The following is a 72,089-nucleotide window of genomic DNA, read 5'->3' as shown; positions in this document are numbered from 1 at the left end:
AAAGTCAATCACTGGGCTCCAAGTACCATCCTTCTTAGGCACTAGGATCAAGGGCGCATTCCAAGGTGAATTGCTAGGTGCTATAACTCCATCATCAAGCATTTGATTGATCAATTCTTCTGCGACAGCAACTTGTGAATGAGGCATTCTGTACGCAGGTATATAGATGGGTCTAGTACCAGGTTCAAGTGGAATACGATTTGACAAGAAGTTCGTTATACCCATCTTCTCACCTGGTAAGGCAATGGCTTTACGACATTTGTTCAACAGAGTCAACAAACGCTTGACCTCATCTGGGAAGTCAGTGGAAGCTAAGTCTTTCTCCACAACTGGTGGAACAGATTGATCCAGTGAAGTGGATGAGGTCTCCCCGGTAGAAATAGCACCGACCCACTGGTCAGGTGACAACTCATTCTCTACCTGAACAGGGTAAGGATAGTGAACAAGGTCAACAAGATTGGTATTTGCTCTGAGACGAACACTGTGACCAGAAGTGTTAGCTAGGAAGAAATGGATCTTACAATCTCTTACATCATGTAAGGATGGCTCAACAAATAAACCTTTTACTTTGCAAGAATCACTGTCAACTAGGACGTTATCACCATCTGGAACACTAGGAACAACAACAGACACTCTAGTGAGGGCACTAGCCGCGACAGAAACGTCTTTCTGCAGATTGCATGTGACATCAACAAGAAATGGCATTACTAGTTGCAAGTAATTGCTTTCCGACAAGACGTCCCCTGTGGAGAAACTGCTACTTGAACTAGCAGACATTGCAGGGATAGGCTCAGCACTCAAGGTAGTCAGAGCGTCCTCGGACACTTGAGGTAACTGGACACTATCTTGCAAGTCTGAAGTTGCAGGAACACAGACAGGAGTGACAGGATCACCAGTGCCTGACCGCTTGGGTACGCTACTGGAAAACGCACTGGCCTGTAAGGACTTAATTCGAATGTCGTACTCTGCGGCAGTATGGCAGATCTCGGATCCAAGCTGGTAACCCCAAAATGGTACGATCAAGTCATCAATTTGGGCATGCCATCGATAAGGGTCGAGCACAATGCGTAAGTCTCACATGGAAGCAAATCCATGTAGAAGGTCACCAGGGAAAGTAATCTGGTCGACAACAAGGAAGGAAGCAGTGAAGTCTCTACCTTGGATAGAAAGGGTGAGGGAAGTCCGACCTCGGACACGCAGGTGAGAACCAGCTACTCCACTAAGGTAGGACACATGAGTCGGTTCTACGAGAAGGACATGTCGTAACTGCTTATCCCTAAACAAACTAGACCTGATAGTATTAACTTGCGCACCAGAGTCCATGAACAAATGAACGGGCACATTATGAACAGATGCTTGCACTATAGGGCCTATGGTTGCATTGGAAGTTGGTGGGGTGGATTGTCATATGAAAAGATTTGTTCCACTTCATCCCCAAAATCATCTACGTCAGAGACGTGTGAAGCAATATCATCAGCAGGATTGTCATTCTCGAGACTGCTTAAGGCTTCAAAGGAATTGTGAACGGGGATGGTGTACTCATTATCACATTCTCTCACCATGGGACGGTTTGACTGGGGCGCTCGAATTCCCCCGAATTGGAAGAATGAGCCGGGTTCTGGTTAGTTTGAGAACCACGACGTCTGTTTCCTCTACGGGTTCTGCGGTTGGAACGGCCACGGAAAGACCTAGAGTACTGAAGGTTGTAGAGAGCATTGCACTCAGATGTGTCATGTCCATGTATTCTATGATAAGTACAGTAGGGAAGATCTGACTGGTACTCATCAGTACGACGCCTCTTAGGGTGACTATCAGGACAATTAATTGCAATATGGTCACGGAAACCACAGTTGTAACAAGTCCGCTGACTATGGTTACTGAATGTACTATGAATACTACGAGGTTTATAATGACTCTGTACACTGGTCCTTGGTGATCTCTGCGATGGTTGACGATCACGATTTGTCGCTGTGGCGCAAACAAGAGGTGGTGCAGACTGAGGCATAGGTGTGAAATTACTTTTGATACATGGGAAAGTACCCTGGGGGCACAAGGAACGTACATGATTTAGGGCTGTAAGTGGTTCCATCGTCACAGTTGGAGGATTAGCCTCATAAGCACACACGGAAGCAGGTGGCATTAGTTCTTTGATTGCTCCAAAACCTGCTATTTTAGCAAACGATGCTGTGGATGGTTTATCCTCGTCAGGGACAAAAGCTGAGGACTGGACAGCATTAATAAATGATGATAAAAGTTTGTCTAATCTAACAGCAAATGCACTCAACGATTCATTAGTCATGGGAATAACACTCACTAGTTCCCTAAGAACGACATATGGATCAGCTGTTTTTACTAGTACAAGGAAAGAACGAATCAGTTCCTCATATTGTGACCACTTAGTAAGATTCCTGAAGTCTCGCATTTTAAGGAGATAAACAACGTGAACGGCAGCAGGGAGCCAATGAAGAGCTTCTTTCGCAAGTCTGATAAGACTTTCCTCTGAAGGAGGACCTTCAACTAGAGCATTAACACGAGAACGAATGGCAGTAAACCATGCTTCAAGACTATGTACATGGCCATTGAATAAAGGTAACGCATCAAGGGAATCACGAGTAAAACTATAGTGTCTCAGTGTCTGGGTCGGTCTGTCAGTCCATAAGGAACTGTGAGGACTGATGACAGGAGCAGCAGTAGCCTGAGAGGTCTGAGTGTCGACATTCACTAAAGTATCACTTGAAGGTATGTGAGACATAATGGCAAAGAAGTTGCACAAGAACAAATAATGCAAAAATAGCGAATAATAAAAATGATACAAAATGCTAAAATTGAAATAAAAGAGATGTAACTAATTCTGCAGAAGTAATAAAAAAATGTCTAAGATACACTGCAAGAGGAAGAACAACTCAGTGTAAGGGACTGCTGGACAAGATAAACAAACACATTGAAATTTACAAGTAAAAATATTACTGGAAGCTGAATTAAATGCAAAATGAGCTGTCTTACTCTTGCTAATAAAGAAATTAACTAATAAAACTGTAAATCAATATAAAAATTATAAAATAAAATCACTAAATTGTATACAACGAGAGATAACTGGGAAATTTAAATATTTTCTAAGAATGCATAAACAAAATTAAAATATAATACAAAGACAACATGAAAATTAATAAAATGAAAAACAAGACTCAAACAGTAATGAACTGAGAATAATAATGCATAAAAATATCAGTAAAAGAAAATAATTCACTGCAGAACAAGTGCAACAAAATAATTCACTGCAGAACAAGTGCAACAAAATAATTCACTGCAGAACAAGTGCAACAAAATAATTCACTGCAGAACAAGTGCAACAAAATAATTCACTGCAGAACAAGTGCAACAAAATAATTCACTGCAGAACAAGTGCAACAAAATAATTCACTGCAGAACAAGTGTAACAAAATAATTCACTGCAGAACAAGTGCAACAAAATAAGATGCAGAAATAATCACTGCAGTAATAAAGTTACACTGGGAAAATGTAGGTTAAAAAATAAAAATAAAAATATGAAGAAAAACTGATTGAACACTTTAACTCTTAATTGTAAATTAGACAAAACAATTTACTCAGAGTAAAGAAAACACTTTACGTTAAAAAATAAATTGAAATTACACTAAGAGTGAATTTGTTCAAAGAAATATGAAAAATATGAATAAAATAAAACAAGAAACAAAACTGGAAGTGTAACACTTACAAGTGGCGGGGCACACAACACTTACAAGTGGCGGGGCACACAACACTTACAAGTGGCGGAGCACACAACACTTACAAGTGGCGGGGCACACAACACTTACAAGTGGCGGGGCACACAACACTTACAAGTAGTGGGGTACACAACACTTACAAGTGGCGGAGCACACAACACTTACAAGTGGCGGGGCACACAACACTTACAAGTGGCGGGGCACACAACACTTACAAGTGGCGGAGCACACAACACTTACAAGTGGCGGGGCACACAACACTTACAAGTGGCGGGGCACACAACACTTACAAGTGGCGGGGCACACAACACTTACAAGTGGCGGGGCACACAACACTTACAAGTGGCGGGGCACACAACACTTACAAGTGGCGGGGCACACAACACTTACAAGTGGCGGGGTACACAACACTTACAAGTGGCGGGGCACACAACACTTACAAGTGGCGGGGTACACAACACTTACAAGTGGCGGAGCACACAACACTTACAAGTAGCGGGGCACACAACACTTACAAGTGGCGGGGCACACAACACTTACAAGTGGCGGGGCACACAAGACTTACAAGTGGCGGGGCACACAACACTTACGAGTGGCCGGGCACACAACACTTACAAGTGGCGGGGCACACAACACTTGCAAGTGGCAGGGCACACAACACTTACAAGTGGCGGGGTACACAACACTTACAAGTGGTGGGGTACACAACACTTACAAGTGGCGGGGTTCACAACACTTACAAGTTGCAGGGCACACAACACTTACAAGTGGCAGGGCACACAACACTTACAAGTGGCGGGGTACACAACACTTACAAGTGGCGGGGTACACAACACTTACAAGTGGCAGGGCACACAACACTTACAAGTGGCAGGGCACACAACACTTACAAGTGGCGGGGTACACAACACTTACAAGTGGCGGGGTACACAACACTTACAAGTGGCAGGGCACACAACACTTACAAGTGGCGGGGCACACAACACTTACAAGTGGCGGGGCACACAACACTTACAAGTGGCGGGGCACACAACACTTACAAGTGGCGGGGTACACAACACTTACAAGTGGCAGGGCACACAACACTTACAAGTGGCGGGGCACACAACACTTACAAGTGGCGGGGCACACAACACTTACAAGTGGCGGAGCACACAACACTTACAAGTGGCGGAGCACACAACACTTACAGGTAGTGGGGCACACAACACTTACAAGTGGCGGAGCACACAACACTTACAAGTGGCGGGGCACACAACACTTACAAGTGGCGGGGCACACAACACTTACAAGTGGCGGAGCACACAACACTTACAAGTAGCGGGGCACACAACACTTACAAGTGGCGGAGCACACAACACTTACAAGTAGCGGGGCACACAACACTTACAAGTGGCGGAGCACACAACACTTACAAGTAGCGGGGCACACAACACTTACAAGTAGCGGGGCACACAACACTTACAAGTAGCGGGGCACACAACACTTACAAGTGGCGGGGCACACAACACTTACAAGTGGAGGGGCACACAACACTTACAAGTGGCGGGGCACACAACACTTACAAGTGGCGAAGCACACAACACTTACAAGTGGCGGGGCACACAACACTTACAAGTGGAGGGGCACACAACACTTACAAGTGGCGGGGCACACAACACTTACAAGTGGCGGGGCACACAACACTTACAAGTGGAGGGGCACACAACACTTACAAGTGGCGGGGCACACACAACATATTCACTTATTCATTTTTTTTTTGTATATTCTTACAACAAAATCTTGCTGTGACTGATACGACAAAAATTGCTGGCAAAAATAATGGTAGACAAGTCTGCGCAAAAAATCAAAGGAATGAGACACTGCTGGACATACGGAAAAAAATAAGGTACACATAAATAAATGGATAATTTAGTATACTAGGGTGAATAACACTGCAGGAACTACAATAATAACAAACACTGGAGAATACAATGCTGAAAGAACACAAGATAAAAATGAATTAATTACTTCACAATGAGTGACTGACTGGTGCACTACACAATAATACTACAGACAGAGAGTAGCATAAAAAAAACAGATAAAAAAAGTATGAGATGATCGATAACACTGAAAAATATTGCAAAAATAATGAGTCAAAGAAACACTGAGTCTACACTGAAAACACAAGGTTTAGAGTACACAAGAAATTCACTGTAAATGTCTCACACACGCAAATGTCTTTAAATGCAAGGAAAATGTCTCTAGAAAATTATCACTGAAGTCTGGAGTGGTAGACGGGATGACGAGTGATGAGGAGAAGGTTGTCCTGTGCACACAATGTTGATGTGGGGACAACTACGTACACAATGTGGTGGTGGGCACTACTACGTACACAATGTGGTGGTGGGCACAACTACGTACACAATGTGGTGGTGGGCACAACTACGTACACAATGTGGTGGTGGGCACAACTACGTACACAATGTGGTGGTGGGCACAACTACGTACACAATGTGGTGGTGGCCACAACTACGTACACAATGTGGTGGTGGCCACAACTACGTACACAATGTGGTGGTGGGCACAACTACGTACACAATGTGGTGGTGGGGACAACTTCGTACACAATATGGTGGTGGCCACAACTACGTACACAAAGTGATGGTGGCCACAACTACGTACACAATATGGTGGTGGGCACAACTACGTACACAATGTGGTGGTGGGCACAACTTCGTACACAATATGGTGGTGGGCACAACTACGTACACAATGTGGTGGTGGCCACAACTTCGTACACAATGTGGTGGTGGGGACAATTTCGTACACAATGTGGTGGTGGGGACAACTTCGTACACAATATGGTGGTGGCCACAACTACGTACACAATGTGATGGTGGCCACAACTACGTACACAATATGGTGGTGGGCACAACTACGTACACAATGTGGTGGTGGGCACAACTTCGTACACAATATGGTGGTGGGCACAACTACGTACACAATGTGGTGGTGGCCACAACTTCGTACACAATGTGGTGGTGGGGACAATTTCGTACACAATGTGGTGGTGGGGACAACTTCGTACACAATGTGGTGGTGGGCACAACTTCGTACACAATGTGGTGGTGGGGACAACTTCGTACACAATGTGGTGGTGGGCACAACTACGTACACAATGTGGTGGTGGGCACAACTTCGTACACAATGTGGTGGTGGCCACAACTACGTACACAATATGGTGGTGGCCACAACTTCGTACACAATGTGGTGGTGGGGACAACTACGTACACAATGTGGTGGTGGGCAAACTACGTACACAATGTGGTGGTGACCACAACTTCGTACACAATGTGGTGGTAGGGACAATTTCGTACACAATGTGGTGGTGGGGACAACTTCGTACACAATGTGGTGGTGGGCACAACTTCGTACACAATGTGGTGGTGGGGACAACTTCGTACACAATGTGGTGGTGGGCACAACTACGTACACAATGTGGTGGTGGGCACAACTTCGTACACAATGTGGTGGTGGCCACAACTACGTACACAATATGGTGGTGGCCACAACTTCGTACACAATGTGGTGGTGGGGACAACTACGTACACAATGTGGTTGTGGGCAAACTATGTACACAATGTGGTGGTGGCCACAACTACGTACACAATGTGGTGGTGGTCTAAACGGAATGGCTGATCTGATTGGATTCAAACTTTTACTATTGTGATGTTTTCTGAAAACAACGCTGACACTGCTAATGGATCACGTAAGTCCCAATTTGCCAAATTCGTTAAAGAGTGAAATTAATTTTTATTTAAATCCATAAGAATTCTTCTGGTTCGCTTCAAAATATTATTAACGATACATTGCATAAGAACGAACTCCCATGAGTTTATGTCGAGTAGATCTAAATTAAACTTTACTATTATGGTAAAAAATTATTTGGAATCACTGAAATCAGATCAGTTACTGAAGAATGCATTGATTGTTAGGTGAAAGGCCACAAGTGCAACTACTGACATTTTGTGGCAACATTTCGGTTTCCAGGAGCTTTTTCAAGCTCCTGGAGAGCGAAACGTTGCCACTGTAAAATGCCACATTAGTTGCCTTAGTGTTCTTTTACTTTACATATTGTCGGTAATTCTATCAACATTAACACAATGCATTCATTGCTCAGTTTGAAGCTGTTACCATAGTCGGGAATTATTAAACATAAGTGCATAAGAAAGAAGGAGCACTGCAACAGGACTACTGGCCTGTTGCAGTGTGAGGTGTGCAAATTTCAATTAGCCTACATGAAACATACTGTAATTACTGTCCAGTCCCACTAACAGCAAAGTCTGGATTGATTTTCGTCCGAATTATTTTTTTATGAAGAAGCCAAAATGAAATTTAAACACTGCTTTTCATACGATATTTTTATAGTTTTACATTGAAATGTTGCTCGTCCTGGTTTACGATATTTATAGAAGAAATCTTGATATTAGTTACTATATGATGACTTGAGAATACCTTTTCTGATTCCCTGAGATGCCTGGAGACTGAACAGCAAAAACCATTGTGGTGGCTTCTTTGGCCACCACAATGGGAACAGATCCATTACCCAGCAACGAAGCCAGCCATGGATCTGTCAGCTCCACTGGATCACTAGCGCACTCAACTCACACTGAGGTCCGAGATCGAATCTCCAACGGCACGGCTAGAAAACATTAGGGACGTGTTTCCATAAGACACCTGCTGTCCCTGTACCTGCTCACCCATCAGTTTAAAATGGGTGCTTGGGTGTTAGTCGACTAGAGTGAGTCGCATCCTGGAACAAAAGTGACCTAATTTGCCCGAAATGCTCAGCATGATAAGGGGCTTTCTATATAGTAGTATGTCAATGATGTCAACTATGGTCTGTATACCTTGTACATGTACTTGTAGTAAATAAAGATGTATTATTATTATTATTATTATTATTATTATTATTATTAACAGCATGTCTTGCATCAATGCTCTGTCTACCGGCCCTGAGTCACGTTCTACTCCACAATCAGCTGACTGACGCTATACCCGAATAAGTGCTGGGGCAAAGCGCGAGTAGTAGGGTACCTATTTTACATTTGGCTATGGTTGTGTTTATGGGCGACGAGATGGGTGTAGGTCTGGTCAAGGGCCTGGAAGAGGTGGGGAAAAGAAAGAGGTAGCCTCTCACAGTCATCTCATCTCGCTTAAACATAGTCATAGTCAAGAGCAAAACAGGTACACGACAATCAGCTGCAAAACATACAGAGAAATCTGTTGTCAAATCAGCAGTAAAACACAAGAAACAGAAAACAGGTCACCACCCTCCAAGGCACCTAGGCAGTGTTCCTGCTGTCACCGATGGGGATCCCACCAGGTGTAATTAATGCTACAAGTGAATATATCAAGAATATTTCTCTGCTGTGTAAAGAAAAGAGACTGCACTGACAAAATCACCAGATATTAAAACAATTTTTCCTGGAGCAAACTAGGAGAATCTAAGAACTGGTGAACACTCTTTTACACGTCATCCACTAGGCTAATCCTATGTTCATCATGTGGTTTTGTGGCTTGTACAAGACCACGAATTATTTTCCAGTGACTGCCTGTGTCATACTTGTCTCAAGGACAAAGACCTTAAATATGAGCAGCTTGTCTACTAGCATTCTATCTGCCAATATTAGGAGATTTATTACCCATGTTGATGACCGTTACGCAGAAATGTGGGATACCTGCGGGTTAGAGCCTTGTCTAAGGGCAATGGTAAAAGTTACACACATCTCAAGCATAAACAGGCCACCCAGGGCTATCCCAGTCAAAACAGAAAGCGCTAAACCAGTATGTGTTACTTCAATGGGTTGGTTAACAGAGGGTTAGGCAAAAATCCCAGTTAGGAAAATATATCTATTTATTCAACATAACATTATATACACACTCTAGAAACACCTTAATCCTAAACGCCCAAATGAGGGTGTTACAAAAAACGCGATTCTAAAAGCTTAGAGATCTCCAGTGAATACTAGAAAGGACTGCCCTTCTAGCATCCAGCCTGTTACTGGGTTTTCGTAACAATTAGTCAGTATCCTTGTCCAATTATCCATTAGAATTCAGTATGATTCAGTAGTGCTTCAGGATTACAACTGGTAGGCTACTAACTAGAGAAATTAAAATTTAATAAATTTATTAATAATTAAGTTGTCTAGGCATATTTCAAATTAAATTAAATTAATATCAACAAAATAAGAATAATTACTTCTCTCGTGTACAGTATTATTGTGCTGAAAGCACATATCACATCTTTGTCTTAAGTACCGTCTGGTACATTAACATTTAATAATACAATATACAAATAAGTGTATGTATGTGTGTAAGTGCTCTAAGTAGTTCGCTATGTCTCACGACTCGACTAGACTTAAATAAGTGACTGACAAAGTTCTCTCATAAACTAACTTCTTAAATAACAAAAAGGCACAATACCGTGACTGGAACGATACACAAATAACCCGCACATAAAAGACAGAAGCTTACGACGACGTTTCGGTCCGACTTGGACCATTGACAAAGTCACTTTGTCAATGGTCCAAGTCGGACCGAAACGTCGTCGTAAGCTTCTGTCTTTTATGTGCGGGTTATTTGTGTAACTAACTTCTTGACCAACTGGCAATCAGAACAGTCTGCTTGAACAATAAAAAGAATGCTAAGTCCAATAGCAATATAACAAGCAACTGCGACACAGAATCAGGAACAAGGAGATAATATAACGACAGCTAGTAGGGACCATCAGCAGATCCTCCACAAAAGTCACAAAACTCCCATAACACTGAATCTAAGTTTAGCATAAGAAAATCCCCGACTGTGACAGTACACAGATACCAGTACAAGTTAGGTCAGAAGCTACAGCTCAGGACCTGAGTTGCTCAGAGTGTCTAAGCGACACACAACCTCAGTACAACGTCGAAAATCACTAAGTCTCGACAGTGTTCTGTGAACAGAGTTCTACAGAACCTACAACAATAATGAGACAAGAGACGATCTTCCAACAAGGGCCAATAAGGAAGAGTTAGGCACTTGTCAGGAATACGTCCAACCACCAAGAGAGTCTAGACCAGACTGAATACTTCAGGCAAGGTGTGTACATCCCCCCCCCCTCTATCACGTGATAGCTCCGTGGACAGTTGCTGCCCAGCAACAGAAGCCGGCAGAGTAACGAGCAAAGAGCGATAATTACAGTAGTTAGACAATCAAGACTTGAACTATGAGCACGTAATATGTTACATCCTACCTAACAAAAGTAACTAAGTCAAATAATAATATAAAGCAATATATTTACGATTTAGCTATTATCGCAAATATAAGCAATATAAAATTAAATGAAAAGGTAATATACATATACATTGTAACCCATTCAGGGGTTGCAACAGAGGGTACACAAGAAACAGCTGGCTTCAGAAGGCTGAAGAGAAGACCTATGATGAAAGAAAGCAATGGTAGGAAAAGGAGATTAAGAGCATCATTGCAATAACAGAAGAGAAGGACATCTCAGGTAGAAAATTTTCAGACTCTGGGGGTATTCGAAGGAAGAAATCTACCAATCAAAATGACATTCAAGACAGAAGTGGTATGGAATAGGACACTACAGCAGAAGCCAGTGTTAAAAGGCTCTCTAGAATATTAACAAGTGTACCTCAGTCGAGACAGAACACAAAAAGGGAACCGAGAGAGTAAGATGAAACCAGTGGAAGGAAAGAGAGACGGAACAGGCAAAGACAGACAGGAAAGCTCAGCTACTGGAAGAACATCAAACACCAATGATTACAGAAACCCCTCAAGCCCTGTCACCCCATATCAACTAAACACAAAAACTAGAGACAAACCTCATAGCCTCCCCCCAAACACTAATTTAAAAATTACACCAGCCTCCTATAATATACCACCCTGCTTCCTACACACCCAGCCTGCACCATAACAGATGCGGTGGGGTACACCACAGTGGGGTACACCAACAAGGGATGTACTTACAAGTGCTGGACGAAATATATGCAACCGAGGAGGTGCTGAAGACGCTGCTAAGTGAACTAGAGACCTCAAAGGCGGTGGGACCAGAAAACATCTCTCTATGGGCCCTTAGAGAGGAAGCAGAGATGCTATGTGTGCCACTATCAACAATCTTCAATGCATCCATTGAAACTGGGTAACTACCTGAGGTATGAAAGACAGCAAATATAGTCCCTAATTTTTAAGAAAGGAGACAGACACGAGTCTGTTTGGATAGAATTTTCAGAGGGGCATGAAAAACTGATTTTAGGAGTGATATACCGTCCCCCAAACTTAGATAGGGACAATGGGAAACTACTATGGGAGGAAATTGTTAAGGCCACAAGGCACGATAATGTAGTAATTCTAGGAGACTTTAACTTTAGTCATGTTGATTGGAATTTCTTGACTGGGAATTTAGAATCATACGACTTCTTAGAAGTATTTCAGGATTGTTTTTTGAAGCAGTTTGTGACAGAACCTACAAGGGGAAATAACCTGCTTGACTTAGTTATGGCAAACAATGAATCCCTTGTTAATAATTTAGAAATTTCACAGGAACTGGGTGCTAGCGACCACAAATCAAATACATTTAGCATTGAATGGAAGTACGATAGTAGCGATAACTCAGTAACAGTCCCAGATTTTCGCTTAGCAGATTACGATGGGCTTAGAGAACACTTATCTGTTGACTGGGGTAACGAAGAGAGCTATCAATATGACAGTTTTCTGAACACTATACATGCTGCTCAAAGAGCGTTTATCCCATATAAAGAAATTAGATCAAATAGAAATGACCCAAAATGGATGAATAATAGGCTCAAATATCTACTAGGGCATAAGAAAGGAATTTATAGGCATATCAAAAGAGGTGAGGGTCATCTTATGAATCAGTATATTGACATTAAGAGGGACATTAAAAAGGGGATAAGAAAAGCTAAAAGGGACTATGAAATTAAAGTTGCTAGGGATTCTAAAACTAACCCAAAAAGTTTTTTCCAGGTCTATAGAACAAAAGTTAGAGATAAGATAGGTCCCCTTAAAAATAACTATGGGCACCTTACTGACAAAGAGAATGAAATGTGCTTGATTTTAAATAATTATTTTCTCTCAGTTTTTACACAGGAAGACACTAACAATATTCCAGTAATTAATTTTTACAGTGGGCTAGAAGATAAATTATGTAACATCACAGTCACTAGTGAGATGGTTGTGAAGCAGATAGACAGACTGAAGCAAAATAAGTCGCCGGTTCCTGACGAGGTTTTTTCAAGGGTTCTTAAGGGATGCAAAATGGAACTCTGTGAACCATTAACTAATATTTTTAATTTATCTCTTCAAACAGGTGTAGTGTCTGATATGTGGAAGATGGCTAATGTAATTCCTATTTTTAAAACAGGGGACAAGTCGTTACCGTCAAATTACCGCCCAATAAGCCTGACCTCAATTGTAGGCAAATTACTAGAGTCAATTATAGCTGAGATTATAAGAAGCCATCTCGATAAGCATAGCTTGATTAATGATACTCAGCATGGATTCACAAGAGGCCGGTCTTGTCTAACTAATTTATTAACTTTCTTCAGTAAAGCTTTTGAGGCTGTTGACCACAATAAAGAATTTGATATTATTTACTTAGATTTTAGTAAGGCTTTCGATAGAGTTCCGCACCATAGACTGTTAAAGAAAGTGGCAGCTCATGGCATTGGGGGAAAGGTGCTCTCGTGGATCGAGTCATGGCTCACTGACAGGAAGCAGAGAGTGTCCATAAATGGGGTTAAGTCTGAGTGGGGATCTGTAACAAGTGGCGTTCCACAGGGATCAGTCTTGGGCCCGTTGTTGTTTATAATATATATCAATGATCTTGATGAGGGAATTACTAGTGATATGAGCAAATTCGCCGATGACACAAAGATAGGTAGGATAATTGATTCAAACGTAGATGTTATGGAACTTCAGGAGGATTTAAACAAACTCTATTCTTGGTCAGAAAAGTGGCAGATGCAGTTCAATGTAGATAAATGCAAGGTTCTGAAGCTTGGGAGTGCCCATAACCCTAGTACTTATCCATACTTAGCCATACAGATTGCGAAAAGGACTTGGGGGTTATGGTGAGCAGCAACCTTAAACCAAGACAGCAATGCCTAAGCGTACGTAATAAGGCAAATAGATTACTGGGATTTATATCAAGAAGTGTAATCAACAGAAGTCCAGAGGTCATACTGCAGCTTTATACATCATTAGTAAGGCCTCACCTAGATTATGCAGCTCAGTTCTGGTCTCCGTATTACAAAATGGACATAAATTCGTTAGAAAACATTCAGCGTAGGATGACTAAATTAATACATAGCATTAGAAATCTTCCTTATGAAGAAAGATTGAAGACTCTTAAGTTACATTCACTTGTTAGACGAAGAATAAGGGGAGACCTGATCGAATAGAAGATTGATGGACTGACCACATCAACTCAAGGTTGAGGGACTGATTGCCTCATTCTCCTCCTGTTCTTCAAGATTCTCCTTTGTGTGGACTGGTGGGGCTTCTGTGTGGCGAAGCGCTTCCTCAATAAAGATACCCAAGAGTTGCACATGTGTCTAATTTATCAACAGGAGTTATTTCTTGAGTAGCTTTAGGTAGATGTTTTGATAAGGACCTGCCTCGTATGGGCCAGTAGGCCTTCTGCAGTGTTCCAACATTCTTATGTTCTTATGTTCTTAAGTGTATAAGTGGAAGATAGGTATTAATAAAGGGGATATTAATAAGGTCTTGAGGATGTCTCTCCAAGAGAGAACCCGCAGTAATGAATTTAAATTAGATAAGTTTAGATTTAGAAAGGACATAGGAAAGTATTGGTTTGGAAATAGGGTAGTTGATGAGTGGAACAGTCTACCTAGTTGGGTTATTGAGGCTGGGACTTTGGGTAGTTTCAAATCTAGGTTGGATAAGTACATGAGTGGGAGGGGTTGGATTTGAGTGGGACTTTCACATCAGAGCTTATTTCTTGGGTGGCATTGAAAATTGGGTTGGGCAAATGTTTTGTTAGTGGGATGAATTGTGAAGGACCTGCCTAGTATGGGCCAGCAGGATTCTTGCAGCGTTCCTCCTTTCTTATGTTCTTATGTTCATTAAACTACAGACCAGTTGTAGACCGCCTGTACTGTCTGCACAGACAGCCCATGCTGTCTGCCAGCTTAGTTCATATTTCGCACCATGCTGGTGCTGCCACCTATAGGCCTTGCCACTTTAGTATGTCCAGACTTGCCTCTCACTCACACAGCAGCCTAGCAGCAAGACACAAGTACTAGTAGCTCTCTCTCGTGGGATGGCCCTTCCCAGGCCATGGGCACAAACACACAAGCCTGTGTACCCACCATGACACTTAACAATAAACAAAGAAGCCTCCTAAGACATTTATCATTAACCACCCTCTTACATACTACCAAATAATCCTTCGTTATAAATGGTATCAGCGGTGGTCGCAGCAGTTGTTTGCCCAGAGAGAGGAAGGAAGAGGTATGAAGTCATCTTCACTTCATCATCCCATACAAGAAGCATCTGTCTCTCAACGAGTTATCCTGATGTCGTGTCTGCACTTTTGAGCATCCAGACACAGGTACAAGCAAGATCCAGCCGAAATTTGCCGAAATTCTCCGAGAATTGTAAGTGACCCCACGCTACAGCGTCCCACGCTACAGTGTCCCACGCTGTTTCTCTAGTCACATCTTCAGCATCACTTGTATGTTGCTGTTGTTGTTCGGCTCAGCAAAGCTGTTTCAGCAAGCCAGAGGTGAGTTTTGTGGTGATTTCTGCGTCCAGTGTGAGCTTCTCCACGTGTTTGTGGGTGGGGGAGGAGGAGAGGAAGTGGCTGTTCCTCACCTTGCCCATGCTCGCCCTACTCACGCTCACCCGTCTACCATACACTCACCACTGCCCACTCCCTCTGCTGTGTTTTCTGCTATTTTTCATGTGATTCATTGCCAGAGCTGTGTATCCGAGTGCCCGAGGCCGCTCGAAGCTACGTGGATCAGCATGCCACATAGATCAGCAAGCCATGTAGATCAGCAAGCCACGTAGATCAGCATGCCACATGGATCACGATGCCACGTGGATCACGACGCCACGTGGATCACGACGCCATGTTGGGTGTGGGCGATGTCACGTGGATCTACCAGCCACGTGAGTTACCGATGTCCCAGGCCACATGCTGTGGTCTCCTGCCCACATCACATTGACGTCACCCACGATGCTGCCCGACTTCATGACATCACGATGTCTGCCTGACGTCACCTCGAGATGTCTGCTGACATCACAGTGCTGCTGACGTCACCTCGCGACATCATTCCTGACGTCACATGATGTCACCATCGAGTGTTCAGTAATTATTTCAGTATTGTCGAGAAGATTGAGAGAAGATATATGTCGTGTGTTAATTAATTCCTATCAGTCAGTGTTCTCATATGTTAGTGTACCGTGGGTGTGTAAAGTTTCCGTGTGTCCAGTGAGGTCTGAGCCAGACCTGAGTAGCACCACTGTGTTAAGTCACCCATGTGACCAGTGTGTTTGACAGCTATCAGACAGCCCTGAGCCCGAGCCCCCTTGTACACAAAGCTTTTATGCTCGTCGCTCGTGATGTTCTGCAGAATCGTACCTGCAACGATTCCCATCAAGATTTGTTTCACTTCACCTCCAGACCGTCAGAGTGCAGTTACATGTAGAGAAACAAGTCTGGGGACGCTTAGACTAACCTCTGCTATAGCTCCAACTGTCGAGAGATGATACTCGTCAAGCCACAGTCAGCCCTGTCGGCAGGCGCTGTGTCAGCCTCGTGTCACAAGCTTCAGTGAGCAGCCTGCACAAAGAAGATGTCACTTTGACTGCTAGCTCTCTCACTGCAGTCTGGTGTATGATGTTACGACTCCCAGATGTTTCGCCCAGTCGTCTCTGCCATGACTCGCTCCACAACTCGCTCCACGCTCGCCGGCAGTGACAGCCCAGCGACAGTACCAGTCGAGAAGTGTCCTCCTGAGTCGCTTGCCAGAAGTCCTGCCCAATTGCAGAGTTTTGTCGACGCCTCACTCGAGGGCACCAGCATGTCGTGCCCTAGGTTGAGTGAAAACCTGCAGCGACTCCTACGATGACTGCTTCACCGTTCCAGAGGAGACCGTACCCTGTTACATCACTGCTCAGCTGGAGCGATGTCTTCTGTGTTGCAGTATCTGTCCAGATGCAGGAAGGCGTGCAGTGATGCCCTTCGACGCTCATTGCCTATGACCACGATGTTTAGCACACCCCACATGTTTTTTTCTTCCCTCCCTGTAGGATGTTTTTTTTTCCATGTCCATTTGTATATATATGTTTTTTGTTTTGTGTTCTGTGCCCTGTTCCTACGAGAGAGAGACTGAGTTCCTTTTACCACCAGTATTGTCGCGTAGGGATGACGCGCGGGAGGTGGCCAAGCATATGTAGACCGCCTGTACTGTCTGCACAGACAGCCCATACTGTCTGCCAGCTTAGTTCATATTTCGTGCCATGCTGGTGCTGCCACCTATAGGCCTTGCCACATGAGTATGCCCAGACTTACCTCTCTCTCACACACACAGCAGCCTAGCAGCAAGACACAAGTACTCCCAGCTCTCTCTCGTGGGATGGCCCTGCCCGGGCCATGGGCTCAAACACACAAGCCTGTGTACCCACCACGACTTAATAAAGTAAGAAGCCTCCGAAGACGTATAATTCACACCCCGCTTTCAGCTCTACAAAACAAACTCATTAAACACAGTGTCACTGAGGTGCAGAGTATGTAATGTCATGGAGATTATCAGGAAGAGAGTGGCTGAGCACCTAGAGAGGAACAAACTTATAAACGACAACCAGCACGGTTTCTGGGAAGGAAAATCCTGTGTCACAAACCAACTGAAGTTTTATGACAAAGTAAGATACGAAAAGGGTCGGTAGATTGCATTTTCTTGGACTGCAAGAAGGCCTTCGACACAGTTCCTCACAAGAGATTAGTGCAAAAGCTAGATGATTAGGCATGCATGACAGGAAAGGCACTGCAGTGGATCAGAGAATACCTAGACAGGAGGCAACAACAAGTCGTGGTATGTGACGAGGTGTCAGAGTGGGCGCCTATGACGAGCAATGTTCCACAGGGGTCAGTCCTAGCACCAGTGCTGTTTTTGGTATATGTGAATGATATGACAGAAGGGATAGATTCAGAAGAGTCCCTGTCTACAGATGATATGAAGTTAATGAGGAGAATTAAATCGGACGAGAATCAGGCAGGACTACAAAGAGACCTGAATAAGCTGCAAGTCTGGTCCAACAACTGGCTCCTCGAATTTAACCCCGCCAGATGCAGTCATGAAGATCGGAGAAGGCCAAAGAAGATCGCAGAGTGTAAGACACATGTGCAACATCTGGGTATCTTTACTGTAGACGTTTCGCCATCCAGTGGCTTTATCAATACAAATTCCAGGACATAACTTGAAGACAGTAGAACTATGTACAGAAGATGAGGTAATCAGTCCCTCAACCTAGGAGTAGGTGCGAACAGCACCATAGTCGTGGAGATTCTGAAGCAGAAGAAAGAATCCTGGCGCTTATATAGTAACGTCAGGTGAAGCAGACGAGGGCAAATTCACTGGTGGGCGGGATTCCCCAGTGGAAGTAGGTCCTTCCCAAAGAGATGGGTTAGTTGTAGTAGTAGTTGTCGTAGTTGTGAAGGTTATGTAAATGTCCTCAGAATTAAGATTCCATGATGTTGCAGTGTCTGACAAGTTGTGTACGAATGGTATATAATACCGACAACTACTACAACTAACCCATCTCTTTGGGAAGGACCTACTTCCACTGGGGAATCCCGCCCACCAGTGAATTTGCCCTCGTCTGCTTCACCTGACGTTACTATATAAGCGCCAGGATTCTTTCTTCTGCTTCAGAATCTCCACGACTATGGTGCTGTTCGCACCTACTCCTAGGTTGAGGGACTGATTACCTCATCTTCTGTACATAGTTCTACTGTCTTCAAGTTATGTCCTGGAATTTGTATTGATAAAGCCACTGGATGGCGAAACGTCTACAATAAAGATACCCAGATGTTGCACACGTGTCTTACTCTCATCTTGTCGGTATTATATACCATTCGTACACAAGATCGCAGAGTATAAGGCTGCAACTCTCACTCAAGGGAAAGGATCCTGGGGTGAGATTAATACCGAGCACATCTCCTGAGGCGCACATCAACCAGATAGCTGCTGTAGCTATATTCCCCTTTCATACCTAAGAACAGAGTTCCGATACCTCAGTAAGGAATCGTTCAAGGCTCTGTTCACCGTGTACATCAAGCTCATATTGGAGTTTGCAGCACCAGTTTAGAACCCGCACCTGGTCAGGCACGTCAAGAAATTAGAGAAAGTGCAAAGGTTTGCAACAAGACTAGTCCCAGAGCTAAGGGGAATGTCTTACGAACAAAGATTAAGGGAAATCGGCCTCACGATATTGGATAACAGGAGGGTTAGGAGACACATGATAACGACATATAAATACTATGTGCAATTGACAAGGTGGACAGAGACAGGATGTTCCAGAGATGGGACAGAAACAAGGGGTCAGGGATCACAATTGGAAGTTGAAAACTCGGATGAGTCAAAGGGAAGTTAGGAAGCATTTCTTCAGTTATAGAGTTGTCAGGAAATGGAATAGTCTGGCAAGTGATGTTGAGGAAGCAGGAACCATACATAGCTTTAAGACGAGGTTTGATGAAGCTCGTGGAGCAGGGGGAGAGAGTACCTTGTAGCGGTCAATGAAAAGGCAGGGCCAGGAACTATGACTCAGCCCCTGCAACAACAAATAGGTGAGTACATACACATAATCATACGCACCCACAGTAACCATTTCCCTAGGTGACTTTCCAATCTCATGATCTGAACGGTTCCACTAATTGCTTATTAAGAGACGTCATTATGGGTAGCAGCTCCATATGTGGGAGATGTGTTCGTGTGTGTGATGGGTCAGGTCTGGCGGGCAGCGAGCCAGTTTACACTGTGTGGTGCGTCTCGTGTGTAATCCCTCAGTTCATGAGTGTGGAGGGTCAAATCTTGTAAGTAATTAGTCTTTCCATATGTGTGTGTGGGGGGGGGTGACAGTTCATATGTGTTGAGGGTGAGTTTATGTGTTTGGGGAGGTTAGATCTCGTATGTGTTTGTTTAGATCTTGGTAGTAAATATAACACCCATACAGGATAATACTAGAAGATCAACCTAAGCTTCTGGTGACCCGTGGCCTGGTGGCATAAAGCTCTCGTTTCACATGGTGAGGTTCCGGGTTCGGTTCCCGGCAAGGGTAGAATTGTTGGGCGTGTTTCCTTACACCGGTTGTCCATGTTCACCCATCACTAAAGCTGGTACCCGGGTGTTAGTAGACTGGTGTGGGTCGCATCCTGGGACAAAATTGACCTAATTTGCCCGAAATGCTCTGCATGACAAGCGGCTTTCTATGTATTAGTATGTCATTGATGTCATCTAGACCTATATATCTTGTACATATACTTGTAGTAAATAAAGACATTATTATTATTATTATTATTATTATTATTATTATTATTATTATTACAAGTTTGTAAAAACTTATTTCTGACCAACAAAGAGGCAATATGAACAGGTTGCTTGAACAATTCTGCAACCAGTTTGTCAAACAGTCACATGCACAAAGCAGCACAATATCAGGTAAGGAAGAGGAAGACTCTCATAACCTGTCTGAATCTGAGTTCGATAACTTCCAAATACCGACTACGACAGTGCGTAGATGCTAATAAGAACAAGGTAGATCAAGGTAGAAGCCAATAAGAGGAAGGTAGATCTGAATCAAATTGATTATCTTATAACACACAACCCCAAAATGTCTAAAATAATGAATTCAAAATAAGCATCTAAGAAATAGAGTTGAGCAGAGGCCATAAAAAAATGTTTTTGCTCACCAGAGACATTTTACTCTATCCCCAAAAATGAAGTCAACAAGATGGGAGCAGAGGAGAACATAATTCATGAAGACAGAGAGAGGAGGAAATGCTTTGATATAGTTTGCTGGAGAAAGAGAGCGAAGCAGCAAGTTGTGAGATCAGGTATACCACCCTGCCACATGTCCCACAATCCCTCAAAAATACCAAACTATTGGACAAGCTTGAAGCAGCAGAGGGACAGCTAATGCAAACTCTCCGCTCTAGCAGCTCAGAAAATGCAGAGTATGAAACATTCTACCGATAATTTTAATTAAATATATAAGAAATACTACTATAAAACATGACATGACCGTTTTAGCCAGAAACAAAAATAATTTAAACATAAAATATTAGATAAAATATATACATTATTAACATAACTGCGTCTGCTTTTACTTGTTTTTTTCTTTTCTGAAGACGCAGTACCCAGACCCCACGAAAGAGAGTCGCACAAGGTAATGTTTTGTCAGGTATTGTGAACCTGCGAATTTGGCCTATTCCACAAGGGTGTCCTCTATTGAATTATATATATATATATATATATATATATATATATATATATATATATATATATATATATATATATATATATATATATATACATATGCAATAAGATCACAGTAAACAGGTGATTTCAGAATATGCAAAACAACCACTCTGAAAGAATAGAGAAATTCCAAGCGCTTTCGTGACTACTCACATTATCAAGGAACTATGAAAGTAAAGCATCCAAGGAAGGTATATAAGGGGTCTGGCCAACACCTCACTATCAGATCCCACAACGGTTAAACACCTGACGCGCGCCGGCTCAACTGGACAGGTCCTTTGCACAACCCACCAACAAACTATTCTACCCAAGAAAATTTTAGTTTGTTGGTGGGTTGTGCAAAGGACCTGTCCAGTTGGGCCGGCGCGAGTCAGGTGTTTAACCGTTGTGGGATCTGATAATGAGGTGTTGGCCAGACCCCTTATATACCTTCCTTGGATGCTTTACTTTCATAGTTCCTTGATAATGTGAATAGTCACGAAAGCGCTTGGAATTTCTCTATTCTTTCAGAGTGGTTGTTTTGCATATTCTGAAATCACCTGTTTACTGTGATCTTATTGCATATATATATATATATATATATATATATATATATATATATATATATATATATATATATAACACTGCGACTAGCCAAGGGCTAGAACCCATGTCGTTTGGGGTCCCCTCATGGTGAGCAAGAACCACATGACGCTCTAACCCACAGGACCACCAAATCGTTCAAAGAATCAAGCACCCAGCAGAACTAGGAGTTTTACCTTGGTTAGTTGCAGTGTTGTTATTGATCAATACCACTTGTTCATGGTTACAATATTATAAAATACTGTTCGTTGAGGCTAGTACAATAGACGGGGAGTAGAATGAAATTAGCTCAGAGGCACCCACACCACTGTATGTCTTCGGATCATGATAAAACTCCTAGCTCTGCTGGGTGCGTGATTCTTTGTAGAATTTGGTGGTCCTGTTGGTTAGAGCATCATGTGGTTTTCGCTCACCATAAGGTGAGCCAAAGCAACATGGGTTCGAGTCCTTGGCTAGCGCAGTATTGTTATTGAACAATTCCACTCGTTCGTGGTTACAATAATATATATATGTTGTTCATGAGGCTAATACACCCCAAACAAGAAAGAGAATGAAATTAGCTTAGAAGCTCCCACACCACCGTATGTCCTCGGATGGCGGTAAAACAGCTAGCTCTGCTGGCTGCGTCATTCTTGTAGGATTTGGTGGTCCTGTGGGTTAACGCGCCATGTGATTCTCGCTCACCATGAGGCGGGCCAGTACAGCATGGGTTCGAGTCCTTGGCTAGCGCAGTGTTGTTGTTGATAAGTACCACTCGATAGTATCTGCCCAAATGAAACTAATAGCATCTATCAATGTTAAACTGACAGCAGCAATCACTGTTAGGTTTATAGCAGATATCACTGCTTGGGTTACAGCAGATATCACTGCTAGGTTTACAGCAGATATCACTGCTAGGTTTACAGCAGATGTCACTGCTAGGTTTGCAGCAGATGTAACTGCTAGGTTTACAGCAGATGTAACTGCTAGGTTTACAGCAGAAGTTACTGCTAGGTTTACAGCAGATGTCACTGCTAGGTTTACAGCAGATGTCACTGCTAGGTTTACAGCAGATGTCACTGCTAGGTTTACAGCAGATGTTACTGCTAGGTTTACAGCAGATGTCACTGCTAGGTTTACAGCAGATGTCACTGCTAGGTTTACAGCAGATGTCACTGCTAGGTTTACAGCAGATGTCACTGCTAGGTTTACAGCAGATGTCACTGCTAGGTTTACAGCAGATATCACTGTTATGTTTGCAGCAGATGTCACTGCTAGGTTTGCAGCAGATATCACTGCTAGGTTTACAGCAGATATCACTGCTAGGTTTACAGAAGATATCACTGCTAGGTTTACAGCAGATGTCACTGCTAGGTTTACAGCAGATATCACTGCTAGGTTTGCAGCAGATGTCACTGCTAGGTTTGCAGCAGATATCACTGCTAGGTTTGCAGCAGATATCACTGCTAGGTTTGCAGCAGATATCACTGCTAGGTTTACAGCAGATATCACTGCTAGGTTTACAGCAGATATCACTGCTAGGTTTACAGATGTCACTGCTAGGTTTACAGCAGATATCACTGCTAGGTTTACAGCAGATGTCACTGCTAGGTTTGCAGCAGATATCACTGCTAGGTTTACAGCAGATGTCACTGCTAGGTTTGCAGCAGATATCACTGCTAGGTTTACAGCAGATGTCACTGCTAGGTTTGCAGCAGATATCACTGCTAGGTTTACAGCAGATGTCACTGCTAGGTTTACAGCAGATGTCACTGCTAGGTTTACAGCAGATGTCACTGCTAGGTTTACAGCAGATATCACTGCTAGGTTTGCAGCAGATATCACTGCTAGGTTTACAGCAGATATCACTGCTAGGTTTACAGCAGATATCACTGCTAGGTTTACAGCAGATGTCACTGCTAGGTTTACAGCAGATATCACTGCTAGGTTTGCAGCAGATGTCACTGCTAGGTTTGCAGCAGATATCACTGCTAGGTTTGCAGCAGATATCACTGCTAGGTTTGCAGCAGATATCACTGCTAGGTTTGCAGCAGATATCACTGCTAGGTTCACAGCAGATGTCACTGACAAATTAACTGTAGCTCTCACTCTCAATATCGAAAAGTAATCATCGAGATTTAGCATTTAAGTTGGCAGGTATAATCTATTTTCCCTTAATTATAATTTTGCATGTATAGCGCAATGAATTTCTTATTAAAAAATATTTTGCACATGTGTAATTAGTTTAATTAAACAACGTAGTTTTTCCAAGAGTATCTAGTTTAATTAGACGCTCCAGAAAGTAATGTTTGCATACAGAAGCAAAGCTAATGTACACGTACACATACATGTACATAGATACACATACGTAGGCACATATACACATAGACACATATGTAGACATGTAACTACTCACATGTAAACACATATTCGCTTAGGTAAACATACACATATCTACAGTCACACACACATACACGACCCCTGCAACCACAATTAGGTGAGTACACACACACACATACACACACACACACACACACACACACACACACACACACACACACACACACACACACACACACACACACACACACACACACACACGCACACACACACAGAGAACGTGTTGTGTTCTGATCGAGACAGAACACAAGAAGAAAGGTTGATACTGAAAGAGAGAGCACAAAAATGAAAGGAAGAACGAGAGGAAATGACAAAGATGAGCAGAAGAACCCAGACGCAGGTGGAAGGGCAAACACAGCCTCCAATAACACCGGCAGAAGGACTCCAACCATGACAACCCCAAGGCAAGTGAGCAATGTAAACCGACACTCACACACTGATCCCTATGCCCCCACCCCCCACACCACAAGCCCCATCCATATAGCAACCCCCTATGAGAACTCTGCCCCCAACTCCACCACAACCCCCCATAGGCCCCACCAGGGCTCCCGATCCTCCAACCCAAATCTTCTCCCAGGATCACAGTATTAGAACAGAAGTTGAAGGTCTGGTACACGAACGCAGATGGAATAACGAATAAATATGAGGAGTGACAGGAAGGAATCAATAAGAAGTCCCCAGACATCATAGCAGTCACAGAAACAAAACTCACTGAGACAATAACAGACACAGTATTCCCACCAGGGAATCAGATCCTGAGGAAAGGTAGATGGAGCAGAGGGGGAGGAGTTGCACTGCTCATAAAAGACCGATGGAGATTTGAGGAAATGGAAGGCATGGAGGAGATGGGAGGAAGGGACTACATAGTAGGTACACTTCTGTCTGGGGTATATAAGGTCGCCATTGCAGTGATGTATAATCCACCACAGAACTGTAGGAGGCCAAGAGAGGAATATGAAGAGAACAGCAGACCGATGGTGGGCACACTGGCCGAGATGGCAAGAAGAGCTCACTCGAGCAGATCAAAGTTACTGGTTATGGGCGATTTTAACTACAGGGAGATCGATTGGGAAAACTGGAGCTACACGGGGCCCCAAAACATGGAGAGCCAAGATGAGGAATGTGGTGCTGGAAAACCTTGTGCATCAACATGTTAAGGACACTACTAGAGAGAGAGGGGAGGATGAACCAGCAAGACTGGACCTTGTGTTCATCCTGAGCAGTTCAGACATTGAGGACATCACATATGAGAGGCCCCTTGGAGCTAGTGATCACGTGGTTCTGTGTTTTGAATACATAGAATTACTAGTAGAGAGGGTAACAGGAGTTGGATGGGAAAAGCCAAACTATAAAAAGAGGGACTACACAAGTATGAGGAACTTCCTGCAGGAGGTTCAGTGGGACAGAGAATTGGCAGGAAAGTCTGTAAATGAAATGATGGACAATGTAACAACAAAATGCAGGGAGGCAGAGAAAAGGTTTGTTCCCAAGGGCAATAGAAATAATGGGAAGACCAAAGTGAGTCCTTGGTTTACCTGTAGGTGTAGGGAGGCTAAAAGTAAGTGCAACTAAGAATGGAAAAGATACAGGAGGCAAAGGACCCAGGAAAATAGAGACTATTCGAAGAGCCAGAAATGAGTATGCACAGATAATGAGGGAGGCCCAGTGACAGTACGAAAACGACATAGCATCGAAAACCAAGTCTGACCCAAAACTGCTGTTGTGAGGGAAAAGTTCAATAGATAGGAGTAGCGAGGGAGTATATAGTAACAATAGTTTCATTGCCGGCTACTTGTTAAGGTAGGGTAAGTCAAGCTCCCGCTATTCCCGCCTTTTTCCCCCTCCCCGAAATTGATAGTTAATTGCCAGCTGCTTGTTAACGTAGGGTCAGTCTAGCTCCCACTATCCCTTCCCCTCCCTCTTCCCCCCCCCCCGAAAGGTGACGTGTGGGGCTCTGGTCAAACAGTAAATCACTCGACTCACAGCTCCCAACACTACTGTAAGTACATGCCTGCCTTGTATTCTAGTGGATTTATTGGTTGAAAGCTTCACTTTGGACCAATAATAAACTTAGTCTTTTCAGCCTTGCTCTAAATTGACTGTTGTAATAATCACCACGTCTTTTAGGTATTGTACTTATCATGGAGAGTGATTATTTAAGCAGTGGGTAACCTGTCTATCTTTTCAGCTTGGATGACAGAGAGAGTCACCTGTCAATCAATGAGAAAAACTGAAGGAGACGGACTAACGTCCTGGAGACGTCCCATATTGGATTTACTTGCCTGTGCACTTGTATGAAGAATCAGGACATAATCCCTCATCATTACAGCTGCCAAGAACCTGATCACCTGTCATCGGGAAAGATTACTTACAGCCACTAGAACGAGCCAGTGGGTTGTCACCAACAACTGCGACCCCCCCCCCCCCCCCCCCACATCATCAGCAACGGCTTCTATTGCAACAACACGCAGTGTCACCAACACCAGACACCCAAGTTTATAGCGTTGAATTCAGATATCATTTATATTTTTAATTTTTAATTTTCTTTCATGTAGGATCAGTATTTCATATTTAAGTGTTTTATATTTCATATTTCCTAAATAATAGTGTTTATATTTGTCAGTTTTTGTTCTTTTTCTATTCATTAATTTTCCTGAGGAGGAGCCAGCCTTAGTAATACTGACTGAAGTTGTTACAGGGCTGAGTAAGCCTTCACAAGTGGCGACCTTGCCAGGATCAACTCGACAGAATCAAGATTCAATTCCATCTCGAATCTACCATTGGAACTTCAACACCGCATACCACAGACGGTTACCACCAGCCATGAGTAATCATTCTCTATGGTAGGACTACAGTACAGGTATTTAAAAGATTTGGTGATTGTTATAGTCTCAATTTATTGTAAGTCAAGTCAGGCAGGATATAATATTTAATTCTGCCACCTTTTTGTGTGAGCTTGAAACACATTGGAGGATTAGACTCTAGGGACCCGAGATTTTCCAGTGACAATTTGTTTCATTGAGCTCTTTATTTTATCAAGGGAACTGTCGTAGGACACTCTTGATTTATTGGTGAGAAGATTGGATGGTCAAGGGACCCCATTCTACTTACTGTTTGCTCGGAGCCGGCATAGAACCCTTCATTTTCATTAATACATATTGTTTAATTGAAGTAGGGATCGAGCCCTCTGATTTATTTACAGTTTGAGCGGAGCTGGAATTGAACCCTCCGTTTTCTTTAATACCCTTTTCATTTTCCCCTGGTAGTTTAAGTTATTCTTGCAAATATGGAGGAATACCAGTTTTGGATGAATGCTGGAAGTAAGTTAGGAATAACAGGGAAAAATTTAGAATCTTTCATTAGTGCTAAAATCCAGGAAAGAATTGAAAAGGAGAGAGAGAGAATCGAAAGAGAAGAGGAAAAGGAGAGATTGAGAATCGAAAGAGAAGACAAAAAAGAGCGTGATAGACTTGATCGTGAGGAAAGAGCTAAAGTACGTGAGGAACAAGTTAAATTAAGGGAACTTGAGGAAAGATCAAAGGATAGAGAATATGAGTTAAGGGAGAGAGAAAAGGATCACGAGCTCGAACAAGCTCGCCTTGAATTAGAGAATAAAAAGCTAACTTTCCCACAACAGCAATTAGAATGAAGGAGTAATTGAACAACGTGCAGCTAGTGCACATCTTCCAACACATAATTTACCTCCCTTCACAGAGGGGGAAGACATAACTTCATACATTATCAGGTTTGAAATTACCGCTACCCTCTGTGAATGGCCTGCTGCCACCTGGGCTACCAGGTTAGGAATGTTATTTTCTGGTACATCTTTGAATATCTACGCAACTTTGTCGCACGATATCGTATGTAATTATAACCTACTGAAGAAGGCAATCCTTAAAGCATATCAGAAAACCACTAATTCATACAGGAAAGATTTCAGGTATGCCACCTTACAGCCTGGCCAGAACTTTCAGCAGTTACAGGTAACACTCTTTCGTTTGTTCGACTTTTGGATAGAGAGTTCAGGAATTGATCGCAGTTATGAATCTCTTAGAGACTTCATGGTTGCTGACCAGTTCCTCACAGCTCTTCTCCATAAGATACGAACATTCATCAGAGAACGTAACCTGATTAAAGCTGAGGAAGTTGCTGAGGCTGCTGACCTGTATGCTGAGGCTCACAATTCCTATAAAGACCTAAAGGGATCGAACCCTAAGGGTAAGGGTTCATCAAACCTTAAGAAATCAAAGCCTCTAGTGGAAAGTAAAATGACTTCTTTTATTCCTGTTTGTCATTTGTGTGGTGTTAAGGGACATAAACGTCCAGATTGTCCTTCTAAGAAGGTCCAAAAAGTTGGAAGATGTTTTAAAGACTGTAATGACCAAGCACCCTTCTGTTCAGGAACAGTTAATGGACTTAATGTATCTACCATTTTACGAGACACTGGATGCACATGTATAGTCATTTCTGATAAGCTGTTCCCTAATCTTAAAGAAACTCATTCCTCTGCTATACTTTCAGACTACTTAGGCCGTACAGACACTTTTCCTACCATCCGTTGTTACACTAGGTCTAAATGGTTTACAGGTTGGTCTGAAGCTGTACTAGCTCGCATCACTTCTTGCTCCGTACTAATAGGTAATGTAAAAGGTGCCATTCTTCCTTCTGAGGTTGACCTTTCATCACCAAAGATGGATATATGTGTTTCAGATCCTCTTCCTGTAGAGTCAGAGAAGCCCCTCGAAAGTTCAGATAAGACAATGTCTCGCGATATTCATATGGGATTAAAAACCAGTGATGCTACTCTCGAAAGCGAGGAAGTAGGATCACCGGTTCACTTGTTAGATGAAAGTGAAGATATCACCTCCGTTACTATAAATGTCTTGACTAGGGCTCAGACCAAAGCCCAGGCTTCTCCTACTGTCCATCCTTTGATTTTCCCTGACTTCAAGCCTTTAGATATATCAAAGGACTCTTTTTGTCAAGTTACAACGTAATTGCCCTTCTCTTCAGAATTGCCATAATGCCGCTAAACAAAATCAAGTTATCCAAAGGAAAAACTTTTCATATAAATTTGAATATATAAAAGGTATCTTGTACAAGTCAGTATTCAAATTAAATTCAGATGAGACAGACTATTCCATCTTAGTTGCTCCAAGTCAATGATAAGAGGAATATTACTGCTTCCTCAATAGTAACATTACTTGTGTGTAAGTACATTTATTGAGAATTAACACTTTCACTGAGTAACTCTCTGGCATAAGGAATATATCATAAAGTTCTAAGCTTGACACTGGTCGTCACATCGTAACCTGAAGGTAACAGTATATAATTGTCCCCAGACTTCACTTCACAATAAACCACAAGCTGGTTCAGTTTCTATAACACAATTCTCTATCCAAGTGAGAACAAGGCGGAGTACTAGGAGGGTAGCTCAGTCAATGCACACTAAGTCAGCAGAGAGAGTGAACTGCCATGTACAGTAAATCCCTTCATGATATCAACTCGTCAAAAGGGGAAGAGGGTAGAGCGGTGCGAACTACCCATCAATGGACATAACCTTGTTATAAACCTTAGCCAGGTGTACCTACCTAACACATTACTCAAGATATATATATATATACATCATACCCGGGTATATTCCTAAATCAGATAATACTATAAACTAGTGGAATCTTTAATTTAGCTAATATTAAAGAAACCCCAAGTATAATATTAAATGGATAACACATAAATTAATCCCATTATGACCTTGGTCATAACACACACCCCCTTTCGGGGACTAAACTTCGCCGTAAAGGAGGATTTCAGAAATAGTATATAAACCAGAATACAAGTCATTCCTCTGACAAAGACCCTGATGACAAATGTTGCTTCTCCAACAAGAAAATTAAAAGTCTTGTCTCGCCAAACCACGTGTGTGTAGACACCACATAACCAGAGCTTCTGGTAGAAGAGGCATTTCTCATAAAGAGGCCTTAAGTGACCATTGGTAGCAGGAGAAGTCAGGGTAAGACAACAGGAGACTGCCACCGCAGAAATAAGTTCTGGATACCATATGGTGGCTTACGGGACAGGTCCCCTCAGTGGTTACAAGAATCAGATAACTGTAAGTAAACAAATAGCATTAAAAAATGCATTAAACAAATACATATCTATAATGTACTATAAATCCTCTTTTGTAAACTCAAATTTAATTACATGTCTTAAGGACGGGACAGTGTGTCAGCAATCACATTATCAGCTCCTCTAATATGGTTAATACTTATAGAAAAAGGTTGTATCCTAAGGGACCATCTTTGTATTCTAGCATTCTTAGCCTCCATGGTGTTTAAAAAGGTTAAGTTAAGGGATTATGATCTGTTTTTACTCTAATTTTATGATGGGTAGTCCTGAGATAAACCTCAAAGTGTTCCAAGGCTAAGACCAATGCTAGTGCCTCCTTTTCAACGGTTGCATAACTTAATTGATGGGGTTTCAATTTTGCAGAAAAGATCAGAAGAGGGGGAAGGTTGTAGAAGGACACTGACTGTATACTCGCTGGCATCCACTTGTAAAGTAAAGGGAGCGTCGAACACCGGACTCTGTAGAACTGGATAGGAGTCAAGTAGGCGCTTTAGACGAGTTAAGGCTAACTCACTTGAAGTTGTCCATTTAAAAGGAACTTTAGAACTTGTAAGTTCAAACAGCGGTGCTGCCACTTGCGAAAAATTAGGGCAAAACCGGCAGTAGTAACCGGCCATCCCTAGAAACCTCTGTACACCTTTCTTGTCTTGCAGAGCAGGAAAATCCATAATAGCATGAATCTTTGCATTAATGGGGGCAACCATGCCTTGCCCTATATTAAATCCCAGATATTTTATCCAGGCCTGACCAAACTCACACTTAGCAAGGTTGACAGTAAAATGGTGTTCATCTAGCCTTTTCAAGAGTGCTTCCAGCTGAATCACATGCCAGTCATCGCTGAATACTACCAGATCATCTAGGTAGGCTTCCGTTCCTTCCGAGTCGTACGTTAGCCGATTCATAAGCCTCTGGAAGGTCGAGGCTGCGTTGCAGAGCCAGAAGGGCATCACCCTGTAGTTAAACAGGCCTCCAGGCACGGTGAAAGAAGAAATCTCCTGCGCTCGGGGCGATAACGGCACTTGATAATAACCTCGCAGGAGGTCCAAACGACTGACATACTTAGCACTGGAGACGCTGTCTATTAGGTCGTCAACCCTAGGAAGGGGGAATCCGTCAGGCACGGTTAGGGAATTTACTTTCCGATAGTCGGTACACATTCTAAATGAACCATCCGACTTAGGTACAAGGACACACGGTGAAGCCCAAGGGCTTTTGCTATGTTCAATCAAACCATGATCGAACAAGAAACTTATTTCCTCCCGCAGAGCTTTATTCTTTACTGGGCTGACTCTATACGGAGCTTGTTTAATCGGAGCAGCTCCTTGCACGTCCACATCGTGGATCCCCATGGTGCACTGTCTAGGGATATCTCCAAAGAGACTTCTATAAGTGGAAATCAAGTCTCGGATTTCACTTGATCTTTCCTTTTCTAAGTTACCGAGATAATCATCTAAGGTTTCCATTATTTCCGAGTTCTTCAGTCTTATCTCTACTCCACATGAACAATCTTCTTTACTGGAGTCACCTTCTTGTGACCTCACCACAGCCACAGGGACAAGCCCTTCATAGTATTTCTTTAGCTGATTTATATGGTAAGTCCAGATCGACTTTCTTCTTCCTGGTGTTCTTACCACATAATTTACCTTACTCAGCTTCTTAATCACCTCCATTGGACCCTCATACTTGGGTTGCAAGGTATGGCCTGGCACCGTCTTTAAAGCTAATACTTTGTCTCCCACATTTTATGAACGCTCAACAGCAGTCTTGTCATAACTTTGTTTCATACGGTTTTGAGCTTGTCTGAGGTTGTCAGCGGCCAATTGCCGAATAAAAACCAAGTGTTCATGCATTGCCGTGGGGGATAAACATAAAGAAGGCTCCACTTTCCAAGACCATACGTCCTTTAGCATTACTAACGGTCCTCGGACCGCATGACCATAAATGAGTTCAAAAGGACTATATCCTAAACTCTCCTGTTCGCTCTCTCTTAAGGCAAGGAGGAGGAGGAAAGGAATACCTTCATCCCAGTCTGTTGAGAACTGCTCACAGTATGCCCTCATCATGATCTTCAGGGTTTGGTGAAACCTCTCTATGACACCCTGGGTTTGGGGTCTATATGCTATTGAAACAAAGGGTTTAACTCCGACCCTGGACATAGCTTCACGGAAAATCTTTGATGTGAAATTCGTCCCTCTGTCAGATTGAATCTCCTTAGGGAATCCAAACTGTGCGAAGAATCTAAATAGGACTCTCACAATAGCCTTGGCACTAATCTTGCGTAGGGGCACAGCCTCTGGATACCGAGTAGCCTTATCCATTATAGTAAGAAGATATTGGTTGCCAAGCCTAGTTTTTGGGAGAGGTCCCACACAGTCTACTACGAGCCGAGAGAAGGGTTTGCCTTCTACGGCAATAGGTAAGAGGGGAGCAGGAGGAGGTTTTTGTGCAGGCTTTCCAATGAGCTGGCAAATAACACAGTTTCTCAAGTACTCAGTCACGGTATCCTTCATCTTGGGCCAGAAGAAATATCGGGCTAATTTTCCTAGAGTCTTTCTTATTCCCAAATGTCCGCCCATGGGGCTAGAATGTGCCACTTCCAATGCTAACTCCCGAAATCGGACAGGTAAAACCAAGAGCTGTTTTGGCTTGAGACATGAATTAGCTGAAGTCGACGGAAATTTCTTCATCAGGATACCGTCAGAGTAATAAAAACATTCTTCCTTACCCTCAGCTTCCATCTCAGTAAGTGCTTGATCCCTTGCCTGTTTCAACGACGGGTCTTCAAGCTGTTCTTTCACTAAATTTTCCTGATTGAAGTCGTTACTCCGTAATGGGGTAAAATCTACCACTTGGGATTTTGGAGGGTGATTTTCGACTTCGTGTTGATCACTGGCACTGAACAGAGCATCCAAACCCCAATCTGAGGGTTCATCAGGAGTAGGCAGTGGTTCCAAATTCATAGCCATAGCCCTTGTTATAGCTGTAAGAGGGAATAGACGAGGACCTTCCTTACACCCTTCAATGGCGTAATTCTCTCCAGAGAACTTCTCTATAACATAAGGTTCTCGGCAAATTCCTCCTCTTCCTAAATCATTACCCACCAGTAGATCTACACTCTTAATGGGAAAATCAGTATCAGAAAGGCCCACAACAGCTTCACCTTGATATGAATCTACGTTCACATATACCTTATGAAGGGGTATTCTGATGGTGCCACCGTAACCTTCTAGCAGAACATCCAGGTTAATATAAGTGTCATCATTTAGAGGAAGTACTCCTTTTCTCAGTAAGGTCAGGTAGCTTCCCGTATCCCAATAGGATACTATGTCCACCATTTGGTCCTCTGTAACACCAGCCTTACCCTTAAAGAAGTAAGGCAACATGGCTTCCGAAACTTTGTCTGCGAACAACTCAGAGGGAATTAGGCACCTCGATTTTGAGGAAGACGTCATCTGTACAGGTAATGTTTCAGAACCTGACCGCCTACAGTCTCGAAACCAATGGCCTGGTTTCTGACAAGAGCAAGTTGGGCCTCTTCTTGCTGTATCTCTCTCGTAAGGTGGTCTTCCTTTACCATTACTATGGATGACACTCGAGTAGGCTTTTGCTGAATGAGGAGGAGAGGTCTGCTGATCCATTTTCCTAGTAGAGAAAGGCTGACTCTTAGGAGAACATAACCTGGCTTTCTCTCTAGACCCGTTTTCCTTGGTCAATTGAGAGGTTATCTCGAAGTGATCAGCTAGAGAAGCAGAGGCCAACACATCTGCAGTCTGGTGTTCGATAACAAAGGAGCGTACATCACCTGTCAGAGAGTTCTGAAATTCTTCTTGCAAGATCAACTGTATCAGGCGCTCCATAGTATCATACCCAGTTGACCTCAACCATCGCTCTAGAGCCACCTTCTTCTGCCGGGCAAATTCTACCCAGGTTTGACCGGGCAGTCTTCGTAGAGAGCGGAAGGTGCGCTGATAACTTACAGGAAGCAAGTCATACTCCTTTAAAATGATCTTAACTGCTTTGTAATCTGCATACTTGTCATACGGGAGAGCTGCAGTACATGACTGAGCCTTACCCTTAAGTGTGGTGTGAAGTAAGGTAGCCCAATGTTCACGAGGCCATCTCATCCCTCGTGCCTGATTCTCAAATGTGTCGAAGTGTCCAAGTCTGTTTCACAAAACCTGGGCACTAATGAGGCAGCCCTGTGCAGGTCAAAGGTCAAGGTTTGAGTAGCAAACGACTTACTCTTTTCCTCCTCTTTTTGCCTCTCGAATCTGATGTTTTCCCTCTCGAACTCTTCTTTATACAGCAGGCTCTGTTTGCAACTTTATAAGATGTTCCAGATGTTGAAAGTGTTCGAGTGTGAGAGGAGTCAAAGGTTCTGGAGGAGTGGGAGGAGTGTGTCCCTCTAGGCGAAGCTTGGGACGAGCTCCACCTCCGGTCGCCCCCACATGACCAGGGCTAGCTAATGGGCTTTCATTACACGAATCAGGTGCTATGTCGTCCCTAGACATAGCCTCTGCTCCCAAAGTGAGGCCTTCAAATGAAGCCACCAAATGAGCTACTCCTAGGGACAAAGATTCCTCCGAGGGTGTCTTGCCATGCGAGTCCAACCTCGGGACAGTGTCAGAGGGCTGAGAAAACAATATGTTTTGTATTATAGAATGGACAGTACTTGCTATATAATGATTGTTATATGAAACTCCTAAATATCTAGCAACTTGCCAGCATTGTTGTAGTGGTAAAGTCTTCAGCGTATCTGGAGTCAGGTCCTTCACCAACTGTGATATGTCATGATCCATGGTCAAGAAGTTCAAAGCTCCCAGACAGGCCCCCACTTGTTACGGTTCAAATCTTCATCTTTAGCCAGGTTAGTGCACTCCGTAACAACACACTTCATAGAATGAGAGGATATGGTTCCAAACTTAGAAATGTAAGGCACAAATAATACTCAGTCTTTTCTGGTTTCTTTTTATTTAAAAGTTTAAATACTTTAGATATTCATAAATATCTATTAAATATCACTGTCCGAAACTTTCCTTCACACAAGAAAATTCTTAAATAGAATGTACATCACAGACCTCCTCTGGAGACTGTCAATATGGTCACTACACTTGATAATGATCAGAGGAATATTACTGCTTCCTCAATAGTAACATTACTTGTGTGTAAGTACATTTATTGAGAATTAACACTTTCACTGAGTAACTCTCTGGCATAAGGAATATATCATAAAGTTCTAAGCTTGACACTGGTCGTCACATCGTAACCTGAAGGTATTTTTTTTTTATTTTTTTTTATTATCACACTGGCCGATTCCCACCAAGGCAGGGTGGCCCGAAAAAGAAAAACTTTCACCATCATTCAGTCCATCACTGTCTTGCCAGAAGGGTGCTTTACACTACAGTTTTTAAACTGCAACATTAACACCCCTCCTTCAGAGTGCAGGCACTGTACTTCCCATCTCCAGGACTCAAGTCCGGCCTGCCGGTTTCCCTGAATCCCTTCATAAATGTTACTTTGCTCACACTCCAACAGCACGTCAAGTATTAAAAACCATTTGTCTCCATTCACTCCTATCAAACACGCTCACGCATGCCTGCTGGAAGTCCAAGCCCCTCGCACACAAAACCTCCTTTACCCCCTCCCTCCAACCCTTCCTAGGCCGACCCCTACCCCGCCTTCCTTCCACTACAGACTGATACACTCTTGAAGTCATTCTGTTTCGCTCCATTCTCTCTACATGTCCGAACCACCTCAACAACCCTTCCTCAGCCCTCTGGACAACAGTTTTGGTAATCCCGCACCTCCTCCTAACTTCCAAACTACGAATTCTCTGCATTATATTCACACCACACATTGCCCTCAGACATGACATCTCCACTGCCTCCAGCCTTCTCCTCGCTGCAACATTCATCACCCACGCTTCACACCCATATAAGAGCGTTGGTAAAACTATACTCTCATACATTCCCCTCTTTGCCTCCAAGGACAAAGTTCTTTGTCTCCACAGACTCCTAAGTGCACCACTCACTCTTTTTCCCTCATCAATTCTATGATTCACCTCATCTTTCATAGACCCATCCGCTGACACGTCCACTCCCAAATATCTGAATACGTTCACCTCCTCCATACTCTCTCCCTCCAATCTGATATTCAATCTTTCATCACCTAATCTTTTTGTTATCCTCATAACCTTACTCTTTCCTGTATTCACCTTTAATTTTCTTCTTTTGCACACCCTACCAAATTCATCCACCAATCTCTGCAACTTCTCTTCAGAATCTCCCAAGAGCACAGTGTCATCAGCAAAGAGCAGCTGTGACAACTCCCATTTTGTGTGTGATTCTTTATCTTTTAACTCCACGCCTCTTGCCAAGACCCTCGCATTTACTTCTCTTACAACCCCATCTATAAATATATTAAACAACCACGGTGACATCACACATCCTTGTCTAAGGCCTACCTGAAGGTAACAGTATATAATTGTCCACAGATTTCACTTCAAAATAAACCACAAGCTGGTTCAGGAGTTTCTGTAACACAATTCTCTATCCAAGTGAGAACAAGGCGGAGTACTAGGAGGGTAGCTCAGTCAATGCACACTAAGTCAGCAGAGAGAGTGAACTGCCATGTACAGTAAATCCCTTCATGATATCAACTCGTCAAAAGGGGAAGAGGGTAGAGCGGTGCGAACTACCCATCAATGGACATAACCTTGTTATAAACCTTAGCCAGGTGTACCTACCTAACACATTATTTAAGATATATATATATACATCATACCCGGGTATATTCCTAAATCAGATAATACTATAAACTAGTGGAATCTTTAATTTAGCTAATATTAAAGAAATCCCGAGTATAATATTAAGTGGATAACACATAAATTAATCCTATTACGACCTTGGTCATAACATATGTGATGAGGTATCACAGTGGGCACCCGTGACGAGTGGGGTCCCACAGGGGTTGGTCCTAGGACCAGTGTTATTTCTCGTATATGAGAATGAAATGATGGAAGGGTTAGACTCAGAAGTGTCCCTGTTAGCAGATGATGTGAAGTTAATGAGGAGAATTAAATCAGGTGAGGATCAGGTAGAACTTCAGAGAGCCCTGGACAGGCTGGACACCTGATCCAGCAACTGGCTTCTCGAATTTAACTCCGCCAAATGCAAGTCATGAAGATCGGAGAAGGACAAAGAAGACCGCAGACGGAGTATAGGCTAAGTGGCCAAAGACTGCAAACCTCGCTCAAGGACAAAGACCTTGGGGTGAGTATAACACCGAGCACGTGTCTGGAAGCACACATCAACCAGATAACTGCTGCAGCATATGGGCGCCTGGCAAACCTGAGAATAGCATTCCGATACCTTAGTAAGGAATCATTCAAGACACTGTACACCGTGTACGTCAGGCCCATAATGGAGTATGCAGCACCTGTTTGGAACCCACACTTGATCAAACACGTCAAGTAATTAGAGAAAGTGCAAAGGTTTGCGACAAGGTTAGTTCCAAAGCTAAGGGGAATGTCCTACGAAGAAAGGTTAAGGGAAATCGGCCTGACGACACTGGAGGACAGGAGAGTTAGGGGAGACTTGATAACAACATAAAAAATATTACGTGGAATAGACAAGGTGGACAGACAGGATGTTCCAGAGAGGGGACACAGAAACAAGGGGTCACAATTGGAAGTTGAAGACCTAGATGAGTCAAAGGGATGTTAGGAAGTATTTCTTTAGTCACAGAGTAGTCAGTGCAATAGCCTACCAAGTGAGGTAGTGGAGACAGGAACCATACATAGCTTTAAGATGAGGTATGATAAAGCTCATGGAGCAAGGAGAGAGAGGACCTAGTAGCACTCAGTGAAGTGGCGGGGCCAGGAGCCGAGTCTCGACCCCTGCAACCACAATAAGGTGAGTTCAATTAGGCGAGTACACACACACACACACACACACACACACACACACACACACACACACACACACACACACACACACACACACACAGTTAGGAACCTACTCCTGGTCAAGCACGTCAGGAAATTAGAGACAGTGCGAAGCTTTGCAACGGAACTAGTCCCAGAGCTTCAGGACCTTGCATTTATCTACATTATACTACATCTGCCACTTTTCTGACCACGAATTGAGTTTGTCTAATTCCTCCTGAAGTTCCATGACATCTACGTATGAATCAATTATCCTATCTATGTTAGACACATGTGCAACACTTAGGTATCTTTATTTAGGAAACGTTTCGCCACAAAGTGGCTTCATCAGGCCATACAAAGGAGAATGGTGAAGAACAGGAGGAGTTTGAGGTAATCAGTCCCTCAGCCTTGAGTCGATGTAGTCAGTCCATCCATCTTGAAAAGAATTATTGGGATATTAATAGTGTCTTCCTGAGTAAAAACCGAGAGAAAATAATGATTAAAAATAACACATTTCATTCTTTTTTTTTTATTATTATTCGCCGGTACTCTCCCGGCCCGGGTCTTTCCCAAGAGTGGTGACGCGGCCTTGGCTCCCTATCTGGGGAGTCTCAAGACCTAAGGGAGCAGTCGGGGAAAAAATTGTAGCTCTTTTGTTTACCGTCCGATTTCCTCCAGTTTTGGTGTACAAGACAAAGTGTTTTCACACCGTGTAAAAAATGTTTGTCAAAAATATACCTCAAACAACAACTGAGAAAAGACTGAAAAAGGACTGATTTATTGAAAATGCCGTTGGGGGGCAATTTATTCCTATATGGGACGACGTAAGGTTGTTTGGACACTTGGTGCCGAGAGAACAATGTTAATACGAATTTTATACGTGACCTTTTCCTCTAAATAACTTATCTTTATTTCACAAAAAAATAAAGTTTGTTAGTTCTTGGAATGTTGCAAAAAATCTGCTGTTTACTCCCACATAACTCCCAAAGTATTTGGAATATTTCCAAAAATTGCACGAAGGAATTTAGAGAAATCATTATTCTACAATTTCTGTGAATATTATTCCATTTAATTAAGTAATAAAGGAAGAAATAGGTACATTAGGTGAATAATTTACTTCCGAGAAATTGGCTTGGAGCGCCGGCCGGCCCACCGTCTCAAAAAAAAAAAATCGCGAGAATTGCTTTTGTTTGGGTGTATTTCATAGTAAACTGATGTTCTAGTGCAGTTAACCTCTTCAAAATACCGTTTTCTCTTACTCGAAGACGACATGGAGAGGATGACATAAATGGTATAAAATACCGACACAATGGAAATATAAACACATTATACTGCATATGTGTTTATATTTCCACATGGAGAGGAGTAACTCATTTATATCGAAATATTCGCTCTGGTCTCTGGCCATATTATGGCTTATTTTATTCAGTCTAGAGTATATAACATGTTTGTATGTTATTTATAGTGTTTATTATATCATATTAGATCAATTCTGATAGATAAATAAGCCGTAGAGTTGATATATAAGCTGATATTTGTAGATGAATGGTTCAGAGAACCGACATGTTGATAAATTAGACACATGTGCAACTCTTGGGTATCTTTATTGAGGAAACGTTTCGCCACACAGTGGCTTCATCAGTCCAAACGTAGGAGAAACTTGAGGAACAGGAGGAGAATGAGGTAATCAGTCCCTAAACCTTGAGTCGATGTGTTCAGTCCATCAATCTTGAATAGATTGATGGACTGAACACATCGACTCAAGGTTGAGGGACTGATTACCTCATTCTCCTCCTGTTCCTCAAGTTTCTCCTACGTTTGGACTGATGAAGCCACTGTGTGGCGAAACGTTTCCTCAATAAAGATACCCAAGAGTTGCACATGTCTCTAATTTATCATAAGCTGTCTGTCTGTCCTGTCTGTCTCAACTATTGGACCACTACGACAAGGCCCTAAATGCACTAGAAGACAAAAAGAATGCAGATGTAATATATACAGACTTTGCAAAAGCCTTCGACAAGTGTGACCATGGCGTAATAGCGCACAAAATGCGCGCTAAAGGAATAACAGGAAAAGTCGGTCGATGGATCTATAATTTCCTCACTAACAGAACACAGAGAGTAGTCGTCAACAGAGTAAAGTCCGAGGCAGCTACGGTGAAAAGCTCTGTTCCACAAGGCACAGTACTAGCTCCCATCTTGTTCCTCATCCTCATATCCGACATAGACAAGGATGTCAGCCACAGCACCGTGTCTTCCTTTGCAGATGACACCCGAATCTGCATGACAGTGTCTTCCATTGCAGACGCTGCAAGGCTCCAGGCGGACATCAACCAAATCTTTCAGTGGGCTGCAGAAAACAATATGAAGTTCAACGATGAGAAATTTCAATTACTCAGATATGGTAAACATGAGGAAATTAAATCTTCATCAGAGTACAAAACAAATTCTGGCCACAAAAAAGAGCGAAACACCAACGTCAAAGACCTGGGAGTGATTATGTCGGAGGATCTCACCTTCAAGGACCATAACATTGTATCAATCACATCTGCTAGAAAAATGACAGGATGGATAATGAGAACCTTCAAAACTAGGGAGGCCAAGCCCATGATGACACTCTTCAGGTCACTTGTTCTATCTAGGCTGGAATATTGCTGCACTCTAACAGCACCTTTCAAGGCAGGTGAAATTGCCGACCTAGAAAATGTACAGAGAACTTTCACGGCGCGCATAACGGAGATAAAACACCTCAATTACTGGGAGCGCTTGAGGTTTCTAAACCTGTATTCCCTGGAACGCAGGAGGGAGAGATACATGATTATATACACCTGGAAAATCCTAGAGGGACTAGTACCAAACTTGCACACGAAAATCACTCACTACGAAAGCAAAAGACTTGGCAGACGATGCACCATCCCCCCAATGAAAAGCAGGGGTGTCACTAGCACGTTAAGAGACCATACAATAAGTGTCAGGGGCCCGAGACTGTTCAACTGCCTCCCAGCACACATAAGGGGGATTACCAACAGACCCCTGGCAGTCTTCAAGCTGGCACTGGACAAGCACCTAAAGTCAGTTCCTGATCAGACGGGCTGTGGCTCCTACGTTGGTTTGCGTGCAGCCAGCAGCAACAGCCTGGTTGATCAGGCGCTGATCCACCAGGAGGCCTGGTCACAGACCGGGCCGCGGGGGCGTTGACCCCCGAAACTCTCTCCAGGTAAACTCCAGGTAAGCTAATATAAACGTAATAAGGAAGTGATTTCTCCCGGCTCTCTCTGGAGCGGGAATATGGCCCAGTGTTCCCAGATGTGGAAAAAGACACTTATGTACAGTTCAGGACATTTATTAAAGGAAACGTTTCGCCACGAGTGGCTTCTTCAGTCCTAATACAGAAAATCCGGTAGTTACAGTATTTCAAAATTACTAAGCAAGAGGATATTACCCATCCTGGGAACTGGTGTTACTTGATGCCAGCAGGTCCCTCTCTAGCCTCACCTCCTTAGTTCCATTACTACTACTACTACTACCACCTCTACCCACGCATCACCTCACCTGACTCCCGCCACTATATATATGTGGAATCTTGGTTCAGAGGACATCTACAAGACCTTCACGGCTGCTGCAACTAACCCATCTCTTTGGGAAGGACCTACTTCCAATGGGGAATCCCGCCTACCAGTGACTTTGCCCTCGTCTGCTGCCCGTCCCTATCCACTGACGCCTATATAAACCGCCAGTCTTCTTGTCTTTGCTCCAGATTCTCCTCCACCACGATGCTGTGAGCACTAACTCCAAGGCCGAGGGACTGATTACCTCATCTTTTGTATATAGTTCTACTGTCTTCCTACTATGTCCTAGAATCTGTATTGATAAAGCCACTGGATGGCGAAACGTCTACTACAATAAAGATATCCAGATGTTGCACATGTGTCTTAACTTTCATATTGTCGGTATTTTATACCTTTCTTGCACATATATATGTGTGTTTTCTTAGTTTTCTCTGTATTAGGACTGAAGAAGCCACTCGTGGCGAGACGTTTCCTTTAATAAATGTCCTGAACTGTACATAAGTGTCTTTTTCCACATCTTGTCGGTATCACCATACCATTTCCTCTCTGTTCCCAAATGGTTCCCGAGTGGCTGGCACTCTATGGATAAGCTCCGCCTACTTTTATATGATGACAAATAGTCAGTTATTATATTAGAATAATGCAAGAAAAAGCGATAAAAAAAACAAGAAAAAAATTCCAGAAAATATATGGGCTGTGAGCAGACTCGCTACCCACATCGCCGTCACCATACCTGATATAAATTACTATAATTTCTTGTAGAAACGTCGTAGAACATTGATTATGGTGCCATTGTGTTGCCAAAGAGTTAAGCTATTTTTCTGTATATATAACTCAATTTCCATAATTTTTCGATTTTTTTTTTTGAGAGCGCGCGGAAAATTGTATGACTGCCCCCTAAGTCTCCCATGGGAGGAGGTACAAATACCCCCTCATCTTTGGGACCAAGTGTCCCCAGGCCTGGCCACAGTCCCCGCCCTCACGGGGCTTGCAGGGAGAAGCAAGGCCTCTTCACATTTCATTCTCCTTGTCATAAGCAAGGGGAAACACTGCAGTAGGCCGGTTGACTCATACTATGCAGCTCCTTCATAAATCCGGCCCACTAACGGAACATTTAACCAATCCATCTTCAGCGCTTCAAAAGAAATTAGCTTTGATAAATCTATTAACTCATGTGCAAGTCCCATTCAAATCCAACCCTTCTCAATCATGTATTATACATTTAAATTTGAAATTACCCAAGATTTTAGCTTATATAACACTACAGGGCAGATTATTCCCCTCAGCAACTACCCTTTTCTCTAACCAGTACTTTTCTATATCGCGTCTAAATATAAGCTCATCTAATTTGAGTTCATTATTGCGGGTTCTCTCTTTTAGGGACATCCTTAAGACGTTATTTATAAGTTGAGCAAAATGGTATTTTGTAGGAGTGCAAAACGGAACTTCATGACTAATTGACTAATATTTTTAACATATATCTTCCTACAGGTGCAATGCCTGATATGAGGAAGATGGCCAATGAAATTCTTATTTTTATAGGAAGTGACAAATTGTTACTGTAAAATTATTGCCCAATAAACCTAAAATTAATTGTAAGCAAATTACTAGAGTCAATTATAGCTGATGTAATAAGAAACTATGCTGACGAACATAATTTGGTTAATGATATTCAGCATGGATTCATGAGTGGCCGTTTTTGCACAACTACTTAGCAAAGCTTTGAGGCTGTTGATCATGATTAAGAATTTGGTATCATTTGTTTGGGTTTTTACGACTATTTATAGAGTACTGCACCAGCGCATGTGTGTCTATAGGGAACTTCCGGTTTTGACAAGTTTCTGGCAAGCAAAACGTTGTCAGAATAAAATATCACCTAAGTTTCACAAGTGTTCATTTACTTAACATATTTTTGGTAATTCTTCCAACAGTATTATTGGTGACTGATAAAAACTCATCATATTTTTATTATTTATTGAAAAACAAAAAATACTTATACAAGAAATGCGAAGGTACACACGACACTGGAAACAGGCTGATATTTACAATAATCATCCATCTTGTCGAAGCGTGTTGATTGGCTTGAAAATACATGAAGAATTTAATGCTTTGTTACTGCTTCACTGAATCTGCAATTTCAATTTGGGTGATAATTTCTAGGATATTAATGTAATTCACGTTGTTCATGATTGGGAACTAGTCTTGACACTGGACTTCTCTAGCTACAGGTATTTTGAAAAGTTTTCTTTCTCCAACTAATGGGACCCGTTCTCTGGATGCAAGTATCAAGACCAAGTTTCTGGGTCCAGAGAAGGAGAAAAGACAGATGGTTCTAAGCTACTAAACCACTCCTCCATGTAATGAGACATGTCTTGCTGAAGACTCTGGGAAGAGTCTTCTGCCTGCAAGTGGAACCAGTCCAATGGTTTCAGAAAGTAGATCCAGTCTTCTGGGTCTAGGAAGTGGACGGTGTCATCAAGCTTCAAGATTTCGAATGTGTCGTCAATCTGTAGGATTTGTAAGGTGACAATACGCTCGAGAAAGGAAAAGGCGACATCGAGGTCCAAGTAGTGACTGGGTGCATTCATCTCAATGTAGTGAAATGCGACATCCATCTCAAAGTAGTGGAAATCGACTGCAATCTCTAAGTAGTGGAAGGTGACATGGAACTCCAAGCAGCTGTAAAAGACATCAAGCTTTATGTAGAGGAAGTTAACGAGCTCCAAGCACTTGTAGGTGACATCAATCTTCAAGTAGTGGAAATTGACAGCAATCTGTAAGTAGTGGAATGTGGCATGGAACTCCAAGCAACTGTAAGAGACATAAGGCTTTAAGTAGAGGAAGATAACAACGAACTCCAAGCACTTGTAGGTGACATCAATCTCCAAGTATTGGAAGATGTTAAAAGGCTCAAAGAAATGATAGGTGAAATCAGTCTCCAAGTAGTGGGAGATATGAAGAGGCTCCAGGTAGTGGGAGGTGATATCAAGTTCCAGGCAGTTGGAGATTTCTTCTAATTGCATATAATGAGACCAGTCTCCTTGTTGAAGGTATAGGGATAAGTTCTTATTTTCCAAATAATGAGTCGAGTCCTCTGCATACAAGTATTGGGGCCAGTGTTCTGGCTCTACATATGGAGAAAAATTGGATGGTTCCATGTTGTCAAAAGGCTCCAAGCAATGGTAGGTGTCATCCAGCTCCAGGTAGTTGGATGGAATCAAGATGCTCCATGTAGTGGGAGGTGATATCAAGTTCCAGGCAATTGGAGATATCTTCTGATTGCATATAATGAGACCAGTCTCCTTGTTGAAGGTATTGGGATAAGTCCTCATTTTCCAAATAATGAGACGAGTCCTCTGCATACATGTACTGGGACTAATGTTCTCACTCTACGTATGGAGAAAAATCGGTTGGTTCCAAGTTACTGAACCAGCTCTTCAACTCCATATTGTGGGATTTGTCATAATGTTCTTGGAAGTTGGAGATAACTTCTACATCCAGGTAATGAGTCTGATTCCCTTGCTCCAAAGTTTGAGACATGTCCACACTCTCTAAGCAATGAGTCAAGTCATTATGATCCAAGTTCTGAAACCAATATTCCGGCTCTAGAAAAAGGTTAAACGTAGCAGGATCTAGGTAACTTGACCGGTCTTCTGCCTCCAAATAAGGAGAAGTAGCATCAATTTCCTGTTTCAAGTGCATTTGGTTGGTAGGATGGAGCATTAGCATAAGTTCAAAGGAATGTTACTCGTATTTTCAGCAGACTGGAAACTGGAAGTGTTCCTCGACGTCGGCTTCTTTTAGATCTTTTTCAACCAAATTATTGATTTCAAAGATAAATTCTTGTGAAGGAGCTCTTAATTTTTTTCTGATGAATTGTCTTCAGAACATCTCAGCAACCAACTTGGCTGAAACGGCATTATAAGTGTTGTTGTTGTTAAAGATTCCCCGGTATTCTCCCAGCCCGGGCCCTTCCAAGTGATGGCCCGGCACTGGGTCCCTGTCTAGGGAGTGTCTGAGACCTCATCTTGTGAGCTACAAACTCGGGCTCTGGCACCAACCCTGCCCTAGAAGGGCAGGGCATGGTGTCGATCATGCTAGCGCTGTGCTCTCCTGTGTGGAGTGTCGTGTGTTGGTGTACATTTTCATTCATCCATTCATTCATGTTGATTCACCGTTACTTCCAGCCTTGGTCTTCTCCAGATGGTGACCCGGCAGTGGCCCCCCCGGGTGGGGGGTGATGATCATCTTCTTTCTTCTTTCTTGGCCCTCTGGTTGGAGGGTGTCGTCGTTTTCTATCTTGCGCTGACTTCCCCGAAGAGAAGCACAGTCGGGCAGAGGCAGCAGTTACAGGGTCGATTGGAGCCACACCCCAGCTTTAGCGAACAGCAAAGTGCTGGGGAAACTTATCTTCATGGTGAATGGTCATGGATAGTCGTGCTAGAGGAGGGTACCGTCTTCAAGGTCCCCATTCTGAAGCATCCTGAATTTCCTCTTTGAGGTGTACTCGACTTCCACAAGGTATTGGGTTTTGGCAGTGAGTAGTCTGGTCATGTCTGCAGTGGTGTATGTAACAGTTTGGTTGTAGGTATACTTGACTGTTCCGTCCTGGAGGTGCTGATGGATTTCTAAAGACAGCATTCTGTTCTTATACTGCTTGGTTGTGTAGAAGCATACACCCTTCAGGCATCGGACTTGTTGTGGTGCAGCAGTGTCAGTGGCAGTGGCACCGTGAGGTGCATCCTCAGTTTCTTATGTTTTTGCTTTTTTGGCTGGTGGCTGAACTGGTGAAGGTGAGATTTCCGACTGGTCAGTTGTTCTAGCAGTGGATGCAAGCGGTAGTGAACTCTCATTGGTGGGGTTTGCCGACGTCTCAGTGGTCTCTGATTGGTCCAACTCTGTGTCTAGTGGAGGTTGTGGCAGCGGTGGAGCAGCGGTGATGCTGGTAATATTTGCAGTAGATTTTAGGATCTCGGTGGAAGGTGGTGATGCAGGGAATGTGAGGCCAGGGATATTATTTAGATTGAAAAGTTCATTGATGGTGGTGTTGAAGGAACCAGGCTCAGCTGCATTCTGTGCATGAGCATACATAATGCAACAAAGAATCTTGGTGGAGTCGGCAGTAAGTGCTGGCAGGGAAGTGGTGGGAGCAGCTTGCGTGGCTTGTAGTATCCTGGTTGTGTCTGCTTGAAGCTTGGAAACAAAAACATATGCAGTTTAATGTGATCCTTTGTTGACAACGTTTTGCCCACACAGTGGGCTTTTTCAAGTCACAAACAGATCTACCTGGGGTGGAAGGTACGGGAGTATTTATAGTCAGAATGTTGAGGTCAGATGGAGAATGCTGTATCTGAGGATCCACTGAGTGGGGTTATAGAGTCTTGGGTAGCTTGGCAGGGGTATTGGACAAGTTGTGAGTAGACCTTCTGCAGTGTTCTATGTTCTTATGTGGGATAGAGATGAAGAAGTGTCTTGGCAAGTGGTTCAGCTATGTTATAGAAGCCATTGTTCTGGTTGAAATTGTTGGTTATAGAGATAAGCGATGATTCCAGGATTCTTCGGTGGCGATAAGTCTTGAGTTTCTGTAGTTGATTAAATGCTTGAAGCTTGGCGATAGCAGAATATGTGGTTGGTTGTGGGTTGGGTTTCTTTTGTTGTTGTTGATGTTGTTTCTTGAGTATGTCTCATCTGGTAGGGCACCTGGCAGCAAGAGTATGGTGGTCATTCTTGCAGTTCAAGCATTTTGGTGGTGAAGCAGTAGTGCAATTCTTGAAGTCATGACCCTCACGGCCACAGGTGGAGCAGAGCTTCTTGTCCTTGGTAGGACAATCATTTGTGGTGAGTAAGTATGAATGAATGAATGATTCTAGGTAAGACCCCATGATGGGGTGAGCGGGGAAGACTGGACAGACGAAGAGTAGGTCTTGAGAGGAGTGTCCTTAGTCTTAGAGAAAGAGCCAGGGCTTGACCCAGCAGCAGAGCTCAACGTGAAGGAATTTGCAGGAACGAGCTTGAGAGTCAGGATACACAGGCAAGCTTGATGTGCATCTCATCAGCGCGAGGTGTTGACTGGCTTGTGATTGGTGGAGACTGGCGAGAGGCGAGAGGCAGGCAGGAGACGGCAGCTAGTGATCACGTGACTTCTTATGTGCGATCTTGCCACGCAGTGATTGATCCGTTTATAATTCTTCTATATGCTGATTTTGAGAGCATGACTGGTTTTAGCATGTTCATTTTGTTGAGAATATTTGGCCTTACCTGCTGTGTTCATTATAAATACATATAATGAACACTTAGCTGATAAATGACAGCAAATCGTCTACACAGCCGCCCCTGCAGACGAGGTCTAGAAGCTGTCGAAACCATCACAACAGTGGGCTGTCAAGAGATACAATTTGTAAGTATAAATTACCCCTAGGGGGTGTTATGTCAGCATATTTCATTCGATGATGGCTGACGAATACTTACTTGTTTGGACTCAAAAGTCCACACCTTACTGCCGATTATAGGTTGATTACAAACTCCTTGTGACTCAAGAATTGCGCAATCCCCCGATCTACAAGAAATTCGTAACATACCTTGCTCTTTGTAACGTGAGCTATGGTGTTCTCAACACCTTCGACAGATATCGGTGACTTGATAGAAGCTGAAGTGTCCTTGGATGTCCACGTCTTCCATTGTCTAGGAAACGCACACTGGTACACTATGTTCAACAAGATTTGTCTTTATTGTTCACAATGTATCACAAGAGAAGCTGATCACACTTCTCTAAGTGTTTGTGTTAGAGACACTTTGTTCACACTAACGCACAGATCAGTGTCCTTTGCTGGTTATCCTGGCGTCAGTGTGACTCTCTCTAGAGTCAAAAGTAATCTGGCGTCAGTACACCACCCCAAGCCGTCACTGCCCTAGCACAAAAAAAAAAAAAAAAAACGCTGACCTAGTACCTTGCATCCTTGTCAACTCCTCGATGAAGCAAAGCAGAATGTTTGTTTCTTGCTGTCTTAATCATAGACAACAATGTACACTTATCTTTACTATGGTAATAAAGTGGGAGCAGGATTTTCCTTAATTGTCCTGCTAAGTAAGAGATGTACTGTCTCTTATAAAAATACACGTTGCAACACCCCTGCAAGGAGCAGAGGTCACTTGATTACGCATACGACATCTGTGATCAATTACTCACTCTAGCAGTAAACAAGACGCTCGCCCCTTCTAGTGGCCCCTCAGGGCTGAGAGGGCTGAAGGGGGCTGAAGGGGGCTGATACCCCCCTCCTGGAGAAAATTTCTCCACACTGGGGGGCGGCGGAGGTTCGCTGCAGGTGAACTATTCATCACTTAACATTAATTTAATTTTCTCACTCGCCACCACTGCTGCTTGTCTTTTCTGAACAGCTTTAGTCTGTGTGGTTTCTGGAGAATCACTAATTTTGTTTTCAACACTGTGTAATTCTAACGGCACTAGTTTATTTATTGTCCGCTTATTCACTACACCTTTGCTCAAAACATCAACTGTCCTGATGATTCCATTTGCATCAGGATATATGGTCACAATTTTTCCAAGTGGCCATTGGGACCTCGGACCATCATTGTCGATAATCACTATGTCACCAGGTCTTAAGGACTTATGATTTTCAGGAACACCAGCTCCATAGAAGTGTTCTCTCAATGAGGTGAGATAGTCTTCTCGCCAAATTTTCTCCCAACGTTCAATCACTTTATTAAGGTGTTTGAATTTACGTCTGAGTTGCTCAGGTTCGAAATAAGTAGGATCCTCTATGATTTCTTTATCATTCATGGGAGGAACAGGTTCGAGCCTTCTGCCATGGAGTAAATGAGATGGACTTAACACTTCTAAATTGTCCAGATCATCGGTAACATAAGTTAGAGGTCTGTTGTTGACTCTATTTTCTATTTCAGTCACAACTGTACGGAATTCTTCTAAGTCTATTCTCTGACGATGAAGAGTCTTCCTTAAACAACGTTTTACAATGCCGATCATTCTTTCATAAAATCCGCCGTGCCATGGAGATTTAGGAGGAATGTATCTCCAACGACATCTGCGTTGATTCAGCATCTGTTGTACTTCTGGTTGATCAAAGATCTTGCTTATATAAGCAGCACCAGCAACAAAGTTCGTTGCATTATCTGAAATCATCAGTCTGGGACATGCCCTTCTGGCTGCAAACCTTCTGAATAATTTGATAAAAGTTTCAGCAGACATGTCAGTGGCTACTTCTAGATGTACTGCTCTAGTTGTAGCACAAGTGAACAAACAGATGTACACCTTGATGGGAACTTTGTCAACTGTTTTGGTTAAAATTATTGGTCCAGTATAATCTACACCTGTCACCTCAAATGGAGTGATATGACAAACTCTTTCAGAGGGATATGGAGGTGGACCTGGATACTGACATACTCGCATATCGTAGTGACGACAAGTAATACAGTCCTTTATTTGTTTTTTCACACTTTGTCGACCTTGAGGTATCCAGTAGGATTGTCGTATATGACAAAGTGTGTCAGCTACCCCACCATGTAACACGTTACTGTGGGCGTTTTGCACAATCAGTTTTGTTAGCCAATGATTCTTGGGGATCAATATTGGATGTATGGCTTCTTTAGGTAGTGAAGAATTATGAATTCTTCCTCGACATCTTATAATCTTTTCTGAGTCGAGATAAAGTCCTAAAGAATTAATCATGACAAGTTTCTTTGGGGATTTATCTTGTGTTTCTAGAAATTTATATTCTGTAGAGAAAACATCTTTCTGTATTAGTTTCACCCAGTATTTAATGGGTTCAAGACATTCATAATCAGGTTTTATTCCTTTAATGAATTTAAAGACAAGAGCTGTAACTCTTAAGAGTTTACCCAAAGATGAGTAATTAGATCCATCAATGACTATTTCTGTTGTGTCTGCAGTATTTACACAACTTATTTCTGCTGTGTTCAAGCAGACTGTTTCTTCTGGCATAATGTGAGCTTTTTGCTGAGGCCAGTTATTTTCATTAGAGAGCCAGTTCGGTCCGTGGAGCCATAATTTATTATCCACAAATTTCTTGAGTGGGACACCACGTGACAACATGTCAGCTGGATTCTCTTGGGTAGAGACGTGGAGAAAGAGATAATCTCTCTGCATCTCTTTTATTTCTGCTACTCTGTTCTGTACATAGACCAACTTACTCTTATTATTTCTTAACCACTGGAGAACTGCCTCATTATCACTCCAGATCACGGTTTTCTCAATAGTGAGATGATCAAGTACTTTGTTGAGATAGACAGCTAATTTTGTACCTACATAGAGTGCTGTCAGTTCCAATTGTGGTACTGTTCTGACCTTCAAGGGTGCTACCCTGGCCTTTGAAGTAATTAGTGTACTTCCTTCAGCATTACTCATGTAAGCTACAGCGCCATAACCTCTGGTTGACGCATCACAGAACACATGTAATGTGTAATTGTTTCCCTCTTGACCTATTTGTCTGGGAAATTTAATTTGATGAAGTTGTTTAAACTCCCTGGATATTTCATCCCATGCTTGACTCATTTCTAGAGGCAAGTTCTCATCCCATCCAATTTTGAGTTTCCATGCATCTTGCATAAGCATTTTACCCTTTATGGTAATTGGTGAGACGAGTCCTAGAGGATCAAAACATTGTGATACCTCTGACAGTAAACTACGTTTAGTGAGTGTACTGCATGATTTATTGTTTATCCTTTTGAGACTCAAAGTATCTTCCTGTGTGTTCCAATTAAGTCCCAGCATATTGTTGCAATCAGGAATTTCAGTTTCAGGGAAATCTTCTTTGATAAGTTCCCTTAATTGCTTTGAATTTGTATTCCACATCCTTAGAGGCATATTTGCTTCTTTCATCTCCTTGTTAGCTTCTCTGTATAAGGATTTCAAATCCTCCTCTTTATTCACAGTACCTTGAAGATTGTCCACATAGAAACTTTTCTTTAAGACTTCTTTGAAGGGACTTTCAGATTTCTTCAAATGTGTATTTAGAGTAGCTTCTAGTAAGAATGGAGAGGATGTTGCACCAAATAATACTGATTTGAAACGATAAGTTTTCACAGGACTTTGAGGATCATGTGGATTTTCAGGCCACAAGAATCGAGTATAATCTCTATCTATTTCTTGTAGTCCTACTCTTAAGAAAGCTTTGGAAATATCAGCCGTGTAGGCATATGGGTTTGTGCGAAATTTCATAAGCACGTCTCCAAGCTTCTCAGTTAGTGAGGGTCCGGTCATCAGACAGTCATTAAGACTTGCTACATCTTTATTTGCACGTGCGCTGCAATTATATACAACACGTAGTGGAGTGGTTTCAGAATCTTTTCTGACTCCATGGTGCGGGAGATAATGAGCGTTTGTCTTCAACTTATCTTCGACTATTTCCTCAATGAATTTATTGTCCAACTGTTCTTGTATGATATTATCATAGACAGTCAGTAACTCTGGATTCTTCCTGAGCTCATGTATTTGTGCTTTCATCTGTCCGAAAGCCATGCGATAATTGCTAGGCAGATGTGGTGGATTTAATTTCCATGGTAACCTAACCCAATACTGTCCATCTTTATATTTGACAGTGTCCAAATATTGGTTATAAGTCTGAGACTCTTGTGGGCTTGGTTTATTTACATCAATACCTATCGCATCTAAATCCCACAACTTATCAACTGGTTCATTCATTTCTTCCAGTAATGATAATTTTTGCTGTGGTACATGATCAGCGGTTATTCTCGTAACTAGTACATTTTCCACTGAATCAATATCAGCTTCTTTCCCACTTTGAGAGGGAATGGGACCACATATCATGTGGCCTCCTGCTGTTTTCAGCAAGTGAACATCATGTTTACTTACTATATTTTGCACAAAACAGTGATAATAATCACTTCCAATGATTAAATCAATTGGACTAATTGTGTCCGTCTGTATGTCAGGACAGGCTAACTTGACCTTAGCTGCTTTCAGTGCTGCAACTGTTTCTTTTAATCCCTGGATCTGCACAGACTTAGGCAAATCATCTACTACCACAGCTTCTACTGTCTTTTTCCTGTTTCCTAGACCAACAGTGATTTTGGCTAGGTCATATGTCTGTTTACCAGAATTATGGAAAAAACCAGCTATATCTAACTGTATTTTGGCATAGGGTTGTTTATTCAGTTTCTGCAACACTGATCTTCTTATGAAGGACCTTTGTGAGCCTTGATCAAATAGTGTTAGCACATTGGTTTTGTGTAATTTATTAGATAACTCAACTCGAGCTATCGGGAGAGCAGTTGCTTTAAACTTATCTCTCACATTTAATGCTGTTGCTTGTTGACTTCCTGATTCTGTGGAAGTCTGCTGCTGTTCAGCAAAAGTATTTGGGCATAATGCTGTATGATGCATACCCTTGCATTTAAAACACTTCTTCAGTGAGCATTTTCCTCCCTTGTGTTCACCTAAACACTTGATGCATCTTTTCAGCTGATGAACACGTTGTTTACGTGCCTCCATTGATGTGTATTGACTACAATACTGTGCCCAATGTGTTCCATCACAAAGTACACATTTTGGAGTACGTTTATGTGTGACAGTCTGTTTACTGTCTATTGTATTCACAGCTTGATAAATGCCTATATGGGATTTCCCATTATGTGGTTTAGTGGGAGTAGGTATACTCTTTTTATACTGAGTTGAAGGTTTATTATCCACTGGATTTGTGGATTTTTCATCTTGTCTCGTTGCTTGCATGCATGAAACTATTGTTTGTAAACCATTGCTAATTTCTTCACAAGTGAAATAGCGTTTATTGAACATAATATTTAATCGTTCAATAGTTTGTGGTGACAACTTATCTTGTACAATACCACTGATAAACCAATCACATTGTCTTAGGTCATATTTAGCACCTAGAGATCTGAGACTATTGTCTAATGTAATTCTAAATGCCTGTAAGTCTGAATAACAATGTTTGGGTGGCTTCAAGCTTGATATTAAGACTGCATGTCTAACTCTAGCCTTGTCATCATCAAAGTAATTGTCTGCTAAGACACGTAAGGCTATTTGATAATTACCTTTAACCACCGGAAATGACTTAATCAGTTCATAGGGTTCTCCCTTCACAAGACATTTAAGGTAATTGAACTTAGCAATCTCATCTATGTCAGTTCGTGAATTTACTATGGATTGAAAACCACTAATGAATTCTTCATAATTATGACCTTGGAAAATAGGTAATGACAATGTAGGTAAGCTTGGTAATGGGACACTTGTTGTTACAGGTGTAACAGGTGTTTGACCACTAGTTACAGTAGGTCTCTGTGACAGAGTTTTACGGCAGATAGCCTGTACTCCTGTCCACCTTAATTGTTGATCACTAAAAGTATCCAAAACATTTTTAATTTCATCTTCAGATGGATCTGATTCAAGAAATTTATTTTCATAATGTGTATAGTCTGAATTAATTATTTCCAGACGTTGTGTAAATAATTCAAACTTGACCTCAAGATCATCAAAATCTATGTTTGTATCTTGAGTTAATCCTAGACAGACTGAAATTAGATTTTCTAATTGTGTAATCTTAGTCTGTAAAGACTGAAACTGAGTTTTCAAACAAGCCATTTTAATGGTATACTGAAAATTCTAGCACCACACTTAGAGTGTTTATAAAACACTGTACTGCTATAGACAGCTGAGTTTTTGTTATGCTTAAGTCAGCAATAATCGAGTCAGACACTACTGACCCACTAAGCTTAACCTCAGGGTTAATGACCATGAAGGGTACAGGGTACATGTGTCTGGTGTTTATGGCTTAGAGTTTGCTGTGTCAGCCTGACCATGATGATTAATCGTAAATAACGATGTTATACACTTCATTCACTATACACTATAAATGTCACTGTATAACTGTAATCACACGTGAATATTACTTACACATATATAAATTTCACTGTTAATATATATTTGAAAGCTTACACTTTATATATAAGTTCCTTTAATATAACAGGTAGATCTATAAGAAACAAACTTTAACACAATCTTGTCTCTTAATTTCTGTCTATAAACATTATAAACACTGTGTATATATACACTCAGACAAACAACATCACGTGTGTTGTCTTAATCAGCGATTTCGCCAGATTGGAGCAGTTGATGGAGGGTGTGGGTGATACCAGCCCCCGTCTTCTTGTTGGGTGAGTCACCCAGCTCCCGTTTTCGTTGGGTGAACGCTGGGTGAGCGCCCGTTTTCTTTTGGCTGCCCATTCTCTGTGATTGAGTCTGGAGGGACTCATTTATACTGATTTATATTGTAAAACACTAGTTTTACAGCTTTTTTCGAAGGACCTTGGCTCATAGGTTATTTGTACACTGTAGTACAACATATTTGGACCACAGTGTGGTCTTTATCCGGTTCGAGCACGACCAAAGTTCTGTTGAGAATATTTGGCCTTACCTGCTGTGTTCATTATAAATATATATAATGAACACTTAGCTGATAAATGACAGCAAATCGTCTACACAGCCGCCCCTGCAGACGAGGTCTAGAAGCTGTCGAAACCATCACAACAGTGGGCTGTCAAGAGATACAATTTGTAAGTATAAATTACCCCTAGGGGGTGTTATGTCAGCATATTTCATTCGATGATGGCTGACGAATACTTACTTGTTTGGACTCAAAAGTCCACACCTTACTGCCGATTATAGGTTGATTACAAACTCCTTGTGACTCAAGAATTGCGCAATCCCCCGATCTACAAGAAATTCGTAACATACCTTGCTCTTTGTAACGTGAGCTATGGTGTTCTCAACACCTTCGACAGATATCGGTGACTTGATAGAAGCTGAAGTGTCCTTGGATGTCCACGTCTTCCATTGTCTAGGAAACGCACACTGGTACACTATGTTCAACAAGATTTGTCTTTATTGTTCACAATGTATCACAAGAGAAGCTGATCACACTTCTCTAAGTGTTTGTGTTAGAGACACTTTGTTCACACTAACGCACAGATCAGTGTCCTTTGCTGGTTATCCTGGCGTCAGTGTGACTCTCTCTAGAGTCAAAAGTAATCTGGCGTCAGTACACCACCCCAAGCCGTCACTGCCCTAGCACAAAAAAAAAACGCTGACCTAGTACCTTGCATCCTTGTCACCTCCTCGATGAAGCAAAGCAGAATGTTTGTTTCTTGCTGTCTTAATCATAGACAACAATGTACACTATCTTTACTATGGTAATAAAGTGGGAGCAGGATTTTCCTTAATTGTCCTGCTAAAGTAAGAGATGTACTGTCTCTTATAAAAATACACGTTGTAACACCCCTGCAAGGAGCAGAGGTCACTTGATTACGCATACGCATCTGTGATCAATTACTCACTCTAGCAGTAAACAAGACGCTCGCCCCTTCTAGTGGCCCCTCAGGGCTGAGAGGGCTGAAGGGGGCTGAAGGGGGCTGATACCCCCCTCCTGGAGAAAATTTCTCCACACATTTTGTTGATGCGTAGGTCTTCTAGTATGGCGTTGGTGGTATGTGGGTCGGTTCTTGGTGCAACAGTGTACTTGATGCGGCCATCTCCTATGCTGTATACAGCTTGGCCTGCATGCACATAGAGGAATTCTGGACTGCATGTGTACAGTGTGACAGGTGCTGTATTTTTGAAGTTCATGTCTTCTCTCGTTGTTTCTAGTGGGTGTGTAGTTTCTTGTGGACGACTCACAGGTGGATGTAATTTAGCTTTTTTTTTGCAATTGGTGACTGAGATGGAGATTCGAGGTGAAGGTCGACAGAGGTGGCGGCAGTCTCGGGTAGAACAGGTGAGGCTGCTTATTGGTCGGTGGCTGCGATGGAGTTTGTTGTTGTTGATAAATTAGACACATGTGCAACTCTTGGGTATCTTTATTGAGGAAACGTTTCGCCACACAGTGGCTTCATCAGTCCAAACGTAGGAGAAACTTGAAGAACAGTTTCTCTGAACCATTCATCTACAAATCTGTCAGACACTGCAACTTCTTGGGATCTTAATACTTAGGAATTCTTCGCTTGCCTAATTCTTGGGCACGACCTACTTCCACATTGAACAAATGTGACACGACCTATGACTGCTGCACCTCTCCTGCCATACGGTTTATAAGCTGCTTCTCCGCTGATATGCCGTATTCTATTCAAGATTGATGGACTGAACGCATCGACTCAAGGATGAGGGACTGATTACCTCATTCTCCTCCTGTTCTTCAAGTTTCTCCTACGTTTGGACTGATGAAGCCACTGTGTGGCGAAACGTTTCCTCAATAAAGATACCCAAGAGTTGCACATGTGTCTAATTTATCAACATGTCGGTTCTCTGAACCATTCATCTACCTCTTGGCGCTATATAAGTGCTCCATCCTGTCACTTCATCTCCATATTGTTTCATTCCATAGAACAATGATCTTCTCCAGACTGAGGGACTGACCACCTCAAAACTTTAAGGGTGATGGACTGATTACATCGTCTTCAAGTATCTTCTGCTTCTATCAACTTTTCTGTACTCGACTGAAGAATTGAAGATTGAGACACTTATGCAGCATATGGGAATCTTTATTCAGGAAACGTTTCACCACACAGTGGCTTCATCAGTCCAATACAAAGAGAAAGGCGTAAGGAGAGGAGGAGTATGAGGTAATCAGTCCCTCAGCCTGGAGTCGATGTGTTCAGTCCATCAATCTTGTAGAATGTACAGCATAGGGCCGTAGACGTGGCTTATATACTGTAGTGAGGTGACTTGAAGCAGACGGAGGCGGGAACATAGTGGTATCATCCACTAGTCGAAGTAGGTCTTTGTCCAAAGGTTGAACAAGCGTTCAACCTTTGGACAAAGACCTACTTCGACTAGTGGATGATACCACTATGATCCCGCCTCCGTCTGCTTCAAGTCACCTCACTACAGTATATAAGCCACGTCTACGGCCCTATGCTGTACATTCTACAAGATTGATGGACTGAACACATCGACTCCAGGCTGAGGGACTGATTACCTCATACTCCTCCTCTCCTTACGCCTTCCTCTTTGTATTGGACTGATGAAGCCACTGTGTGGCGAAACGTTTCCTGAATAAAGATTCCCATATGCTGCATAAGTGTCTCAATCTTCAACTTGTCGGTTTCTCAAACCATTCATCACACACTCGACTGAAGAAGCCTACTGTGTAGGCGAAACGTTTCGAAATAAGGATACCTAACTGTTGCATATGTGTCTTACCTAACATCTACAAATCGTTTATTCTGTTAGTGGGTTGGATTTGTGAAGATCCTAATAAGTATGGGCTTACAGGCCTACTACAGTGTTCCTCCTTAGGTTTCGAGTTTCTTAAGCTTTCAAGGTCTGGGTTTGATAACTCGCTGAGGTATTGAGGTAAATTGAGGAGGAGTATGAGGTGATCAGTCCCTCAGCCTGGAGTCGATGTGTTCAGACTGATAAGAACATAAGAAAGGAGGAACACTGTTGGAGGCCTGTTGGCCCATACTAGGCAGGTCCTTTACAATTCATCCCACTAACAAAACATTTGCCCAACCCAATTTTCAATGCCACCCAAGAAATAAGCTCTGATGTGAAAGTCCCACTCAAATCCAACCTCTCCCACTCATGTAGTTATCCAACCTAAATTTGAAACTACCCAAAGTCCCAGCCTCAATAACCCAACTAGGTAGACTGTTCCACTCATCAACTACCCTATTTCCAAACCAATACTTTCCTATGTCCTTTCTAAATCTAAACTTATCTAATTTAAATCCATTACTGCGGGTTCTCTCTTGGAGAGACATCCTCATGACCTTATTAATATCCCCTTTATTAATACGTATCTTCCACTTATACGCTTCGATCAGGTCTTCCCTCATTCTTCGTCTAACAAGTGAATGTAACTTAAGAGTCTTCAATCTTTCTTCATAAGGAAGATTTCTAATGCTATGTATTAATTTAGTCATCCTACGCTGAATGTTTTCTAACGAATTTATGTCCATTCTGTAATATGGAGACCAGAATTGAACTGCATAATCTAGGTGAGGCCTTACTAATGATGTATAAAGCTGCAGTATGACCTCTGGACTTCTGTTGCTTACACTTCTTGATATAAATCCCAGTAATCTATTTGCCTTATTATGTACGCTTAGGCATTGCTGTCTTGGTTTAAGGTTGCTGCTCACCAAAACATAAGAACATAAGAACATAAGAAAGGAGGAACACTGCAGCAGGCCTGTTGGCCCATACTAGGCAGGTCCTTTACAATTCATCCCACTAACAAACATTTGACCAACCCAATTTTCAATGCCACCCAAGAAACAAGCTCCGATGTGCAAGTCCCTCTCAAATCCAACCCCTCCCACTCATGTACTTATCCAACCTAAATTTGAAACTACCCAAAGTACCAGCCTCAATAACCCAACTAGGTAGACTGTTCCACTCATCAACTACCCTATTTCCAAACCAATACTTTCCTATGTCCTTTCTAAATCTAAACTTATCTAATTTAAATCCATTACTGCGGGTTCTCTCTTGGAGAGATATCCTCAAGACCTTGTTAATATCACCTTTATTAATACATATCTTCCACTTATACACTTCGATCAGGTCTCCCCTCATTCTTCGTCTAACAAGTGAATGTAACTTAAGAGTCTTCAATCTTTCTTCATAAGGAAGATTTCTAATGCTATGTATTAATTTAGTCATCCTACGCTGAATGTTTACTAACGAATTTATGTCCATTCTGTAGTATGGAGACCAGAATTGAGCTGCATAATCTAGGTGAGGCCTTACTAATGATGTATAAAGCTGCAGTATGACCTCTGGACTTCTGTTGCTTACACTTCTTGATATAAAGCCCAGTAATCTATTTGCCTTATTACGTACGCTTAGGCATTGCTGTCTTGGTTTAAGGTTGCTGCTTACCATAACCCCCAAGTCCTTTTCGCAATCTGTATGGCTAAGTTCTACATTATTTAACTTATAAGTGCTAGGGTTATGGACACTCCCGAGCTTCAGAACCTTGCATTTATCTACATTGAACTGCATCTGCCACTTTTCTGACCAAGAGTAGAGTTTGTCTAAATCCTCCTGAAGTTCCCTAACATCTACGTTTGAATCAATTATCCTACCTATCTTCGTGTCATCGGCGAATTTGCTCATATCACTAGCAATTCCTTCATCAAGATCATTGATATATATTATAAACAACAACGGGCCCAAGACTGATCCCTGTGGAACGCCACTTGTTACTGATCCCCACTCGGATTTAACCCCATTTATGGACACTCTCTGCTTCCTGTCTGTGAGCCATGACTGGATCCACGAGAGCACCCTTCCCCCAATGCCATGAGCTGCTACTTTCTTCAACAGTCTTTGGTGCAGAACTCTATCAAATGCCTTACTAAAATCTAAGTAAACAATATCAAATTCTTTATCGTGGTCAACAGCCTCAAAAGCTTTACTAAAGAAAGTTAATAAATTAGTTATACAAGACCGGCCTCTTGTGAATCCATGCTGAGTATCATTAATCAAGCTATGCTTATCGAGATGGCTTCTTATAACCTCAGCTATAATTGACTCTAGCAACTTGCCTACAATTGAGGTCAGGCTTATTGGGCGGTAATTTGACGGTAACGACTCGTCCCCTGTTTTAAAAATAGGAATTACATTAGCCATCTTCCACATATCAGACACTACACCTGTTTGAAGAGATAAATTAAAAATATTAGTTAATGGTTCACAGACTTCCATTTTGCATTCCTTAAGAACCCTTGAAAAAACATCATCAGGACCCGGTGACTTATTTTGCTTCAGTCGGTCTATCTGCTTCACAACCATTTCACTAGTGACTGTGATGTTACATAATTTGTCTTCTTCTGATCCACTATAAAAATTAATTACCGGAATATTATTAGTGTCTTCCTGTGTAAAAACCGAGAGAAAATAATTATTTAAAATCGAGCACATTTCATTCTCTTTGTCAGTAAGATACCCATAGTTATTTTTAAGGGGACCTATCTTATCTCTGACTTTTGTTCTATATACCTGGAAAAAACTTTTTGGGTTAGTTTTAGAATCCCTAGCAACTTTAATTTCATAGTCCCTTTTAGCTTTTCTTATCCCCTTTTTAATGTCCCTCTTAATGTCAATATATTGATTCATAAGATGACCCTCGCCTCTTTTGATACGCCTATAAATTCCCTTCTTATGCCCTAGTAGATATTTCAGCCTATTATTCATCCATTTTGGGTCATTTCTATTTGATCTAATTTCCTTATAAGGGATAAACGTTCTTTGAGCAGCATGTATTGTGTTCAGAAAACTGTCATATTGATAGCTCTCTTCGTTACCCCAGTCAACAGATGATAAGTGTTCTCTAAGCCCATCGTAATCTGCTAAGCGAAAATCTGGGACTGTTACTGAGTTATCCCTACTATCATACCTCCATTCAATCCTAAATGTAATTGATTTGTGGTCGCTAGCACCCAGCTCCTCTGAAACTTCCAAATTATTAACAAGTGATTCATTGTTTGCCAGAACTAAGTCAAGCAGCTTATTTCCCCTTGTAGCTTCTGTCACAAACTGCTTCAAAAAACAATCCTGAACTACTTCTAAGAAATCGTATGATTCTAAATTCCCAGTCAAGAAATTCCAATCAATATGACTAAAGTTAAAGTCTCCTAGAATTACTACATTATCGTGCCTTGTGGCCCTAACAATTTCCTCCCACAGTAGTCTCCCTTGGTCCCTATCTAAATTTGGGGGACGGTATATCACACCTAAAATTAATTTTTCATGCCCCTCTGAAAATTCTATCCAAACAGACTCTGTATGTGTTACTTCAGACTTAATACCCGTTTTTATGCAACAGTTCAAGCGATCTCGGACATACAATGCCACCCCACCCCCCTTCCCGATACTTCTATCTACTTGGAACAATTTAAAACCCTGAATGTGACATTCTGCAGGCATGTCCCGACTTTTTGAATTAAACCACGTCTCAGTAATGGCAAATACATCTATGTTACCTGCACTAGCAACTAGTCTCAACTCGTCCATCTTATTCCTAGCACTGCGACTATTTGTGTAATAAATTTTTAATGACCCTCCACTCTCTTTACCCTTCCTGCTCCTTTCTGTTATTCCACTAAACTTATTACTGTCCTTGTCAATTAGTGCCACTGGCTTTCCAATATCCACCTCATTTTGCCTATTACTAGTTCTCCTAGTACTCATGTTACTACCCTGCGACTTCACAGTTTTCCCGCCAAAACCCATACCACTAACTATTCCTAGTTTAAAGACCTAACAGCTCCCTCCACTGCGTTGGCCAGTGCTCCCACCCCACACCTAGATAAGTGAACCCCATCCCTGGCATACATGTCATTTCTGCCATAGAAGAGGTCCCAGTTGTCAATGAATGTTACCGCATTTTCCTTACAGTACTTGTCCAGCCAGCAATTGACACCAATTGCTCTGGACAACCATTCATTTCCAACTCCTCTCCTTGGCAAAATGCCACATATGACAGGTTTCCCACCCTTCCTCCTAATTATCTCTATTGCTGACCTATACCTGCTAATCAGGTCCTCACTCCTACGTCTGCCAACATCGTTGCCTCCAGCACTGAGACAGATAATAGGATTGTTCCCATTACCTCTCATGATGTCATCCTGTCGGCTAACAATATCCTTCATCCCAGCCCCAGGAAAACACACTCTCTGCCTCCTACTCCTATCCTTCAAGCAGAATGCCCTATCCATGTACCTAATCTGGCTATCCCCAACAACAACAATGTTTTTACCTTCCTTGGCGTCGTCCGTCGTGATGCTCCGAGAAGTCGACTCACATTCGCCAGGTAGCATTACACCACTTGTAGAATTCGTCAAGACGTTCTCGATGGTCTTCGTTGGGGTTTCTAGGGATGTCTTACTCACGTCTGCCAATGCTTCTTTGGTGCTCGTTGTGGCATTCCCAGCAGAACACTCACATTCGTCAGGTAGCACCGAGAATGAGTTGGAAGTTTCCACGGTAGTCTTCTGGTTTCTCGTTGTTTCCGCCTCTCCAACCGTCCTCTTGATCTTCAGCTTGGTTCCATGTTGCCCGGCCACTGACCAAGCTCCCCTCTTAACCTGGGGACTCACAACAGAAGGACTACTACGAATCCTCCTGTTCTCCTCCGTCAATCGCCGTATCTCCATCTTAGCAACTCTGAGCTCCTCTCTCAGCTGCTGGTAAAGTTGCTCAAGAGAGGGCATCCTGGTACAGATTCACAGAGAGCACACAAACAGGTCTTCACAGAGCTAAGTACACGTCACCACTGAGCTAAGTACACGTCACCACTGAGCTAAGTACACGTCACCACTGAGCTAAGCACACGTCACCACTGAGCTAAGTACACGTCACCACTGAGCTAAGTACACGTCAATCCCCAAGTCCTTTTCGCAATCTGTATGGCTAAGGTCTACATCATTTAACTTATAAGTACTAGGGTTATGGACACTCCCAAGCTTCAGAACCTTGCATTTATCTACATTGAACTGCATCTGCCACTTTTCTGACCAAGAATAGAGTTTGTTTAACGCCAAGGACATTGACAGATTGTGTGATGGGGATGTAAGTGCGGGTGTCAGCTGTTTTGAGCTTGACAAGTAATGGAGGATTACGTTTCCTGTAGTTAAAATATGTAATGCTGGATTTATCTGTATTGGTTTTGATCCTCCATTTTTGTTCGCAGATGGCTATCCTGTCGACCTCATTTTGTGTTTTGTGTGTGAGTGTATCTATATTGGCGTGAGTGATGAGTTGTGTAATGTCGTCTTCATAGGCTAGTGTGATGGAGTTGTGGTATACAGGTGTTGGAATTTGTAGATGAATGGTTCAGAGAACCGACATGTTGATAAATTAGACACATGCGCAACTCTTGGGTATTCTATTCAAGATTGATGGACTGACCACATCGACTCAAGGTTGAGGGACTGATTACCTCATTCTCCTCCTGTTCTTCAAGATTCTCCTTTGTATGGACTGATGAAGCCACTGTGTGGCGAAACGTTTCCTCAATAAAGATACCCAAGAGTTGCGCATGTGTCTAATTTATCATCAGGTGTTGGAATGTCGTTAGTGTATAAAATGTAGAGGGTAGAGGAGAGGACAGATCCGTGGGGTACTCCAGCATTTAGTGTGAAGTAGTCAGAGTAACAGCCTTGGAATTTGATTCTCATGGTACGGCCGTCTAGGAAATTGCAGAAGAGTTTACGAGTAGTGAGAGGCAGGTTAAAGTTAGTGCAGAGTTTGTACTTGAGCCCTTCGTTCCAGTGTCAAAAGCTTTTTCAACGTCTTTTGCAACCAGGGCTGTCCTGTTTCTTTGTTTTGTGTTTATGTGGATGTAGTTGAGAATGATGTTAATGGCATCCTGTGTGGATCTGTGTGTTCTGAAGCCAAACTGTCCATCAGAAAGTAGAGAGTTGTGTTCCAGGTATCTGCGAAGGCGATGGTTGATGAGTTTTTCAAAGAGTTTCCTAAAGTTTCGAGGAGGCTGATAGGGCGATAGTTTCTAGGATCAGAGTGGTCTTTATTGGGTTTAGGAAGGAGGATAGCAGTAGCAGCTTTGAAGAGGGAAGGGAAGTATCCAGAGGCAAGGGAGGCATTGAGGAGGTTTGTGTAGGCAGTAATGATAGAGTCAGGAAGGTGTTTTAAGATAATATGGTTTAGGCCAGAGGTACCAGGAGCTTTGGGAGGAAGGTGTCTGAACACTGACGATTACAGGAACAAAATGCTCAATCTACTTAATGACCCAGATACCTACAAACCTCTCACAACTAACCAAGTGGACAACCTTACTAAAACTTTTCTTCAAAGGATTCGCCGCATTCTGAGGGGCTCAGAACAAGGGAAGAAACTTTTGCACACCATGCCCAGCAACCCCAGACCTGCCAGAATGTACGGCCTGCCAAAGACTCACAAGCCTGGTATCCCATTGAGGCCCATATCCTCGGGAATAGGCAGTGCTCCCCACCAGCTCTCAGGAATTCTTGCCAAACACCTCTCTAAACTCTTGGGCACTATCAGTCCAGCTCATCTCAAACACTCGGGTGATCTTCTCAATCGCATTCGCAACATCAACATCAGGAACAAGAAACTTTCCAGCCTTGACGTGACTTTCCTATTCACCAAAGTACCTACTACACAAGCCATCGATCTCTTGCGCAGGAAAATTGACGATTCACTTGATCTTCCCATTCCAGCCAGCGATTTCATCGACCTTGTTGAACTATGTGTTGGCTTTACGTGTTTCTCCTTCGAAAATCACCTCTTTCAGCAGACTTTTGGACTACCCATGGGTTCGCCACTCAGTGCAGTCCTGGCGAACTTATAAATGGAACATCTAGAAGCCGAACGTTTCTCCACCATTATTCCTTCGTCTGTCACCTGGCTCCGTTATGTTGACGACATTCTCCTCATAACTCCTAAACGCTTCAACGTTCAAGCTCTCCAAGACAAGCTCAACCAGGTCGAGCCTTCAATCCAGTTCACACTTGAAGAAGAAGTCGACAACACTCTTCCTTTCCTTGATGTTCTGCTCTGCAAAGCTGACCACGAACTTCGTTTTAAAGTCTATCGAAAACCCACCAACCAAAACGATCTTCTCCACTTCTACTCTCACCACGACACCAAAACCAAACGTGGTGTGATTATAGGCTTCTTCCTACGTGCACTCAGAATCTGCAGCAATGAGTTCCTTGAGGAAGAATGCACTATAATTGAACAAGTATTTTCTAAACTCCACTATCCTCGTCACTTCATCAGAGACTGCAGACGGCGGGCATTAAACATCTTCAACACACCCAGAGAAGACACTGCCGAGAAGAGATACATAGTCCTCCCCACCAACTCCATTGCCAAACATGTTTCCAACATCTTTGCCAAAACATCATTTCAAGATTGATGGACTGAACACATCGACTCAAGGTTGAGGGACTGATTACCTCATTCTCCTCCTGTTCTTCAAGTTTCTCCTATGTATGGACTGATGAAGCCACTGTGTGGCGAAACGTTTCCTCAATAAAGATACCCAAGAGTTGCACATGTGTCTAATTTATCATCATTCCAAGTATCTACCTCCACAACCACGACCATCAAGGACATCACCAGTAGTAGACAGGACAAGCAGCCTCCATCCTCTGCAGGGGTATACATAATCCCTTGTAATGACTGCAACAAATTATATGTGGGCGAAACATCAAGAGACCTCCAAACACGCATTTCAGAACACCAATATGCAAACAGGACTGACGATACAAGGAATGCCTGTGTACAACATCGCAATTCACACAACCATTTAATTAACTACAGAAACTCAAGACTTATAGCCACAGAAGACAACACTCAATACAGAAGAATCCTGGAATCATCGCTTATCTCTATAACCAACAATTTCAACCAGAACAATGGCTTCTATAACATAGCTGAACCACTCGCCAAGAAACTTCTTCATCGCTATCCCACATAAGAACATAGAACACTGCAGAAGGTCTACAACTTGTCCAATACCCCTGCCAAGCTACCCAAGACTCTATAACCCCACCCGGTAGATCATCAGATGCAGCATTCTCTACCTGACCTCAACATTCTGAACATGACTATAAATACTCTCGTACCTTCCAACCCCAGGTAGATCCGTGTGTGACTTGAAAATGCCCACTGTGTGGGTGAAACGTTGTCAATAAAGGATCACATTATACTGCATTTGTGTTTAGATTTCCATCGTGTCTGAGGAGAGTTTTAATATCTGTGTTGGTGAAAGGAGTGTCGAGTTCTTGGGAGGAGGTAAGAGAGTCCAGATGGATGTGGCTATCTGGTGCTGTTTCTTGTGTGTGTGCACAGTGTTCCAGTGTTTTATGTTTTGAATGTGTCGAATAACATTTGGGTGAGGTGGGTGAGGGTGGAAGATGTTCTCCCAGATGTGTTTGAAGATGTTAGTAGCAGCCTGCGGGTCTGAGATGTGTGTGTTGTTGTGGGTGATGTGTTTGAATTTGTTTGTGGGAAATGTGCCTCTGATTTTTTGATAAGTTCCAGAAGGCTTTAGTGTTTTTAATACGCTGTTTGTCTGTTTTTTGTATGAGTTGTGACCAGTGATTGTTGTGGTCTTGGTCTAGGTTGTGTAGAATGTTGTTTCTAAGGTAAGCGAGATCTAATCGGACTTGATTAAATCTGTGTGTGTTGTAGAGGAAGCGGTTGTGGTAGCAGATAATTAGTCTTCTTGTTCTAATTGAGAGTTTGAAGGAATAATGAGTGGTGAGAGCTTTCTTTGGTATTGCGATGTTGGCTGCTTGTGTAATGGTGTCCTGGATGAGATCAAGTTGAGTGTCGATGTCAGAGATAGGTTTGTTGTTGTAGTCATAGGTGAGGTTAGTACTGTTTATGTGTTGATTATCAAATGGTATACAATACCGACAGGTTGGTAGATAAGACACATAGGCAACATTTAGGCAACTTTTTTTCGAAACGTTTCGCCTATGCAGTAGGCTTCTTCAGTCGAGTACAGAAATTAGGCAGGAGCAGTAGAGATGTGAAGACGATGCAATCAGTCCATCACCCTTGAAGTCGTAGATTTGAGGTTGTCAGTCCCTCAGCCTGGAGAATTTCTGTTCCAAAGTCTGGAACTAACTGAAGATCAAGAGACAGTGTAGAGACTTAAATAAAGTTGCCTAAATGTTGCCTATGTGTCTTATCTACCAACCTGTCGGTATTGTATACCATCTGATAATCACTCTGTCAGACACTGCAACACAATGGCATCTTGGTACAGAAGAGCAAGCACCTTGGACAACTTTTCCAAGTGAGAATTGTTTGATCTGAGAGGGACATGACCTCTCAGTGGCTACATTCTCACTACTTCACTTCTCTTAAGTTACATTCACTCTCTTAAGTTACATTCATTCTCTTAAGTTACATTCACTTGTTAGACGAAGAATGAGGGGAGACCTGATCGAAGTGTATAAGTGGAAGATAGGAATTAATAAAGGGGATATTAACAAGGTCTTGAGGATATCTCTCCATGAGAGAACCCGCAGTAATGGATTTAAATTAGATAAGTTTAGATTTAGAAAGGACATAGGAAAGTATTGGTTTGGAAATAGGGTAGTTGATGAGTGGAACAGTCTACCTAGTTGGATTATTGAGGCTAGGACTTTGGGTAGTTTCAAATTTAGGTTGGATAAGTGCATGAGTGGGAGGGGTTGGATTTGAGTGGGACTTGCACATCGGAGCTTATTTCTTGGGTAGCATTGAAAATTAGTCAGCAATAGAGATAATTAGGAGGAAGGGTGGGAAACCTGTCATATGTGGCATTTTGCCAAGGAGAGGAGTTGGAAATGAATGGTTGTCCAGAGCAATTGGTGTCAATTGCTGGCTGGACAAATACTGTAAGGAAAATGCAGTAACATTCATTGACAACTGGGACCTCTTCTATGGCAGAAATGACATGTATGCCAGGGATGGGGTTCATTTATCTAGGTGTGGGGTGGGAGCACTGGCCAACGCAGTGGAGGGAGCTGTTAGGTCTTTAAACTAGGAATAGTTAGTGGTATGGGTTTTTGCCGGAAAACTGTGAAGTCGCAGGGTAGTAATATGAGTACTAGGAGAACTAGTAATAGGCAAAATGAAGTGGATATTGGAAAGCCAGTGGCACTAATTGACAAGGACAGTAATAGGTTTAGTGGAAAAACAGAAAGGAGCAGGAAGGGTAAAGAGAGAGGAGGGTCTTTAAATATTTATTACACAAATAGTCGCAGTGCTAGGAATAAGATGGACGAGTTGAGACTAGTTGCTAGTGCAGGTAACATAGATGTATTTGCCACTACCTAGACGTGGTTTAATTCAAAAAGTCGGGACATGCCTGCAGAATGTCACATCCAGGGTTTTAAATTGTTCCAAGTAGATAGAAGTGTCGGAAAGGGGGGTGGGGTGGCATTGTATGTCCGAGATTGTATAATAAAATATATTCCTCTATACGCATCAACAAAGCTATACATGGTAGATAATCTTCACCGACGCACCAATCCTGATGGTGAAGAGGAAGACGAAGTTCCAGCAAGCACCACTCTAAGCAAAGTCTTTCCCAACACGGGGTAATCTAAGAGAGGCGAGATCGTCGATGATCAATGAACAGACTTCGATGGAGTTGAAGTGACAAGATGGAGCCTTGTATACCAACTGGGGGTGAGATGTAGACCACTAGTAGAGGTAAGAATGTAGTTGTTGGGAGGTCATGTCCCTCTCAAATCCAGCCATTCTCACTAGGGTCACAAGTGACATGGTTCTTAGGCAAATAGATAAATTAAAACCTAACAAATCCCCAGGCCCAGGAATGTACAGAGGAGCTTAGCAAACCTTTGGCTAATTTTTTCAACATATCACTACAAACTGGCATGGTACCAGATAAGTGGTAAATTGCAAATGTAATACCTATTTACAAGGCAAGTGGCAGGTCCTTAGCTTCGAACTATAGACCAATAAGTCTAACCTCCACAGTAGGAAAATTTATGAAATCAGTAATTGCCGAGGCAGTTCGTAGCCACCTTGAAAAGCAAAATTTAATCAACGAATCTTAGCATGGTTTTAAAAAGGGACGTTCCTGCCTTACGAATTTATTAACTTATTTTCACTAAGGTACTTGAGGAGGTAGATCATGGTAATAAATATGATATTGTGTATAAGGACTTCAGTAAGGCTTTTTGACATTTCTGTCTTAATCCCATCATCCCCAGCTGCTTACTCCCTTTCATTCTACCCACTACCTCACTCACTTCTACCACACTCACAACTGGCTCTTCATCACTACTACAAGATGCTGTACCTCCCTGCAAAGTAAACAAATTCACAGCTTCCCTATCTTCATGAACATTTTACAGTTCCTCGAAATATTTCCTCCATCTCGATACCTCTAACTCTCCATCTAATAACTCTCCTCTCCTATTTTAAACTGTCAAATTCATTTGCTCTCTATGCTTTGTCAACTTATTAATCTCGCTCTAAAACTTTTTCTTATTCTCAAGAAAAATTTGCTGATAGAATCTCACCCTCTTTCTCGTTTGCAATCCTTTTACATTCCTTCACCACTCTCTTAAACTCTCTTTTTTTCCGCTCCATAAACTCCTCTTTCCTTTATATAAACACTCCAACTTTGTAAAAAACCTCTCATATGCTAACTTTTTCTCTCTTACTACTCTCTTTACCTCATAATTGCACCAGTAGCTCTTCTTCCCTCCCGCACCCACTTTCCTATAATCACAAACTTCTGCTGAACACTCTAACAGTACATTTTTAAATCTACCCCATACCTCTTCAGTGTCATTGCCTATGTACTCAGTAGCCCAACTTTCCTCCAGTAGGTGTTTATTTCTTACTCTAAACACCTCCTCATTTAGTTTATAAACCTTTACCTCTCTCTTACTTGCTGATTCTATTTTCCTTGTATCTCATCTGCCTTTGACTCTCACTGTAGCTACAATTAAAACTTGATCTGATATATTTATGGCACCTGTATAAACATGTACATCCCGAAGTCTACCCAACAGTCTTTTATCTACCAATACGTAGACCATCACGCAACTGACGTTACACCCTATATCATATATTGTATACTTATTTATCTTTCTTTATTAAAATGTGCATTGCCTATAACCAAACCCCTTTATATACATAGATCAATCAAAGATTCCACATTATCATTTACAAATTAGACACATGTGCAACTCTTGGGTATCTTTATTGAGGAAACGTTTCGCCACACAGTGGCTTCATCAGTCCATACATGAAGCCACTGTGTGGCGAAACGTTTCCTCAATAAAGATACCCAAGAGTTGCACATGTGTCTAATTTATCAACATGTCGGTTCTCTGAACCATTCATCTACAATATCATTTACACCTGGCACCCTAAACCTACCTTCCACACCCTATATAAACATTTCACTTACTTTAGCATTTTGGTCCCTTACCACAATTACTCTCACTTGGTTCAAAAGTTCCAATACACTAACTTAACATCTCCCAGAATCTTTCTCCTCTGCACTTCTTTCTTCTCCAGGGGCATAAACACTTATTATAACCCACTTTTCGCATCCAACCCTTATTTTAATCCACATAATCCTTGAATCTATACATTTATATTTCCTCTTCTCCTTCCATAACTGATCCTTCAACATTATTGCTACCTCTTCGTTAGCTCTAACTCTCTCAGATGCTTCTGATTTAATCCCATTTATTTCTTTCCCCTTTAACTTTCTTTCACTTAGAGCTAGAACATCCAACTTCTTTTGATTCATAACATTCACAATCATCTCATATCATGTGCACTACATCCACGCAAATTCAAACATCCCAGTTTTTTTAAATTTTTCTTCTTCTCGTAATGACACAGTTGCTAACAAACCATACCACGGACGGGGATAGAACCCGCCGTCAGCGAGTCAAAAAACTCTACAAATGCAAGTGATTACAAATGCAAGTTTTTACAGACGATTCTCCCGCCAGCGTGGCCGTGACGAACTCTGGAGTTTTATGACTCTCTGACCGCGGGTTCTATTCTCACTCGTGGTATGGTTCATTTGCAATCGTGTCATGAGTTCGCTAGTCATGATGACGGCTTTGAGGGGACTTGAGCTAGAGTTCGTCACTACCACGCTGGCAAGAGATTCGTCTGTAAAAACATGCATTTGTGGTCACAGTGGTGCCTATGCTAACCTTCCACTGGTGTGTATATATACCTAGTTGGATGAATCTTATTGTAGCCAGCTGGCCCTGTGGGTAACGCTCCAGTCTGGAGTTTTATGACTGACCGCTGGTTCTATCACCTCCCGTGGTATGGTTTGAAGGGATTACTAGCCCATTGCTCCCGGCATTTTAGTCGCCTACGACACACATGGCTTATGGAGGAAAGATTCTTTTCAACTTTCCTAGTGTTTTGTGTCTTAATGAATCCCATCGATTAGCTTAGCAGCCTTAATTAATCCATGTAACCATCCTAGTGCCTTAACGAATGCCAGCCACTTGCACATTGGTGTATTAAATCCCAACATCTAGCATAGTATATTACAGATTCCCAGTGACTAGCCTAGTGCCTTAATTAATTCCTACGGCTATCCTATTGTCTTAATGATCTCCAGTAGTTAACCTGTAGGTAGGTAGTAGATTCGCGGGTAAAA

Source organism: Cherax quadricarinatus, chromosome 74, assembly GCF_038502225.1.
Source record: "Cherax quadricarinatus isolate ZL_2023a chromosome 74, ASM3850222v1, whole genome shotgun sequence".
Lineage (NCBI taxonomy): Eukaryota > Metazoa > Arthropoda > Malacostraca > Decapoda > Parastacidae > Cherax > Cherax quadricarinatus.
Note: the sequence above shows the minus strand (reverse complement) of the source record.